The sequence below is a fragment of the Eublepharis macularius genome, chromosome 11 (assembly GCF_028583425.1).
Source record: "Eublepharis macularius isolate TG4126 chromosome 11, MPM_Emac_v1.0, whole genome shotgun sequence".
Classification (NCBI taxonomy): domain Eukaryota; kingdom Metazoa; phylum Chordata; class Lepidosauria; order Squamata; family Eublepharidae; genus Eublepharis; species Eublepharis macularius.
The window spans coordinates 12,270,239-12,341,510 of record NC_072800.1 but is presented as its reverse complement, the minus strand read 5'-3'; the positions used below and the strand labels follow the sequence as shown (position 1 = coordinate 12,341,510).

Sequence of the window (71,272 nt, the reverse complement as noted above, 5' to 3'; positions counted from 1 at the left end):
CGCTAGGGAACTTGAACACTTCTAATAAATGCTGGAAATGTAGGAAGCATGAGGGCTCCCTCTATCATATGTGGTGGTCGTGTGAGGTAGCTAGGCAGTTCTGGGGGGAAATAATAAGAGAAATGAGTGAAATTTTACAGTTTCAAATAAATAAGAACCCAGAACTCCTGCTGCTAAACTTGGGAATGGAGGGAATTCCAGCCCATCATAGGACGTTGATATTTTATATGACTGCAGCAGCTAGACTTTTGTATGCGCAGAAATGGAAAGTACAAGAAGTGCCAACTATTGAAGATTGGATCTACAAATTGCTGTATATGGCTGAAATGGATAAGATGACAAGAAAACTGAGAGATCTGGACTCAGGGCAGTTTAACACAGACTGGGAGAAGCTGAAACAATATCTGGAGAAGAAGTGGGAGGTGGGAGGAAAACTGTGGCAGTTTGAGAACTACTGAAGTACAATAAAAGTATAAAAGAGAGGGGTGACTTTACCGGGGGAGGAAGAGAAATGTGAATTTATAAGCAGTTAGCTTAATTAATTGATTGAGATATATATAGATATGTAAAGGTTAATTGATAGAATATTGATAGAGAATAATTAACGGTTTAAACATGAGGATTGAGTAATTAACAATATTTTTTTTTTACTTGATAAGACTTATATGCACCAAACTGAATGTATAGAAGAGTTAAAACGACTGACTATGTGATGAGTTATATAGAAATACTATAAAAAGAAGAAATGATTAATATATAGAGAACAAATCAAATTGTTTGATTTAAATGTGGGAAATTTTTATGGTTTATGATATATAGAAATATTCAAAACTGGAAAATGGGATAAATTGTTTATCTAAAGAAGTATAGTTTGGATGTATAATAAGTAAAAGAGTTAAAGATGTACTGCTTAATATAATGGAGAATATATATTTGTTTTAGACAGAGGAAGTTAATAGAAGTAAGGGAAAAGGGACAGAGGGTGGGAAAGCTGTTGGAAGTCAACAAAAGGGGGGGAAAGGGAGGGGGTTAGAAACGAAAAATTAGGGGAAAATTGAATGTAATGTAATGTAAAAATATTAATGTTCTAACCCAATAAAAATTTAAAAAAAAAAAAAAGATTAGGGCTCTCATCATTGCCTTGGCAAATGCTGGGGGATTTGGAACTGGAGAATAACCTCTCGGGGAAGACTGTGCTTCAGCATTCTGGGCAATCTCTATGTATCAGTGCACTTCTAGGGAGTTTTATCTGAATTAAGACCCTTTTTAACTCCTACCACTGTGTTGGATGAAGTGGAGAGTCAGAGAGAATTCCCTAGCCAGGCCTGACATAAGCTACAAGAGATGAATTACAGAAGGAGGAGCACATGAAGGGAGTCGCAATGTTAGCTGGGAAGCTGAGTTTTAAAAGAGATTGGAAGGCTTTGTCAATTTCCTCTCTCTGCAAAGCCAGCAAAGATCACTCCTCAGAGGGTTTGTTACTTTCCTCTTTGCCTCCCAATATCTCTGTCAATTTCACCTCCCCTTCTAAGAGGCAAAGAGGAAATAAACCTTCTGAGTCTCTGGGCTCTGTAGAGAGGGGAAATTGACAAAGCCTTCCGATCTCTTCAGCTTCCTGGCTAACATTGCAATTCCCTTCACCTGCTCCTCCTTCTGTAGTTTGTCTCTTGTAGCTTGGCTCTCAGCTACTCAGGCAGGAAATTGCAACTGGGGGCTGGTAATTCCCCATCTTTGGAGGGGGGAAGGAAGGCCTAGATAAGACAGCCATTACCAAGAAGAAGGATAAAATCTGTGAATGACGGAAATAGTCACGGAAATAGTCACTTGTTAGGCTAGGGCAAACAAGCCATTTCCACTAGGGGGTTGGGGGCAGGGACATGGTGGGTGGGTGTGACATCAGCTGCATTGATACAGCATTCTGGTGAAAGCCCAGAAGTGATGTAGGATAGCTCTAAGAATCACCAGAAACTCTATGGTAAAACCAACCAATTGTTATGGGAATGATATTATGTTGCACCAAACGGAGAGAAAGCTGTATAGATTAATAAAAGAAGAGGCCTACTTGATGGCCTTCAGTGGCTGGTAGTTACTAGCTATTTCACACACACACCTGCTTGTCGGGGACTGAAAGGCATGGGTGTTGTACAAACTGGTGTGCAAGACCTGAAAATCATCTGACATAACACCTGAACAAATCTGCCCAAAGCATCATTGAAGAAATCTTGCCCAAAGTATTTCACATTTGAAAGGATCATCTGCCCCTGGGGTTCATGAAAGTTTTTGTCAGTTCACAGGCAAGTGTAACCCAAATAAACGGTCCTGTAAAGACACCAGGACTTTTTTTCTGGGAAAAGAGGTGGTGGAACTCAGTGGGTTGCCCTTGGAGAAAATGGTCACATGGCCGGTGGCCCAGCCCCCTGATCTCCAGACAGAGGCAAGTTTAGATTGCCCTCTGTGCCTCTGTCTGGAGATCAGGGGGCGGGGCCACCAGCCATGTGACCATTTTCAAGAGGTTCTGGAACTCTGTTCCACCATGTTCCAGCTGAAAAAAAGCCCTGAAAGAAGCAATATGAAGTCAGAGGATGGCCCAGTTCCTGCTGACAGGGGTGGACTGGCCTTTTGATTTACCCCAAGAATTCCTGGTGGGCTGCCACAAGGCAAGCAGCGCTGAGGCCCAGCAATACATGCAAAGCTTCCGGGTCTGCCTTGATAGGATCTGAGGAGTGGTCCAGTTGCCTTTGCCAGCTGCATTGCCCCTCAGCGCCGTGAGGCAGCTCTGCTCCGTTTGCTCTCGGGCCATTCCAGTGTCCCCATCTGCCTTCTGGAACCTGCCGTGCTCCATACATGACAAACAGCCACAGTAAATTCCACTGAGCTCAAGAGCCTTGCTCAGGGAGAAGAGCACTCACAGCCTCCACGGGTCAAGTTCCAGCCTCTTTTGAGCAAGTTTAATAGCATCCGTCTGCTTGGAATGAGGCCGTCCCGCTCTTGTGAGCCATTGTGTGGAGGTAACGTTTACATGCCATGTTGCTACCAGCAAGGTTGAATGATACGCGAGTCCAACCGGGCAGCAGCTGGCATTTTGTTTAATGATCAGGCTTTGTTCTCTTATTCTTCCCTTTCTGAGGGCCTGACTACAGCCTCTGCTTATTTTATGAGCTTTTAAAGTCTGGGGTGGAAGCCAAAAATTCCGGAAGACGCTGGAGTTGTACGTATCACAAAGAGTGTGGTGGCCCCTCTCTTCTGCTTTAAGAGGCGCAGGTGTGGTGGGCAGGGAGAGAACGCACGGAGCCAAGAGGAAGTTGTAGCTGACTGAGGAGAAGCTGGAGGTCTCCAGGAAACAAACAGTCAGATCGGTCTGGTATTTGGAGTATTTAAGGGGCGGGGGGACATGGGCAAATGGTCTGGGACTGGATCCGATGCTCTCCTGAGATCAGATGCTCCGAGGATATTCTCAAATAAATCAAACTCGACCTTTCTTTAAGCCCTGCCATTCTTCACAAGGCAGCATTTGTGACATCACAGGCTGTTGCCATGGAAGTTGACACAATAGCACAAATTCAACACTCCCTTTGCTCCACAGCATCCAACAGAAATAAGGCCGCAAAGGCACCAATCCTGAGTTAAGCGCAAGTTATTAACTGAGAAAGCAAGCGGGATCAGCAATGAAGCCTTTTGAAAGGGGAATGAACGCATGTCAAAAGTGTGCAAAAGTTCACCGTGATGGTGCTTTCTGTACAACAGCATGTCTGGAAGAATGCAATAGCCGAGGCTGGACAGAAGTTCTGAGGTAAGTTCTGTCCAGCCAAGGATTTTTAAGCACAACCAGGGCTCATTTTGAGGGGGAACATGCAGGAACGCTGTTCCGGTAGTTCTCCCAAAAGGTCACATGACAAGTGGCCCCGCCCACCTGATTTTGGGCCATTTGGGGCCCATTTTGGCCTGAATTGGGGCCGAAACAGCCCAAAATGGCGAGGATCATACCCAACACAGCCAGGATTGGTCCCAAAACGGCCAGGATTGGGCCTCTGACAGGTGGTGGATCACTCTCCCGCTCAGCAGTGGCCCAATACTGATCATTTTGGGCCCCTTTTTGGCCATTTCCAGCCCCATTTTGCCATTTGGCAAATGGCCTGGATAGGAGATGTCAGGGGGTGGGGCATATGCAAACCAGTTATGCTAATGACACACTGCTGGTGATGTCAAGGGGTGTGGCATATGCAAATGAGTTATGCTAGTGAGTTCCTGCTGCTCTTTTTCTACGAAATGACCCCTGAGCACAACAAAAGGTGCCCTTTGTCAGCCATTTGTTTTGCACAGTCTGGACATGGCCTTTCCAGATGGTGCTTCTTCTGGGGTGATGACAGCACATTTTATCAGAACTGGGAAAATGTGATTCTGCTTTTTCTCCCAGATATGTTGCTGTTGTGCATGGTTGATTATAGGTCATCAATGGATCTGTCATTCCAGCTGGGTTGCCAAGTCCCCTTACCGTCCCAGCAGAAGGAGTGGGGGGGGGCTGGCACTCCCCCCCCTTTCCATTTCGGCCCCTGTGAAACTCTGGAGCATGCCTGCTGCCGGGCATGACGACATTGCTTGCAGAAGTTACATTATCGTGCCTGTGGGGAGCGCACCCTCTGTGCACCAGGAGGTCTTTTGCCTCCCGGGCCCATTCCCCAGGACTTTCCCTCCTGCCCGCCAGGTGAGTGGCGGTAGGGGGCAGAGGCTGGGAGCAGAGGATCCCCTGCTACAGAGCTGTGGTTTTTATTTATTTATTTTTATTTATGTCATTTATATCCGCCTTTCTCATTGAGACTCAAGGCGGATTACGCAGTGTGAAATCAGTACAGTCAGTTTCAAGGACGTTTCCATAAGCAATGCCATAGGGTAAATAAACACAATTTTACAAAGACATAGCATTAGTAAGAATCCAGTACAGAGTTGAATAAAATGCTGACACAGAACATAAGCAATTCTAGGTCTGACGTTTGACCATATGAAGCGCAAGTAACTTATAGGAGCACAGGTAGTATGTAAGGCAACATAGTGGTGAAGTCTATGGTCCTTAAATCATTAGTGAAGCATTTGAGAAGCTCCTCCCGAAAATACAAAAGCCTTTTTGAATAATTTGATTTTGCATTGTTTGCAGAAAGCTAGGAGAGCGGGGGCTCTCCTGACCTCAGGTAGGCCATTCCACAGGTTAGGGGCCACAACCACAGAGAAAGCCTATGTATGGGCTACTGTTCATTTCCCCAATGTGCAGCGTGGTACCTGCAGGAGACCTGTAAAGATGAGTGAAGCTGCCGTGGAGGAACATAGGGAGGGAGGCGATCCCGTAGGACATGCATTGCCCCCTTTACGATGACCTCAGACACTCATTTATCCAGCCTATCCTCCAAAAAAATTCCAGGAAGATTAGATGAATGGTACACCTCCTTTCTTCTAGCTGACCTTGAACCTGGAATTTCGGACACAGTCGCAAGATTCTATACAGATGCCAGAATCTACCAAAGTACAGTGCTGATTCAAAGGATTATATTTCCTATTTTTATATTTTATTGTTTGTTTTATTGTATATTTATTCCTTGAATTGCTCTGTTAATGTGTGTCGATTGATTGGTGACTAAGGGCATGCATAACAGAAAAACTGAGCTGAAATAACACACAAAACTCACTGGTTAAGCTCGTTAAAGCAGTTTCCGGAACTCTGAACCAAATCCGGGAAAGTAAATTGTAACAAGTCTCTCTTGCCAAAAAGTTTGTGTTTTTCATTTTGGTTCGTACCTTCCAGAAGCAGAGCGGAACTGGGCTTGCTTGTTTTCCTGAACAGATTCCAAGGGGAGAGATACATTATGTTATTAATTAACTCTGTTGGCAGGAAGGGGGAATGAGACCAATGTGCGCTGTGTGAGTGCATCTTCCCACCCCTCATCCCGTAGCTACCTGGGAAATGGGTCTCCTTCCCTGCCAATCCAGTCCATGCAAGTGGAGATACCCCTCCTCCCCTCCTTTCAGCTTTCGAACATTTGGAAGGGAGAGTTCAATCGTAAGCTGCAATTCAAAAGACACTTCCCTGGGAGTAAGCACTATTGAATAATATGAGACTTACTTCTGAGTAGATCTGTTTAGGATTGCTTCCATAGTCTTTCTTTTTCTTTCTTTTCTTTCTTTTTTAAAAATAATTTTATTAAAGCAAAGAAATTGAAGTAAAGTAAGTGCATAATATAAAAGTTATACAGATTCTAAATTAGACAATAAATTGAAAGTTATGCAATCTTATACAACCAATAAGCATACAAATAATATAAGTATAATAGCTTTGGGAGTAGAACAAGAAATACATTCAAGTTTCCTTAAACCTATGTAACATTTTTTCTTCTCCATCCCTCTAAAGTTCTGTGTCAATTAGTTTAGCCTAAGTATTCGAAGAAATCCTTCCATTCTTTCCAGCACTCGGTCTATTTTGTAAGTAGGTAGTCAGATTGGCCATTGAAGCATATTCATAAATCTTACCACTCCACTCTGAGAGACCAGGACAGGCATCATTTTTCCATCTACCTGCAAATAATACTCTCGCTGCCATATAACAGAAGAGGTCTCCTTGTTCTTTTCTCACATTAGTTGATAAGAGATTTAAAAGCATACTTTCCGGATTTAATTCAAATCTGAGTTTGAGGATCTTTTGCATCTCTTCATGTATTTTTATCCAGTATTTTCTTGCTTCCTTACAAGTGCACCACATACGGTAAAATGTTGCATCCATATTCTGACATTTCCAACAATGTCCACTGTAACCGTTACTAATCCTCGCAAGGTCTTTGGGAGTAATATACTATCTAAAGAACATTTTATATCAATTTTCTCTCAATAACTGGCAGCCTGTAAATTTTATGTCCTTAATCCATAAATTTTCCCATACGTCCAACGGAATAGTTTCCCCAAAATTTTGTATCCATTTTATCCTACAAGTTTTAACTTGCTCCATTTCTGTCTGGTATTGCAGTAAATTTTTGTAAATCTCCAAAATATGCGACAAGTCTCCAGATATTAATAGTTCATATTGTGTTTTTTCTCTTAGCCTGCTGCTTTCTTTGAGAATTTGATCCTTCAGTCTTGATACTATTTGGTGATAAGTCAACCAAGGAATGTTTTTGACATGGGCCTGGATTTCTTGCCAGGTTTTTATGTTTCCTTCTTTGTCTATCAATGATTCATAGCTAAATTGACCAATTCTGTACCTAACTGCTGTATCATAGTAGGTGTTAATTGGCGACATCAAAGGGGAAATTGGTGGGCTCAGTCTATTTCTGCATTGGAACCATATTTTAAGCAGGCCATCCCTTACAGTCCCATCTTGCTTATAAATAGATTTGCATGATTTCTTTATCCATAAGTAATTATGGATACCTTCTTTAGCATCTGCTGTTTCCAATTTAATGTATCTGTTGCTTGGATTCATAATCCAATCTGTTATCCAAACTAATACCGCTGCTTGATGATACAGTTTGATGTTTGGTACAGCCAGTCCTCCTCGATTTTTGTCGTCTAGCATTACTTTAAATCTTATCCTTGGTTTCTTTTCTTTCCATATAAAGTCATTTATTGTTTTCTGCCATCTATTGAGAATTGTTTGTTCAATGTAAATTGGAATCATTTGAAATAAAAAAATTAATTTAGGTAAAATATTCATTTTTATGGCTGCGATTCTTCCTAACCGTGAAATGTTTAAATTTTGCCATCTCTGCAAATCTTCAGTAATTCCTGTCCAAACTTTTTGATAATTATCTTTGTAAAGATTCTTATTTCATGATGATACATTTATCCCTAAGTATCTTATTGGCTTTGTAGTGATGCTACAGTCAGTTGTGTTGCCGATCTTTTCACATTCCTCTTTTGTTCTTGAGAGTAACAGTATCTTTCCCCCCTTCTTATTCAGTTTATATCCAGAATGCTGGCCAAATCTTGAAAGCCAGTTTGCTGTAGTGGTTAAGAGTGTGGGACTCTAATTTGGAGAGGCAGGTTTGATTCCCCACTCCTCCACTTGAAGCCAGCTGGGTGACCCTGGCCTAGTCACAGCTCTCTGGCTCTCAGCCCCACCTACCTCACAGGGTGTTTGGTGTGGGGATAATAATAACATGCTTTGTAAACCGCTCTGAGTGGGCATAAATCAAATGTTGTTATTGTTGTTATTATTTTTAATATTTGTTCCATTACATAAATCAAGGAGGTATGTGGCTTTGTCACTGATATAACCACATCATCTACATAGCTTTTCATCTTATACATCTCTTTCCCCTCCTTTATTCCAGCAATTCTGCTATCTTGTCTGATTCTCACTGCTAAAACTTCAAGTGCAATGATAAACAATAGTGGTGAAATGGGACATCCTTGACACGTTCTTGTTATTTCAATCTTCTTCGTAAGCAAACCGTTAACTAAGATTGCAGCTTGCTGTTTGGTATAAGTACTTTTAATCCAATTCAAAAACTCATTCTCACAATTCATTCTTTGCAGCGTTTTCATAAGAAACTTTCAAGAAACATTGTCAAATATTTTTTCAGCATCAACAAACATAAATGCATTTTTTCACCTTTTCTTCTTGAATATTCAATTGCACTAAGAAGGTATCTGATATTATCTTTCATATACCTCTTCGGGACAAAGCCTCTTTGGTCTTCATGTATTACCTCTGAGATGCATTGAGGGCTCTTTCTTTTTCTGAGTCAATTGGCAAACCTATGCCTACTCTTCCCTTTCAAAAACAATCCTGCTTGCCCTCACAGCAAACGGAAAATTTAGATCCGTTTGGGCATGGAGGGAGGGGGGAGGAATTCAGCCACTCATTCTGTTGGCTTACCTGTTCGTGCTTGGGCAATGGAGAATTGGCAGTAAGAACGTGTTTTGCAGTGCAATGCTGATCAATCAAAAGGAGGGAATTTGGATTTGCCCCATTGTGGGGACAAAGCAGAAGGAAACATGAAAACAACAGGCTATAGCAGAAAGCAAAGGTAATAAGTTATTGGCATTATAGAAAAAGAAAAAAAGCGAACATGAAGCAGGCTTGTTTTTAACGTTGCTGGACTGCACTGGGAGGAGCGCTCTCCTTCGGAACATCCTGTTACTCCACCCACTAACACTAACCTTCTATGGGGCTGTTGTTTTGTGTATGTGTTATTGTGCTTGAGGAAAAACACAATGTTTATACTAGGAGGGGGATGAATGGTTGATGCTGTTTTTGGTTAAGCACAAAAACAGCTGTACTAGAGCCTAGTTTCCCAACCCCCCTTGAAAAGAACAGTGTGCATTTGTGCACATGCAGCCAATGTGCATGCAACAGATGAAACAAAACGAAAAATCTCAAATGGATCAGTTTTGAGCTGCCACCTGCCCAGCCAGAACAAACTAGTAATGGAACAGAATTCTTCCTGAACCCCTGGAACTGAATCTTCCTTGGTGCATACTATTGGAAGAGGATGATCCAGCGCTGTTTCTCTCCTCAGGTTTCAGAGGGGGACAAACCAAAGAGTTAGAAAGATAGAGAGTTCAGGGCACTCTGTTTACTGTAGTTTACTGCTCTGACTGTCTTTTAATATGCAGATTGTTATTCTCAGGATTTCCTCCTCCTGACTTCCTCCCTCTGTTTCTCTTCCTGGCTTTGTTCCAGACAACACCTCTCTCCTTCTCGGCAGCATGGATGCAGGCCTTGCCTTGCCATCCATAGACAAAATAGGTAGTTAGGAACTATCTCTCCTCCTTTCCTATCAGAATATGGAGTTCCTGCAATAAAGAACTCTTATTTCTTTTCTAAATATAAACCAAGTGTATGATTTGTTATTTTCACTCCTGCACACACACCAGCCAGCAGAACGAGCTCAACACTGCCTATAATAATGCTTCCTAGGTGGGTGCCAAGGGGCTTAGTAAAGTACATCTCCCGCAGCAGTTTGAGGGCAGGGAGGCACTGCAAGGGGCTGGGCAAGAGGTTGGGATGCCAAAGGAGCAGCGCCAAGACAGAGCCTTTGTCCGCACATGCCTTTCTTTCCTCCTCCTATTTTCCATATGCTGCACAGCTCCCATCCACTTTCCAGTCTTCCCTCCCTTCTTCCACCTACTATCATACAGTTACAAGTGGCCAGGCAGCTTTCCCCCTTCATTATTGTTGCAAAGGGGGAAGGCAAGGTGAGAATGTGAAAAACTAGAAAGGAAGGAGAGGAGAGAAAGAGAAGAGTGCAAAGGGAAGAAGCTGCTATTAGGGATAGCTGAAACATGGAACCAAGGTGTATTTTAACTATGGCTGATTTGTGAAACCAGAATTCAACTTGCAGTTACTCCAGTCCTGATTTGCCTGGTTTCATTTCATTTCCTCTGTAGCCTAGAATGGCATCATCATCAGACAAGCCAGGATGAAACTTGGGATACACCTGTTGGTTCTGCTCACGTTGTGTTTACCAGTTGTGAGCAGGGAGCAATTTTCTCGTTAATCAGTTCAGCTGTTTGTGGGAGGTCAAGCCTGTTTGAGTACTTTTTGTGTTCAAACAGTAGAGTTTAATGCAACTGTGTAGTGGTTAGAGCATTGGACTAGCATCCAGGAGCCCTGGGTTCAAATCCCTACTCTGCCACGGAAGCCTGCGGGGTGACCTTGGGCCAGGCATGCACTCTCAGCCTAACCTACCTTACAGGGTTGCTGTGAGGATAAAATGGAGTGGAGGAGAATAATGTAAACTGCTTTGGCTCCCCAGTGGGGAGAAAAGTGGGGTAGAATTTTTTTTTAAAACCTGGCTGTGTTTCAAGTATGAACATTCTCAAACAGCTGGATGAGAGTTCTAATTTCTCCTCTCCCTTTACCATTTGGTGTTCATTATCGAGATTACTTTGCACAGGAACACTGTTACACAGCCTTATGGGAAGTGCCGTCCCCCCCCCCAACCATCCATGATCCTTTGAGAACTGGTTTTACTTTGCAGATGCGAAAAAGCCCATCAAAGCAAAGAAACTGCATCGCAAGGAAACAAGACACCCTTTACAGCTACTGCCTAGTTGCAAAGTTGTTGGGAAGCTGTTCAACTTTGCTGGTGATGCAGCTAACACAGCAGAGGCTTGGCTCAGACAGCATATAAAACCATAGTCAAGACTAGTTATGGTTAATGAACCACAGCCTGCTATTAGATTCTGGCAGAGCAGACCCTAACCATAGTGTGCAGAGAACCCTGCATTCGGACTCTCTAGCTGAAATGAGCCATGGCTTTCAGTGACGTTTGAACCCAGCTATTGTATATTTAGTTTGGAAAATTAGTGGTGACTACTAAGGGTGTGCATAACAGCATTTCTGAGCCTTGATTTTCTGGAACAGCGGCACAAATCCAAGATTCCTGGGCATAATGAAATCCCCTTCATGAAAAAAAAAATCGGGTTTTTTTTTCAAATTCCAATGCTTACGAGCGATGCAGCACGAGCACCCGTTTTTCTTTAATTGTACTGATTTCCTGGAAATTCCATGGCCATTTTCACACTACTAATCTGCTTCCGTAACGTTGCAAAACGTCGTGCAAAAAACGCGGAAGACAGCGACAAACAGAGTTTTCAGCAGAAAGGTCAGTTGCTAAAAGAGTAGAAAAATGAAATGAATGCTGATGAAGAAGCTAATTATGCCAATGCCCAGTCTGGAGCTCCCTTGTTAGGCTGCTCCATTTTAGAAGTCAGTAGAGTTAAGTGTGACTGCAGAGAGGGACTTACTTCGGGGGTAAAATTGACCCCCTTTGTTCAATCTGCTTGAAATTCATGTGTTTAGATCAGAGGGAAGACTATGTTCTGTGCAAATTTGGTGCCATTATCTTTATAAACAGCTGCCCCAGATCCTTGAATAGATTCCCCATTGAAAATGATGGTTCTCAAAGGAAAAAAATAAATAGATCGGACTCCTGAACTGGTAATATCCTACTCAGAAACAAGCAATCAAGGTAAAAATTTCCCCACGAAATCCAGGTCAGAAACTAAAATGAAAATGTTCTCAGTGCACATCCATAGTGACCGCTTTCAGGGGATACGAGGTATACGCAAGCAAGCACTGCAGTTATCTCTGACTTTATTTTTCAAGATACGCTGTCCAAATTCTTGCCATTAATTTTTAGTGTTCCTAAGCATACCCCTATTTTTAATACTGGAGCAGATATAATGTTAATGCTTTCCAAGAGATAAAAAGAATCACATCAGACGTTAACAGAATTAAGCTTACTTATTCAACACACATGGGGCCTCCGGGGAAAAAACGTTATTCAATTTAATCATTTTAATTTACATTGGATATGTACAAGAGCATTTCTTTCAACCCCACAGGTTAGCACACATTCACGCGTGCTCACGCACACACACAGATGCGCACATGAACGAAAGCACGGCTGTTAGAGGAGCAGAGAAACTTCTGAAGCCCTCTGTTGTCTGAAATAAAAACAAGGCACTCTCCTGTAACACCTGTAAGATTCCTGAACTGAGCCTACGAAACAAGGCATATATACACACACAGAGAGAGCTCAAAGTAAAGAAGTATAGTTATATGCTTTACATTTCTTTTTTTTGCTCTTGAGATTTGTCAGTGATCATAATGCATGAACATACATTATGAATTTAAATAAATAGGAAAAAAATTCCATAGGCCACACGCCCCAAAATCACATTAAGGAATATCTCTGGAAGACTGAAGAACAGTGATTACATGAAATTTACCATGAGTTTGGGATTCTTGCAAACACAAAGCCTATTCTTTCTATCGTTTTTGCTAAAGAAAAATTATTCCATGGGACCAACACTGATTTAAGCCCAAGGACCCAGTCCTGTGAAGAACATGAGAAGTTCATTCTCCCATGAAAAGAGTTTTTCCTCCCAGTTCCTCTAGGATTTGTCCCCAGTGGAAAAGGCATCTCAACAGAATGAGAGTATGCTGCTGTAGCATAGTGGTTAAGTGGTTGGACTCCAAATCAGCACTCTGCTGGTTCAAATCCCTCTCCTGCCATGAGCTCAGCAGGTGGCCTTGGGTCAGCCACTCCTCTCAGCCCCAGCTCCCCAGCTGTATTGTGGGGGTAATAACAACACTGACTTTGCTCACACTCTGAGTGAGGCGCTAATCTGTCAAGAAGAGTGGTATATAAGCAGAGTTATTATTATTAACCCCAAGTCAAAAGTTAATAATAACTAGGGCTTTTTTTCAGGGGGAACGCAGGGGAACGGAGTTCAGGCACCTCTTGAAACTGGTCACATGGCTGGTGGCCCTGCCCTGATCTCCAGACAGGGGAGTTTAGATTGACCTCTGCGCTCAGGGGGCAGGGCCACCAGCCATGTGACCATTTTCTCCAAGGGCAACCTACTGAGTTCCACCACTTTTTTCCCCAGAAAAAAAGCCCCGATAATAACATTCAATTTATATACCGTCCTTCCAAACACTTAAGGCCCACTCAGAGCAATTTACAAAGTATGTTATTATTATCCTCACAACAATCACCCTGTGAGGTGGGTGGGGCTGAGAAAGCTCCAAGAAGCTGTGACTGACCCAAGGACACCCAGCTGGCTTCAAGTGGAGGAGGGAGGAATCAAACCCGGTTCTCCAGATTACAGTCCTGCCACTCTTAACCACTACGCCAAACTGGCTCTCCCATTAAAGTTCCCATTAACCATGGGTTAAGGATAGTGGTTTTGCATAAATTATAAAATATTAGCATACCACTTTAAACCCTATTGTGTTTGTGTATTTACGTTCATAGTAAGTACAAAGATTCAAATTTTAAAAAATCAAAATATTTTTGCAGGTCAGGAACAATGAGATCAACTTGCAAGAAGAATCACATCCTTCAGATATTTAGTTATGCTATTATGTTTGCACATGAAGTCAATATCCCCTAAAAGAGCAATACTTTCTCCCAAATATTATCTGCAAGTAAACTGAAATTATTAACTACAATGTTAGAAGCCTGTTTTCTTACTGACACTATTAGCAATCTTGATAGATGACTTAAATTTAAAAGCGCACCCAAACATGATAAATGGTAAAATACCAAACAACTATTTAAGAACCAGATCATAGCTTGAGATCTGGCTTATTCTTTTGCAGCTATTAGGGAGTTCATTTGGCATCTGTTTGATTGTATAATTTAATTTCCATATAAACAGCAAAGATTTCCTTTTTAAAAAAAGGAAAGACAAAACTACTTTGATTGTTTAAAGCTAACAAAAGATGCAGGGACTTCAGGTTGACATTCAAAAAGTTATTTTTTTCTTAGCAAAATGACCAATGAAACCTTGACTTAATACAGTGCATATAAATTTTTTTTGTAAAGAACTAAAATATTTAAATATTATTTAAGTTAGCAAAACATGAGCAAGTTTTTTTCAATATCAAAGTGCTAGATTGTACTTGCTTAAAAGTCACTGCAAATAAACAGTAAAGATAAAAGTTTGCTTGTGAAAGGACAGTTTTTATATACAACTGGTTAATAAAAATACACACATACGTGTGCGTGCGAGAGATACTATCCACACCCACACCCACACATGCTCATTATATAACTGAGTCAGTGTGAACACACGAGTCACTTGGTGTAACACGGCTCCCGGGAGCTGGCAGTCGTTGCAATAAATACAGGCAAAGCTTTACAATATATCATGCATACAAATATTTATACAAATAAGGACACTATGCCACCAATTGCTTCATATTAATATGGCATCAACAGTATAAACATACAAAAAGGGGAGTAACGTACACGGAATGTTTAAAATGCAGCCCACAAAACCCATTTCCTAACATTTACATTCGGACTTTTTTTTTTTTTTACAAGACTACTCTTCCATGTGGTCTTGTACTGGTTTACTAACCGTTCTGCGAGATTTGCTTCTAAAACCTGACGTTTACCCTGTCCACTCCAGTTACTATGCAGGTGTTCTTAATCGGCCTTAGAGGAGCAGTGGGTGACCCCCCCATCCTAAGTGGCCCCAGCCCCTCCCTTTCCATAGATGCTTGTCTGTAAGTCATGCTACATTGATTCAAAGTTTGAGAAAACTTTGTCCTGGAAGTTAGTGCATGTAAAAACTTATTTTTTTTCCTCCTCACTTTTCTTTTTGTTTTAATTTTCATATTAAAATAAATTATAGTTAATAAACAAGACTTAGTAAGACAGCACTTTAAAAAAATTGCACTTGATCACGGGGGGGTGGGGGAAGGGGGGCTAACAGCCGTTGTCGTTTTGCTATAATTCTGATTTTGTATGAAACAGTGAACGAACATTGTTAGAATAAAAAAAGTTGAAGAGAGCAAGAGGACATTTTAATTTGTGCCAGCATAATGTGCCCTTCGTATTGGGAAGTATGCTAAAAGGTATAAACTGTAAAACACAGACTACCCTGATGAACAATTTGTCATTGTTCCGGTTGCAAACACACAGCATCTACAATTCTCTATTCACCGCGAAGGATGCAATAGATTTTAAACAGTCCTATTAACATCTATTTTTTTCCCTGCTGGGGTAGCATCATTCAAAAGTGCCATATTAGTCATAAAAAAAAACCCAGAACCAAAACAGCACTCAGCTCCCTCCTTCCCCAGTCCCCTATCTCCAGAAACTGCAAGTCAGTTTGCAAGGAAATGCATTAGAAAAAGTCCACTGTTTAGGGCAGGGACAGCTTGGGTTTTCCCCCTGTTAAATGGGAGCAGCGTTGTTAGCCATCAGTCCCGATTCCTTTGCCTGTTTAGGGAGACAGTCGCCTTCTGCGAATGCTGCTGAAAAACCTCAGAACGGCAAGGTGTCCAGAAACAGCTTGTCGATGATGGATGGGGGTGGCACCAAATCCTCCAACTTCAGGTAAAAGATCCGCTGTAGTCCTAATGTGCAGAGCGAACGCAAGTCAGCGAGTACCCCCAGGACCTTTGACTCGTCAGCGGACTCAAAAGGTGGCCCTTTGCTCTGGCAGCTGAAGGCTAAGTGATCTTTCAAACCACCCATGATCTTGTTGCATAGCTCATGCACTTTCTTTGGTTCTTTTAATCCATGTCGTTCTACAAGGCAAGGCAAAGGGGAAACTAAGCGAACCACCATATATTGTATGCACACATTTGCAAGCAATTACAGGATAACTTCCTTGTGAATAGGGAGAATGCTAAGGTACGGTGCAGGGCTTTTTTTAAGCGGGAATGCAGCGGAACGGAGTTCCGGCACCTCTTGAAACTGGTCACATGGCTGGTGGCCCCGCCCCGATCTCCAGACAGAGGGAAGTTGAGATTGCCCTCCACGCCACTTCAGCGGCGCAGAGGGCAATCTCAACTCCCCTCTGTCTGGAGATCAGGGGGCGGGGCCACCAGCCATGTGACCATTTTCTCCGAGGGCAACCTACTGAGTTCCACCACCTCTTTTCCCAGAAAAAAAACCCTTCTTGTGTCTGTGAGAGCTACACACGTGCGCAAGAGACATTCAAGGCCAGCTGACCTTGGTTCTTACAGAGCCACTGATGTTCAAAAAATTGCTTTTTCCAGATGGGAAACAAGACGATTATGTAACTCCAGGTGAACAGTAAGGAACACAAACTATGCATATGGCATTTATGCAGTATTTTTGTGTCATTCTTCCATGGGATGATTTGATGACAGAACGGTCACAGAAGGTGTTTTGGAGATTTCCCAGCTTCCCTACCAGTTGTGAATGCTCAATAACTATGGCAACCATTATTTATTCAGTGAATTCAAGTGGAGATCAATATCCACTGCTAGCTCCATCAACGTTAGGCAGGGAATTCCACAAGGGATTCATAGACACTCGTCTAAGAAACCAAAAGCACCTCAACCGACCTTTGCTATTTTCATTATCTTCTACTTTTTGCAGCTTATTTACCTCTAAGGGGTTGTAGATAAAAGTAATCTCAAAGACAGGCTATTTTGGGCCTGGAACAACTGATGTTTTATACAAAGTACCGAAAAAAGATACGATGCTGCTCAGATTCTTTTTCTTTAAAAAGCCCCCAAACTTTAAATCCTTAAAATAAAGCCTTTATTACATTCCACTGTTACCAACATTGCATTCAAAGGAGGCAACTCTGGGTCCAAGGTATCTTACAAACCCCTTCAGGGATAGTTGGCTGCAAAAACTCAATTAATTCCACCCCCATATACAGGGATTTTTTTGCAGCTGGAACGCAGTGGAACGGAGTTCTGGCACCTCTTGAAAATGGTCACATGGCCAGTGGCCCCGCCCCCTGATCTCCAGACAGAGGGGAGTTTAGATTGTGTAATTACAAGATGGGTAGCTGTGTTAGCCTGTCTGTAGCAGTGGAAAAGAGCAAGAGTCCAGTACCATCTAAAAGACTAACAACGTTTGGGGTAGGGTATGAGCTTTCATGAGTCACAGCCAGGGCTTTTTTTCAGCTGGAATGCAGTAGAACAGAGTTCCAGCACCTCTTGAAAATGGTCACATGGCCGGTGGCCCCGCCCCCTGATCTCCAGACAGAGGGGAGCTTAGATTGCCCTCTGCACCGCTGGGCAGTGCCGAGGGCAATCTAAACTCCCCTCTGTCTGGAGATCAGGGGGCAGGGCCACCGGCCATGTGACCATTTTCGCCGAGGGTGATTTAAACTTTAAAAAACTCCCCCCTTGTTCCAGCTGACCCAAAGTGATGTCATTGTGCGGTCCTGAGTTCCACCACCTCTTTTCCCAGAAAAAAGCCCTGCCCATATATATTCCACGTGTGGCAAGGGCTGTGCTTTGCTGAAACACACAGGAATACAGATTTGAGCAAAAATAACTTTTGTGATAATGAGTCATATGATACTAGGGGTATATTAACATTTCAGAATTAAACTTGTCCTTACTGCTCCCCAGGCAACCTTGTGAATTATAGTTCCATGAGAAGAACGAAGCATTAACTGAGAAGCTTCAGCACTATAACCAAACTACAACCCCCAATGTTCTTTTGGGAAACCCACAGACTGTTAGACTGGTATAAAATCAATATAATGGAAGCATAGCCCTACGAGGCCAAACAGGGTCAGTTCCTATTCAAGGATAGGCATCTAGAAACATTCTCATCCTTTGAGTGGGTGAGTGGGTGGGGGTCAGTGAGGATGGATGTTACGAATTGCATCAACATTTACTGCCTGATCACTACTACTAGCCTATGACAATCACTCTGTTTTAGGAAGATGTTTCTGTTAGATCAATGGGATGCTATAAGGTTACATGTCTCGGGGGTTGGATGCATTCTCTGGTAGCCTTTCAAGGATCCTGACAGGCTTGTTATCATACCAGGCAATAATAACAACAACAACATTCGACTTATATACCGCCCTTCAGGACAACCTAACATCCACTCGTTTTACAAAGCGCGTTATTATTATCCTCTCAACAATCACCCTGTGAGGGGGGTGGGGCTGAGAGAGCTCCAAGAGAGCTGTGACTGACCCATGGTCACCCAGCTGGTTTCAAGTGGAGGAGTGGGGAATCAAACCCTGTTCTCCAGATTACAGTCCTGCCGCAAACACATCACTAATTGTTCTTTCTTTTGCTAGCTTTGGTACGTGTTCAGCCCAACAAATGGTAAGCCCTAGAAGAATGGATGTGCAAAGGTAAATGTGAATGAGACACCCTGAGCGTTTCTCATAATGTGTCTTCTCTTCTGTTGGTCTTAATACTTTATTCCTTGCGGGGCTGCCACAGGATTGGTACCTGCGTGGGGCTCAATGCCAAAAGCGCATGACAGAAGCCTTGGGGAGATGAGATAACAAAGAAAACTTAAGTTGGCATGAGGGTGCCAACCTGGTTTCCCTGTCTCTTGCCAGGCACTGGGCTTGCCACCCCATCTGCACCCAGCAGTCAAGATCCAGCACTGCTGAGACAGAAGCAAGTTTCTGCAGCTGGAAAAAAAAGGCTCTCCCCCAAATCAGGCTAGCCTGGAAAATAGCCCCATATCGTCACATGGTCAATCTGGCCCCCTGGGCTGTTTTCACGCTGCTTACCAGCCACGGAACATCGCGCCAAGCTCCCGGAATGACAGCGTCGAGTCGTGCGAAATCGTGCCAGGGAGATGCTGTCGTTCCGGGAGCTCGGCGCGATGTTCCGTGGCCGGTAAGCAGCGTGAAAACGGCCATGAATTCCTGCCATGGTAACACCCAGACTAGACTACTGTGACAAACTCTACATCCGTCTCCCTTCACGGTCAATTCAGAGACTCCAGTTGGTGCCAAATGCTGCAGCTTGATCATCGTCAGGAGCCATGCGGAGGATGTCTGTGACTATTATGCTGCAGTCACTCCACTGGCTACCCATCAGTTACCAAGCCCAGTTCGATCACTTGAGGCCCTTCATGGCCTGTGCCCTTCGTATCTGTGGGGCCCGCCTCTCTCCCTATGCTCGCCTCAGCAGTTCCACTCAACGGATCGGGGCCTTCTGCCAGTTCCACCCTGCAAATGGGCAAGATGAACAGCGGCCGGTACACAGGCTTTCTTTGTGGTGGCCCCCACCTTGGGGAACGGCCTACCTGGAGAGGTCAGAAAAGTTTCCACTCTCCTGGCTTTCTGAAAATGACACAAACCCGAATTATTCAGGAGAGCTTTTTCACACAGGGTGAAAATTGGGGTGTGCTGTGAAGAAATGGCTCAGAGAGATGCTTGTGGTAAAAGGACTGTAAACAACACTGCATAACAACTGCGCTTATAGACTGCTCTTCTAGACAGATTAGTGCCCCTCTCAGAGTGGTGAACAAAGTCAGTGTTATTATTATCCCCACAATAGAGCTGGGGAGCTGAGGCTGAGAGGAGGGGCTTACCCGAGGCCACCTGCAGAGCTCTTGGCAGTCGTGGGATTCGAACCAGCAGAGCGCTGATTCGCAGCCCAACCTCTTAACTGCTATGCTACAGCTGATGTATGTATGCCCCTTCTGATTAGTTTCTGTGTCATTTAATATGTCGTGTTAAATGGCTTATGTTTCATTTCAGTGCTGTTTCAGCTCTGTGTTTGGATCTATGCTTGTATTTGAGTTAATGTTATTCATACTTTATTGCACTGTTCACTGAGTGTCCCGCCACTGATTGCATTAATCCTACCCTTTGTAATCCACTTTGAGTTCCAGTGAGAAAGGCGGACTATAAATAACATAAATAAGAGGCATCAGCCACATTCCATTCTCAGGCTTGTCGGGTTGTGTTTTGGTGGCAATTAATATCCTCTTCTCCTGTCTGCCTTCTCTGGCTAGCAACTTGCAATCCTGTACAATGAGCGAGGCCAGCAAGATGGTCTGCTTACCTCCTTCTGCTTCCAAGTCAGTTTGCTAATTCCCAATCCCAGCTGCTTCGAGTTCTTTCAATCTAACGGGGCTGCTGCCATTTCTTATCCTGCCTAGTGGGAAGACATCTGAGGAGCGGCTCATGGGAAACTGGGGGGCAGGGACTTGGGGAAACTGCCATGCCGACTGCATGATGTCATTTCCAGGTTGAACCTGAAGTGACATCATGCTGCTCTAGGATTCGGTGGAATCTCTATTGTTTTACCATAGGTTTTCCACTGAATCCTAAAGCGGCATGATGTCACTTCTGAGCTGCCTCCAGAAATGGCATCACGATGTCATTTCCCTTCTACTGGTGGTGGCAGGGGTCGGGGGCTGTCAGCGACAGATTTCCCACTAACCCTGGTAACCTTTTGCCTGAGTATAGCACCTGTCTCCAAAGCCAGTGCCCTTTGTTATGCAGGTGCCCTTGGCTCGGCTCAGCTAGACCATCATCCTACCCTCTGGTACCACTCTGTGGTATGTCGAGTGATAGCCCCATCTAGCATTGGTTACAATATCTAATCCTGATCCTCTTCATCTGGTAGATTCGTTTTCCAAAGGAAGCTGAATAGGTTTAGGGGACCAATGGCCATGGAAAGGGCAAGGGCAACTATCCCACTGATTTTATGGGCATAAAAGTAAAGAGTCCACTAGCACCTTTAAGACTAACCAACGTTATTGTAGCGTAAGCTTTCGAGAACCACAACTCTCTTCATCAGATGCATCTGACGAAGAAATCTGTGGTTGTCGAAGCTTATGATACAATAAAGTTGGTTAGTCTTAAAGGCGCTACTGGACTCTTTACTATTTTGCAACTGCAGACGAACACAGCTAACTCCTCTGGATCTATGGGCATAAATGCACCAAATGGTTGAATTGGATCACGCACAAATGAGGTCTGTTGTTTACTGCAAATTGCTAGCAAAAGTGGCAAGATTCAGCCCAAGATAAACAGCAGGAGTTCAAGACTATTTAAATCCAATGGAATTAGATAAATATCAGTGGGCCCTGGCAGTAATAAGTCGAAGCTTGTTGGGCAGAAATTTTGAATGATGGAATTTTTTTAAGCAATTGCAACATCAGATTATAGTGGGTCAAATGGAAAACACAGTAGCAAGAACCCAGCATCACCTTCTCTGAACTGGATGCGTGCAATACAGAAGCTCGTTTTCAATCTGGCCATCGCAAGTGTTTAAAAATGGCACACATTGTATCTGGAATTCTGCAACTGCGTCTGGACAGTTTTACTCAAACATATTATTTCTTGTAAAATCACTTGCAGGGATATTTTTCAACCAGAGAGTGCTTACCTGTGATCATACTTAGAGCTGATAAGCATGCTAAGGCTGGGATATCAAGGTTGAGGCTCTGTAAATTTAAGGAAAAGTCTTTAATGGAGTCGAGCCACTCCCCAAATCCACGAAGGCACTGAAGTCTATGAAGCACGAGTCCATTGCAGAAAACAAACTTATCTTCAGCGGTGTCAGATCTTGAATGGATTAAAGAAAAGATGCACATATGAATATGTATCTGACCTGCATGTGCATTGCCCACTGTTCAATGTACACCATCTAACTTCCAGCACCCCTTAGTGTGCATATGCGTTCATCTAAGCCCTTTCTTGGGTTAAAATCAAGCAAGTGAGCATCTTATGACTATGGCGTGTGTACAGTTCAGTGCCAGCTAAGACCGGTAACTTTAATGGAGAAGTGTGTAAATTCACTTAGCATTGCAGTGGCAAAGTGGGACATTTGGTTTTAAACACAACAAAAATATAGAATGGGAACTTCTATAGGGGATGATACCGGGGACTCAGGACATATTTAAAGGTACCCAAAGTTAATAACAACAACAACATTTGATTTATATACCACCCTTCAGGGCAACTTAACACCCACTCAGAACGGTTTACAAAGTATGTTATTATTATCCCCACAACAATCACCCTGTCAGGTGAAGGGGCTGAGAGAGCTCTGAAAGAGCTGTGACTGACCCAAGGTCACCCAGCTGGCTTCAAGCGGAGGAGTGGGGAATCAAACCCGGTTCTCTAGATTAGAGTCCTGCTGCCCTTAACCACCACACCAGGGTCTGCTGTTTCAGGGTTTGTTGACTGAGGGCTTTGATACCCAATGAATAAACATTCTGAGAAATTTTGGATATATTTACATGAACCAGGAATTCCAGGGGCGTCTGGCAGCTTGGTTCTACACATGTTTATTTGGAAATAAATTCCACCGACATCAGTGGGTTTTTGACCCTGATAAGCATGTGGGGAATTGCAACTTGTAGGCTGGTTTATACACATTACAGATCGCGTGGCAGAACTGCTTGTAGACTGCTGTGCTTCAGACACACGAGAGGGTCACAAATGTCAGTGTTCATCCATGGAAGCAGATCCACGTCCTCAGAAAGCTTAGCACACTGGGGAGATGGATAACACAGACCCCCTTCTCCTGCCATCTGATTTTCAATGTGTTGAGAGTAGGGTTTTTTTCTAAATTGTGGAGAAAAGCACTCAGTCCTGCGGGTAGAAGTGAAACAGACCGGGACCATTTTATGCGTCAGTCCCAGGTCACTATTGGTTTGCTTCATGTACCTCTGCACATGCAAGTTAATGCTGATTTGGATATTTTAAAAAAAGGAATTCCCAAGAAACGGAGGAGAATCAAAACTTCTAATTATTGAAGGGGAATTTCCCCCCTGACTCTTACTTTAGTTTAGACTCGAATCAAGCCCTTGATGGTGAAGTCACGTAAGGTTGCCTGTTGCCGGGTCAGGCTTCCTGCCAGTTCCCACAGTAAGAAACCAAATTAAATTGGATCTCTGTAACTCCTTGTTGACTACTGTTTTAGAGACGCGCACAGCCTCACTGTTTTATTTCTGAATACTGAAGAAGTCAGGTTCTTTTGCACAAATTGAATCGTTTCTGAGACTTACCTGATGGACAGTCTCAGTACAAAAAGCTCCAAAAAAGATGATTCGACGAGTAACGTTTGATCTTCCTTTGGGAGGTCCATAAATCCTGGGATTTTTTCTGCCCAGCTCCTGGATATGTCGAGGGAGGCCGTGAGAAGGTTGTAGAACTGCTGGACATGTTCAGCATCTGTACCTGCAGAGGCCTGCTCAGTAGAACAGTACTGGAAGAAAAAACAGTCCAAAAAGAGAGAGAAATTATGTCCGTCCATCTGTCTGTCTGGGATGCTTCAACAGTTTTTTTACATTTGTCCTTGAATTGAGGTGGACATTTCAGATAAGAAAATAATTGTGAATTGTTTGCTCTGTGTATTTTATGTATCTTTTAAAATACTTTTGAACATGTTATGATTATTTTAGATTGTTGCACCATGTCTCCAATATCAGGATCTAGAAAAGTATTTTATAAATAGAATTTACTCCTAGCATCAGTGACCCTCCAGGGTTGCAACCTGTTGGAAATTATTCAGTAAGTTGAAGGGCCAACCTACTCTGTTATCTCCGTTATTATTTTAGATTTTAGATTATTTTAGATTGTTGCACCATGTCTCCAATATCAGGATCTAGAAAAGTATTTTATAAATAGAATTTACTCCTAGCATCAGTGACCCTCCAGGGTTGCAACCTGTTGGAAATTATTCAGTAAGTTGAAGGGCCAACCTACTCTGTTATCTCCGTTATTCTCTCTTGGATTTACATGGGCCGAATCCACACTTCCCTACCTTCCGCTTTTCATACGCAATAGTTGCGCTGGATTCTATCCCGCAATGTCCCAGTCTGTGTTCACATCCCCTCTTTTACTGCGCCAGCGTCGCGCTATACTCCATTCACATCCCTGGGAGAATCGTGCGATACGGGGCGGGTTTAGATCCGTCACTGCTGATGACGACATCACATAGCTTTTAAAAAAAATTTAATGCTAGATTTTTGCTATATCGATTTTCTGCTCAATTGCAATGGCGGGGCCACACCCCCATTGATGCCTGCGATTGGTTAATGTTACCGCTCAACTATAATTATAGGATAGCAATTTTTCGCTATACCAATAATTTTAATATATTTTTTTAAAAAACAAACCCAGAAAGAGTCAACCTTTGCAGGCACAGTCCACTTATCAGAAATTACCTAGGCTCTCCTTCGGCAGTGAAACATTATTTACTGTAAAAAAAAAATGGCACCCCGCCCCCCCGATGCCTCCACGGACTTTTTACAATGCCACTTCTCAAACTGCTTGTGGGTGATCTTCATGAATGGGACTGCGCAATAGCGCCAGTAATGCCCCCTTTAAAAAATAAATAAATAAACAGGACGGGGGTGCAGGCATGCCTCGGACAGAGTTGGGACCATAAGAATTGCTTGGCAAAGAGGGATGGTATACCAGAAAGGCAAGAAACAAGGAAGTGGGGGTGGTTAAGAGGGGGCGGTCTCTTTGGGAACCCCTTCTATTTGTTCGCATCCATGGTGAGAACTGCGCAAGAGAAGTGTTTGAAAGTGTGACAACCTCGTCTGAGGCGCAGCGCAACAGATACGATAGAATGGCGGGATTGAGGTAAGATTATATGAACAGCCCTCTGAGGAGTGCATAAATAGCGGGAAAATAGCGGCAAACTTGAGCCGTGTGGATTTGGCCATGGCTAGAAGACACAGTGTGCCATAGCAGAAAGAGTGTTGAATTTGGACTGGGGACTGGGGTTCGAATCTCTGGTCAGCTGCAGTGCATAACTGCATGACTGTCTTTCAGCTTAATCTACCTCACAGGATAGTGGTACACTGCTTGATGCACATGGCTTTGAACTCCTTGGATGGAAGGCAGGATCGAAATGCAGTAATTTTTTCAAAAGAAAACATTTCCCTTATTTTAAAAAATAAATTCAGCATTTGCAAAACTGAAATCTGCATTTTAGGTCAAAGGTTATACAAATTTGCTGCTCATAGCAATGCAAAAGTGATGTTCAGGTAAACATGCTGGTACATATGTCAAAGGTCAGGGTGGAACTATGCATGTGCAATATGGGGCTCTTGCTTAAAACAGTATTCCCTAGGTCAAGTTTTCATCTCTCCCCAGGAATACCCAGACCTGATTCAGACAAGGCTTGTTTGAACTACAGGTTAGTGTGTGAAACCGGGATTCAAATCTCAGACAATTGTTCAAACCCTGACTTGCTTCTAAAAATGCTGGTTTCATTTCCTTCTCTCTGTAGCCTGGGAAATCACCAAAGAGCAAGTCAGAATTAAACCAGGATCTCTGCATTCAAACACCATGCAAAACTGTGACATGAGCTAGCTTAAACCAACATAATACTATAAATTTTAAATTAACTTCAATCCATAGCACCAAACCCTGGTTTGACAGACCCTAACGAACTGTAGTTAGTGGGGTGGCCTGCATTCTGATAATTGCACTGACCACAGTTGATTTCATAAAGCCATGGTCTGAGTGACGGCTGATCCAAGCTACCGGTTCCCTGACCCTGTGTTGTGTCATCATCCTGTAATGTATTTTCCCACCTGACCCAGCAGCAGTGCATGATGTGGAGTGGGAAGGAGGACATGCACAGAATGTGATGCTGTAACAGCAAGAAGTCAGCGATCCTCCATGTTTATTTTATGTATTTATTTTATTTACAGTCCACCTTTCTCACTGAGACTCAAGGCGGATTACATAATGTAAGATCAAGATGGGTAGCCACGTTTGTCTGTAGCAGGAGAAAAGAGCAAGGGTCCAATACCTATAAGACTAACAACATTTGTGGTAGGGTAGGAGCTTTCCCTCATGCTGTGACTCAGGTGCTACTGGACTCTTGCTCTTCTTTACATCATGTAAGTCAGTGCAATCAAATAAACAATGTAGTAGGACTAAGAGTGATTCCGCACACGTTGGATAATGCACTTCCTTTTTTTTAAATCCAAATTTAATACAAGAAATGATAAAACCGTACTGTACAAACAAGAAAGGGATTAAAACTAAGCCATAAAAGACATTATCAAAACCACTCTTGGCAAATTGTTAAGAGTGATTCCGCACATGTTGGATAATGCACTTCCAATTCTCTTTATAGATCACTTGGAATGGATTTTTTTGTGTGCAGAACAAAAAATCCACCTCAAACAATTGATAAAGTGCATTTAAAGTGCATTATCCAATGTGTGCGGAATCAGCCTTCCGCACACATTGGATAATGCACTTTAAATGCACTTTATCAATCATCTGAGGTGGATTTTTTGCAGAAATCTCAAACTAATACTAATACCTTAACGACATGTTAAACAATGCCAAGAAATGGTATAACATAAATAGAATGTAGTGAGAGCCGGATAAAAACATACAGCAACAGATAACGTTCATTGATAGTATAGTCTACAAGTCCCATTCTCTCTATTGCAATGTATTCCTGAATCATTTGGTTATAATACCGTCTTATTCCTCTACAAAAATGCCTTCCCGAACAGTTCTGTTTTACACAGTTTGCGGAAAGCCAAATGTGTGGGAGCCTCAGGCAGGAGAGCGAGAGCGAGAGCGCACAATAGCCAGTTTCAAGAGCAGCTCCATTTGTGCAAAATTTTATCTCAGAGTCCTACAGTACAGTCCTAAGCATTTACTCTTTTCTATACCCACTGACTTCACTTGGCTTAGAAGGATATAACTTTGCACAGGAACACATGGTGAGCATCCGAATTGCCATGTTTTTCCAGTGTGTCTCCAACACTTTTGATCAGATAGCGTTAAAAGGACACAGGATAAATTCTAACGTTTAATTAAGTGCATTGTTAAAAAAAATTAAGAAACTTCAGTGTAAAACAATTCTTCCCAGGGGTCCTTCTTCCTTCAAACAGAATGATTTTGAGCTTCAAATAAAGGACCACATCACTTATGGCTGAGGGGAATGCTCAACCATCCCTCAATCCTCTTCCCGCCATTTCTTTGCTTTCTTACGACCTACTTACAATCACTTCCCGCTATCTCCTAATTAATCGCCAGCAATTCCTTCCTTTTAATAACAGGTCCTATTTCTGCCCTTTGTATGACTAAAGCATAAAATCACATCTGGCCAAGCAAGACTGTATTTACTGCTAAAATTGCCCCATTTAAAGTGAAATTCAGTATGCATTTGGAAGATCGGCTTAGATGAAACTTTTGTAGAAATTTCAAGGGAAATTAATGTAATTTATCTTCGAATATTTGCAAAGTTTCTGGGATGGAATGTATCCCTCTAATTATTGGCATGGTGCGGGAAACAAAAATCAAACTTCAAAATTCCTCCAGTTCAGTACAGACGCATCCCCTGATTTTTCATCAGGAATTATATGCCTTGATAACTGTTTCCATATACATTTTCTAGCGCAACTCTCAGAGATTAGAGTTGAGTCCACACTTGCTGTGTAATTACAAGATGGGCAGCTGTGTTAGTCTGTCTGTAGCAGTGGAAAAGAGCAAGAGTCCAGTAGCACCTAAAAGACTAACAACATTTGGGGTAGGGTACGAGCTTTCATGAGTCACAGCTAGGGCTTTTTTTTCAGCTGGAATGTGGTGGAACGGAGTTCTGGCACCTCTTGAAAATGGTCACATGACTGGTGGCCCCGCCCCCTGATCTCCAGACAGAGGGGAGCTTGGATTGCCCTCCGCACTGTACTGTGGCATGGAGGACAATCTAAACTCCCCTCTGTCTGGAGATCAGGGGGGGGGCCACTGGCCATGTGACCATTTTCACCGAGGGTGATTTAAACTTTAAAAAACTCCCCCCTTGTTCCAGCTGGCCCAAAGTGACATCATTGTGCAGTCCTGAGTTCCGCCACTGAGTTCCACCACCTCTTCCCAGAAAAAAAGCCCTGGTCACAGCTCACTTCTTCAGTAATTACAGTGAGTTTTCGTCACATGCTTCACCACCTGCCCCGTGGGTTTTGGGGAGGGAGTGCCACTGGATCTTATAAACTGAATCTGGTTTTATTATGCTGCCTGTTTTATATTGTGATGTAATCCACTTTGAGCCTGCTCTGCAGGGAGAGCAGAATATAACAGCAGCAGCAATAACAACAGCAATAATAATGCAGTTCACAGATCATTCAACTCAGCCAGTTGCTTTCCAGAATCTTCTGTGTGGACTTTTCCATCTCCTTCAAGGCCTATTTTTCTACTTTAAAAAGGCCAGTGCCACACCAGTTTGTCCAGAGCTCCGTCCCGGCGCTACCAACCCTTCCCAGGGTTCTGTGGCCTTTTAGAAAAGTTGCCCTTTCCTGCCTTCCGTGAGGATTATTTCTTGGGTTTTTTTAGTGCTTGCCTGGAGATGCTTAATGATCAGTTCTTGTTGGGGAGTGAGTTTATGAACCTTATTTCAAACTTTGCAACAAGCCAAGTTGCAAACCACCACCCTCCACTAGGGTTGCCAACTCTGGTTTGGGAAATTCCTGGAGATTTGGGGTGGAACCTGGGGGGGGGGGACCAAGTCTGAGGATGGGAGGGATTTCAGCAGGTTATAAAGCCACAGAGCCCACCCTCCCAATCAGCCATTTTCTCCAGGGCAATTGATCTCTGCAGTCTAGCTTGATTGGGGTCATCAGAAGCTGTTCTCCAGAGTCTTCTCTGAGGGGTGGCGAAGGGGACACACACTCAGAGGGGTTTCCTACTGGGTGTTCTCCTGTCCATGGAGTACGTACAGTGTGGCAGCCACCTAACTAGCACTGAGGCTCCCTCACTTTTTCATTTTCACTCAGCCTCAGCACAAGACACTGGACAACCTGAAATGCCTCACCCCAGTTTGTCCCTTATCCTCTCTGGGTGATTCATATGGATTTTGTAGTGCTTGAAAAATCTATTTTACCAGGATGGGTAGCCGTGTTTGTCTGTAGCAGTAGAAAAGAGCTAGAGTCCAGTAGCACCTGTGAGTAGGGTTGCCAGCTCCAAGTTGGGAAATTCCTGGAGATCTGGGGGGTGAAACCTGGAGAAAGTGGGGTTTGGGGAGGGAAAGGACCTTGGCATGGCATAATTCCATAGAGTCCCCCCCCCCCAAGTAGCCATTTTCTCCAGGTGAACTGATCTCTGTGGCCTGGAGACCAGTTGTAATTCTGGGAGATCTCCAGCCACTACCTGGAGGCTGGCAACCCTACCTATGAGACTAAATTTGTGGTAGGGTATCTAGGGAGCTGTGACTCACGAAAACTCACACACTACCACAAATTTTGTTAGTCTTATAGGTGCTACTGGACTGTTGCTCTTTTCTACTATTTTACCAGGTAAGATATAAATGGACGAGGGTGTGGGAGAGGTGCGCCCTGAGGGACAGGCCCGCAGGGTTTCAGCCCAGAGGCAATTGTTCCACAGAAGCAGCTGCTTTTTAATTAACGGCCCGGGTGGCATGCCAGGGGCCCCTTTCCCTGGCAGTGATGCTTTCCTCTGAGGCCTCTCGTGCTGGCCAAGGCTCCTGGTCGCTGCTGGCAGAATGAATCTGCTGGATCCAACCGTCCGGCTCCAGCTTTCAAAATGTGATGACGTGTCATCCTCTGCAGGGTCTGCATGTGATCCTGTTTGGATTCTGTGTGTGTCACAAAAGTGACTTCTCCTCTCAGGCATCCATTAGCATCCTCTGTGAGAAAGGTCCATGCGAGTTTCTCCAGGGAAGCCATTTTTACTCCAGAAATGCCCCATGTAGAGAATGGAGATTCCTGAACCCAGGTTTATGCCTAACAGTGGCAAGGCAGATGAGGCACAAGCTACTTTGGGGGATAAGTGGGTGGTGATCCTTTCCCCCTTTCCCACAATTAACCATCTTTCAGCGGGCAGAACTGAACATGAAACCTTGCTCTGTGATTTGCCCCAAAGACATTTTGCTGTTTGCAACTAGCAGCTGTAGGGACGGATTTTCCCTCATACATTTTTTACCCCCAAATTCCCACTGCCCTCCCAGAGAGGGGCGACGTGTCCACGGAGGTGGTGCCGGCAGCCGCCTCGAACACTGACCGGGGGTGGGGGCGTGCTGCGGAGCTGGCAGCGGCAGCGCTGGTGGCTAAGCGGGCAGGCTGGGAAGCTGCCCGCATGCCACCTCAGCCGCCTGTCGCACCTGGCCTACAGCTGAGCTGCTGCAGCCTCCCAGCCCTCCCGCTCAGCTCCCCTGTGCTGCCACTGCTGCCAGCACGCGCTCCTGGCCAGGCGCAGTAGCTGCGGGCCAGGCGGCTGGGGTGGCGCATGGAGCAACTGAGTGGGAGGGCTGGGAGGGCACACGTGCACCGCCCCAGCCGCCTGCCGCGCCTGGCCCACAGCTGCTGTGCCTGGCCAGGAGTGTAGGCTGGCAGTGGCAGTGTGGACCAACTGAGCGGGCAGCCTCCCAGCCCTCCCGCTCTGTTGCCCCATGCTGCCGCCAGCACACAGCTGTGGGCTAGCCAGGCACAGCAGGCGATTGGGGTGGTGCGGGGCAACTGAGCGGGAGGGCTGGGAGGCCACCCACATGTTGTCCCAGCTGCCTGCCTTGCCAGTGGGGCAGCCGGCTCGCAGCAGTACGCCCTGCATGATGACATCATGCGCAGTGATGTCATCACGCAGTCTAGGTGTGTGCACATGCGGGGACATGCATCTGGCCTCAGGCGCCAGAAATGCTGGCACCAGCCCTGCTCCCAGATGCTTTTACCCACACTGGGGAAAAATTATTGCTAAGTCTTCCATGGCAGGGGGAAAAGAGCAGGGAAGGAGAATTTTTTGCAAGGAAAAGGGTACTTGCCAACTTTAATCACATTACTTAAGGCAGGAACTTTTGACTAAGGCATACTCACTCCCAACCATGCAAACTTCCCTGAACATAACTGAAAAGAGAGGCAATTCTACGAGTAGCATTCATGTTCACCTCTAGATTTAATTAGGCATGTCACTGGGAAGGGGAGGGAAATAGCTTTGAACTATCACACCTGGAACCCAAGCAAGTGAATAACAGTAAAATGTCGTTGCAATGACTTCCAACACCATTGGTTCAAACAGGGAAAATCTTAGCCAGTGGGCAGCTGGGGCAGCTGCCCCGGCCCCATGATAGCGCCCCCCCGCCCCGCCCCGAACTGTCCACAGGCCCCTGCTCCCCTCTTGCCGCCGCCGCCGCCGCCACTCTTGCTTGCCCAGTTTGGGGCCTGCAGCAGAGGCCAGGGCAACCAGCTTCCGGCTGCAGCAGAGGCTCCCGCCAACCCTGCGCAGACTAAGAGCTGTGTCTTGCTTGACCCCAGTGGTGGGGTGGGGGGCAGTGATTCGAGACCCCATCCCAGAAACACTGAGAGAGCTCCTCTGCCCATGAGTGATTCATGAAACGACAGCCCTTTTGAAAGCTCCAAGTCTGTCTCCTGCTCCACTTCTTCGCGGATCTTTCTGCACATCTTCTCCCACCCAACCTCTGCCTAGCCAGTTTGGTGCAGTGGTTAAGAGTGGCGGGAGCCTAATCTGGAGAGCTGGGTTTGATTTCCCCCTCCTCCGCTTGGAGCCAGCTGGGCGACCTTGGGTCAGTCACAGCTCTCTCAGAGCTCTCTCGGCCCCACCCCCCTCACAGGGTGACTGTTGTTGTGGGGATAATAATAAACTTGGTAAACCGCTCTGAGTGGGCATTAAGTTGTCCGGAAGGGCGGTATATAAATCAAATGTTTTTATTGTTGTTGTTATTATTGTGAGGCCAAACTAGAACCATGCAAGTTGCAGCAGAGGCAGCTATAGAGGAGGTGAGGCGGCTGCATCGTCTCACGTTGCCTTGAAGCATTTTCAGGTATAAAACCAAAAGGGGGAAATAGTTTTAACCCAGCAAAAACCAGGTAACCAAGAAGGTTGAAAAAAGAAGAAACCTTGTGTGTGATAATATCAAGGTCTGTACGCCAAAAGGCTAAAAAATTATTCAATCACCAAATCTTTAATTGAATATAAATATTAAAAACCACGTAATAAAATCCATCAATTTGGGATACATATCAAAGTACCTTCCCCTAGTATAATTTTTTAAAAATAATTACACTTATATACATGGGGATGTCACGCTTTCGCAGGAATCTTTCCTAGGACCAGGCACAATCATTTATGGCATAAAATACATGTATACCAAAACTAAATGTGTTTCAGCCAAGAGGCCTTCCTTGGAGGTTAAAATTTGTACACTACACACCGTACAATGTATCTGTTGAAATTACAACATGCCTAACCAAAACACTGAACAACACTAAAAAGGAACAAGAAAATATTAACTGAATGGGTAAATCCTACTTCATTGGTTTAATTCACTGGGACCACCAAAAATCTATTTTTAGATTATAATTGTTAGTGGCCCACATTTCTTTATAAGTCAGGTAAGGGTAAATGTTTGCCAAATGGTCTATAAGAGCTACTTTTAGGAATCCAAAGGCATCCAAGTATATTTTCAAGTACATGCAGAGTCTCTGGGTAGTGTACACCTGGTCGGTGGGACTGCCACCCAGTCAATGTTAGTTGATCAGACCCATGAGTTTGAAGACATTAATCATTCAATGAAAACTGCATCCAGTCGCATATGAATTTAAGGGACTGTTTGGAAGGAGGGAAAAAAAGAACATACTTTGCTTTGCTGATTGTGGTCTCCACAATTTCACATGGGATCTTATTCACTGATCAAAGTATTTTCACCCATTAATCTGACCAATTAATTAAACACTGCTGCCATGCTGATATACCAAACTCTGCTTACTTCCCTCTTTGAGAATTTTGGACAAAGTCCTTTCTTATCACCCACTCTCCCAGTTTCACTAGAATTCAAGGAGAGGGTTTTTTTCCTGGCTCCTGTTCGTTTGGCAGGCCTATCTCTTCCTGCTGATGCAGAAGATGGGAGAGAAGCAAACAGTGCCATGGAAATAGGATGTGCGGACACACTTCCTCATAAGCAAAGCTTCTGTGTGATCCCAGCCAACTTCCCAACACTCGCCTCTCTGGCGATAAATCTTAAGCAAGTAATGTATAATGAATGATCCATGTATCGGTCTGCGTGCCAGGGTACCAGCTGAATATGGAAACGGGCGGGAGCAAAGGCAGGGGAATGTTATTAAAAGAAATGTTTTAATTGAGCAACCTGCAATAATTCCCCAAACCAGAGTTGCCAACATGCCAAGAGAAAAATGTCCAGTCCCTTTAATAAAGGCTTCATGTGTGGAAATGGGCAGGTGAAGCTTTTAAGGGCCTGGAGGTAAATAACATTACCTAGTAAATAACACCCCGTTAAGCCTCGATTAAAGGGGCAGGACATTTTTTTCCTCCAGGCAATTGGCAATCCTACTCAAAAAACCAGTAGCATTACATTATTGCCCTAGGATAAAACACAGAAAGCAAGCAAAGTGGTATTATACCATGAAAACCAGGGCTTTTTTTCAGCAGGAACGCGGTGGAAAGGAGTTCCGGAACCTCTTGAAAATGGTCACATGGCCGGTGGCCCCCGCCCCCTGATCTCCAGACAGAGGGGAGTTGAGATTGCCCTGTCTGGAGATCAGGGGGCGGGGCCACCGGCCATGTGACCATTTTCTCCGAGGGCAACCAACTGAGTTCCACCACCTCTTTTCAGAAAAAAAGCCCTGATGAAAACACAGAAGCTTCCAAGAGGAAATCTGGAAATCTAAGCTTTCTGTTAATGGCAGGATTTGATTGTCACTGCCGGAAGAGGCGAGTGCCTTCCCTTCCAGACCTTCCCAGGTCCTACTGCTGTCCCTTCTCCTCCAACTGCGAAGCAAGGAGAACTTCAGTTTTGCCACATGGTAGGCAGAGGAGGAGACCGAACAATGAGAGTCAGGGAGGAATGGAGAGTTGGCACCCACTGCTGCCAGCAGCAGCGTCTCTTGCTCCACGGGCACTTTTAGCAAAGAGAATTCTGGGCGGCAACCTGCCAACGTTACTTAGGTTAGGTCCACTCACAAGATAAGGAAAAAAACCTGCTCAAAATCCTCCGGCATTGCATACTATAATTTATCGTCCTCGTTGTCTATGAAGGTTAAAAAAAAAGAAAAGAAGGGAAATTGTAAAATTTGGTTCCTACCACACAAACGGGACCAAACACCATAAAAAGTGGCTGAAACTCCAACAGGGCACGCCGACTCCTCAGGGACTCGTTTTGATGGGCTTTGACTGGAGTGACTCCCTAGAGGAGCGCTCTGCTCACGTGCCATTTAGCCCCGGTAAAAAGCTAGGGGGAGGCCTGACCTGAATCAGCGTGATGGCGTGGGAAAAGGGGAGGGTTAACTCTCCCTCCTGGCAATCCTCTAATAAAAAATAGCCTCTGTGAGCTGTTTTAAGCCCAAGCAGGGAAAAAGATCCAAGGATGCCACCTTCTTTTCCTGTCAGGGACTTACAGCGCTATCCTAAGAAGACTTACACCAGTCTAAGCCAGTTGAAATCAACAGGCTTAGACTGGAGTGACTCTGCTTAGGATCAGGTCAGAGGTGCCATTTTCAACCAGGGAAATAGCCGAGTTAACCCCTCAAGGGGCCATCAAGAACTCTGGCATATATGACCCCACCCCTGTACCTGTTTGATCTCTCTCATCTCAAGCCCTCCACGAGTTCCTTTTGTAATTTTAAAAAATACGAATTGTTTCGAAATGAAACTAGAGGCCAGCTTAGTTCCCAAATCACTGTGTTAGCCATGTTTGATAGTCCCTAATCAGTCCCAGGGATATTTTCTACTGGGCTAAAGAAATGAAGAGTATTTGACTTGACTGTTGTGTAAAAGAGTTAGTAGACATTATCTCCGTAAGTGTGTCATATCATCCCAGCAGGAAATATAGGCATAAAACAGCAAGATTTGAGTCCAGTAGCCCCTTAAAGACCAACAAAATTCCCAGCGTGTAAGTGTTAGACAGTCAAAGGTCCCCTCATCAGGCACAGAACGGTGTTTCAGAGAAGAAAATGTGCTCAACCTCTGCCTCCTGCCAACTCTTCCCTGAACATGCCACCCCCTGGATTTTGGAGCCCAGCTGGGGGAGCAGGCATTGATAAGAGACAAACAGCCAGCAAAGAGAGGGTTAAACACCCCTCCCCTTCTGATTCTGCCTTGCAAATGCCCCTCCAGCTCCTCTTGGGAGGCACTGACAGAGTTGGAAATCTATGTTTCCTACATAACGTCTCATTTGGTTCTAAAGATAGTAAAGAGGCCTGCAGCACCTTTAAGACTCACCAACTTTATTGTAGCATAAGCTTTCGAGAACCACAGCTCTCTTCGTCAGATGCATCGATGCATCTCACAAAGAGAGCTGTGGTTCTCGAAAGCTTATGCTACAATAAGGTTGGTTAGTCTTAAAGGTGCTCCTGGACTCTTTACTATTTTGCAACTACAGACCAACACGGCTAACTCTTGTGGATCTATAACCTTGGTTCTAAAGAGAGCTCTGCTATTTGCTTTATTTTTTATTCCCTCAACCCCAAATCACCGAACGAGCAGAATTTCCCCTGAAATCAGACTGGGGTTTGCTTGAACAGAGAATTTTAACATCTGAGGATTGGCTCACATGTCCCTTGCACAGCTCGTGTCTGAAGAGGAATTGCACCAGCGCAAAAAACAGGTGGGAGACCCGAATTAGGCTGATGCCCTTTAAAGAGTCTCCTCCTAGCGACTGCTTTTTGAAATCAGGTTTCTAAATATACAGTTACTATGGGCTGGTAAATTAATACCCGCTCTAAAACACAGAGTATCAACAAGTCAAAATAATCCAAATTAGGAAGCCTAATGTTTAGTTTATGTATACTGTGCTTTTCTGCACAGGGGTGACCCAGTTATTATGAACTGGCAAAGCTGCCTGTAAAACACATTGAAAGACTTGGGTATGACTTTGCATACCTATGTTTATCTAGCACATCTTTAGAACTAGGCAAAGTAGAGCATGTCACCTAAATAAAATTATTATATTTCTCCCTCAATTATTTACAATAAATAGACCAGTTTGCAAAGTGGGTTTCCAACACTACTAAAGCAGTGTTTCTTACTAAAGTTTATAAACTAAGGTAAACCTCGAGTATTAGTCCTCAATTGACTCTCCGTGCCCTTATACTATAGCTGATATCTCATATTACAGCATGGGAGAGGCAAATGCCCACTTTCCATAATTCAGTAGACTGAGGACCTTACAACTTTACCAATATTTGAACGTAGGGCATATAGACAACAATTGTGCACGAACTTTTAGATATTTGGAAACTTTTAATAGGCGCTTATGTGTAGAGCTGTCACTACTATAGTCATATTTTGCATGAAGCTTGATTAAATTTAATTTTTTTAAAAAGTTCTAATCTTCAGCAACCAGAAAGAAGACTTGGAACCGTGAACTACAGCTTAAAATTTCACTTTTTCATAGTCTCTCTCTATTTCTTTACCGTTAAGGTTCATCATTTTGGTATAACAAATGATAATCAAGCAGAATTTGAATTTATTCTGCCTAGTTGTTCTATAGATTTTCTTGGCAATTTCAGAACCCGTAACAAGACTTTTTTTCAAGAACACTTTGCATAAAATCTATAGACTTCCATGTTACTATTTAAAACCTAAGCACATATGGTATCCTTACTCATTTCCCTAGATTCACTGTGCATATGGGTTAATTTCCCTGGCAACACAGGCATGCAAAATTAGGCTGAAATCAACAAAAGCCACTTAGACTGGGACAACAGAACTCCGGATGTCCCAGTGAAATCTAAAATGCTAAATTCTGAATTACTCTGGAATAAGAACAGTATTCACCAAGAACTTTTGCATGTGTTTCGCTGAAATGAATAGAAGCTGGACTAAAACAGGTTAAATGAGTCATGGTGAACGAATAAATATATAAATACAAATATATCTAGTGCATTGCCTGCCATAAGCTTACTTAGAAATAGATCCTATAGAATTTTCTTGAACTTAGGAAATATTAGAATAGGGGGACTCCCTTTTCTTTTATCTCTAATGCTCTTTTAATAAATATTATATTAAAAGGTCAAGTGAAAATATTTATACTTCAGTGCTCCAAATTACCAAACACTGCATCCACATTTTAAATAAAATCAACAGACAAAAAACAAGAGTTCCAATAAAAATGCAAAGCGAGAGATTTGCTAAATCAGGAAATATCTTTGCATTCAGAGGGAAAGAACTTTCCTATTTCAGAACAATGTTACATTTTCCAGCCTTTATGGTCTCAGTACTGACTTCGGTGAAAGCTCAAGCAACATCTCAACTTTTGTTGACGAGACTGGGGTCCCCGAGTGCTTACTGGTTTTGTGGAAGACCTGAAGTCAAACTCCATACACTTCATTCTGAACAATATAAACTAACCGGCTTTCATGGGATTTATTTCTGCTTTACAAGGCAGGGGATTGCAGCTTGAGCCACTGCACGTTTACTCAGAAGAAATTTCCAGTAAAAAAGGATCATAGCCTTATACTGAACCCGAAGGCAAAATAATTGTATAAAAGATCACCAAGACTCTGAAGTGGCTGCATTCTTGTTTCCATACTGTATATTACGGAGCCATGCATGAAACACCTTCCTCTTTGCTTTGGCCAACCCCTGGGGGAAAAATGGAATTGCCGTGCTTCAAAACCACGGCAGAACTCCCGACAACATCTGGCGCGGTCCCCACAATCTGAGCACGAGGCTGAGACAACGTCACAAGAGAGAAAAATGGATCATTTTCTCTACCTGCAGCACCCACAGACGAATCAAATAGACGCCACTCACGTGCAGAAAAGCACAAAACCTACCCTGGAGTAGTCAAGCTCTCGGGGTGCAGAATCGGACAAAGCTCGCATGAGGGCACTGAGCATGCTGGCGGGAGGAGACGGTGGGGAGGGCTGGGGTGGATCCTGCTGTAACGGGCTCTTTGGTTTGGAGGGCAGCCGGCCTCGTCGTCCTTTTAAACTGTCAGTGCGGACAACTGATGGGGGAGGGCAAAAGAAAGACAAGCAATCAGTCTTCAAAGGCTCCCAGGGCAAATTGCGACAGGGCACCAAGGAGCACTGGAGGGTCAGGGTTTCAGTGCGGACAACACAAGGAAAATAAAAACAGACACAGCAGTCTTTTTAAACAGGCACATCAATGCCAGAGTCATTCATTTCAAGGACACGCGAACATTAGGAGCCCATTTATTTCAAGCTCCTCTACAGCATTTGCTAAGGACCTAAGTTGCATATAATGATGTTCCACTTTTTGATTAAACACATTTCTTAGATTTCTCATGCGAGTTTTGCTCCATTTAAGCTCGGGTATATTCAAGTTTTATACATGCACACTGTATCTGCTAAAATGAAACCCACTTGGATTTGTACATAAATATAACAGACATGTGTGCATGAAAATGAAATGAAATACTAATGAAGGCACCCTGGAAAAGTCTAAAGTGTGCCACAGTTTATCACAATTTTGGGGGGGGGGGGAAATATGGGCAGGGTTGCGATTCATTTCCTTTATAATCAAGAGAAATACTCAGAGTTAATATTACCATTTTAAAATATGTAATTAATAAAATTAATCACATCTAGTTAATCATTTGTTTTTTAACTGTTTATGTAATAATGTACATTTAAATAAATGTGTATATTGCCTAACCTTCGGTTTAGTTTCTGAGATATTGAAGGAAATGTGCATTAAGTTGCAATGAAGAAAAGGTAACAACTATTGCTTATGGATAGATGGAGCTATCTTTCATATTTTCTTTGTTATTTTCCATTACAGTAAAACAGAAGGACCAAAATATTCTTAAAACATAACAGGGTTTCTAAAAAAACAGGCACCATTGATTAATCATCTAAAGCTTTAGTTGATTGATCTGTGTATTACAAGTATTAAAGCTGACAGCCCTAACTAATCATAATCATGACTATTTATTTGTACAGTGCCTACATGTTTACTTATTGCTTTTGAGGAGAAAATAAGTAGCAGTATATACATTCAGTTTGTAGAAACAGAATAGGATCAGGACAGACAAGATGGCTTGCAATGCAACCCACCCACCCACCCCCCGCAAGAAAGAAGACAGAAAGCCTTGCTTTAAAAAGTTTTGCTTCTCAGCATGATGCTTTAGCTTTACAGAACCACATTGTCACCTGGAATAAAGAGATCCTACATACATAAATAAAGAGACTACCACACTGCAAAACAAGTAAGAACAAGGGCATTCATTGTTATTTCTAAAATTTAGGAGTAAAATGAAGGAGTCATTCTTTTCAAATGCAAGCCATTTTAGTAAGTCTGAGGTGTGGGCTAATAATAGCGAACTCTTTACCTTCTTTTACCATGCCGACGCTGAGACACTTCTGAAATCGGCAGTATTGACATCTGTTCCGACGGCGCTTATCCACTGGGCAGTTTTTATTAGCCAGGCAAACATATTTTGCATTTTTCTGAACTGTCCTCTAGAGAAACACAATGCAGAAAAGAGTCAACGTGAGGAGCTGGGTCCTGACAAGTTGCATTTTAATTACCACGTGAGAAGCGACAGTGCAATTCGTATAATTAGATAAAATTAATTTCCTAACACAGTAGCCTCCAGGAAAAAACAATTTTATTAGTGTTAGCTACTGACAATGAAAATCATCCAGGATGGTTCCAAAGCCAGGCTCAGAAGACAGCCAGTTCCTAACTGATAAAATCATATCTGAAATTACCAGGTCGTTGTATCATACCTTTGGGGATTAGATTAGCTTGGCTTTTAATGTTCCTTTGGGAACAATTTTCTACTTGGTTCATTCCCCTGATTAGTACTGACCTTATTAAAATAAAATCAAAATTCTGAAGAGTGATTGTTTTGCTATCCTTATTGCTAGATATCAAAATAAATTGATTTCATTCATAGTTAGAATCAGCAAAAAGAAAATTAAAAAATTTAGAAAAGCAAATCACTAAGATAGATAAAAACATCTTTAAAAGATGGACATGGAAATAAGTGTATATATATATATAGTGTGTGTACATACACATACACATATATACACACAAAATATAAATATACCAGGCAATTTTTTTAAGAGCCAGAGGGTGCAATCTAAGCAGGTCTACTCAGAACAAAGACCCATGTAATTCATTTGGGGTTTACTCCCAGGAAAGCATCCCTAGGACTGGAGCCAGAATTCAGAACAATACAGAAATGAAAGTAACACGATCAACCAAAAGTTAAACTCTTTTCAAGTCAGTTTTTTCAATTAAGCAAACTGTTCAGATGCCACTGAAATCAATCAGATTTAAAACTGCCCCAAAGTTGCCAAATCATGTTCAGGTTTTGTTCCTTCAAAGGTTTATGGAATATTTTGCAAGCAGTTTTTTTTAAAAATTTAGCTCACAAGACTGATTTTGTAAAGATTACCAAAACAGATACTGTAGTATTTTGAAACATCAAAAAATAGAAAGATTTTTTGCACAAAAGGGATGTTTGTATAAATAAAAAATTTAAATGCTATTGCGCATTTTTATATATGTAAAATAACATTATATCATATCCTGAAAACTGCAGATAAGATTTGGGAATTTTTTTTTATAATACAGGACCAAATCCTTGTCATAGAAAACTATAATGGAGGAGGAACAATATAGGCATGGAATTTGGCCACTGACACTGTAGAAATTGTACTGCAATTGTATTATTGCATAACATACAGATTAAACTAGTACTAAAAACAATAGGCAATATTACTAAATGCTACTATAGGCCATAGGAAGGCACCCATTCCTTTCAGCAGAAGCAAGATCATCATCTAGCAGAAGCCATCCACAAGTTCCCCCGTGCAAGTCCTACAGCAACGAATGGCTGCATGCGTGGCTCTTATTCATTGCAATAGCGCATGCACAGGAGAAGTCCTGGTGAACTGTGCTCTTTCGTCATTGACGTTTCAATATTGAGAACAGTCTACCGCAAAAAATTGTGTGCCTCCCCATCTTAAACTCTGACAGCGCAATCCGATGCTGAGTGAATCCAGCCTAAGCACATCGAGTTCAAAGAGTTTAGACTGGAGTAACTCAGCACAGGTTGCGGTGTAGGCATACACTGTGCAAAATAAATTAACCAACCAACTTCGGAACCTATGGCGTATTAATAATAATAAGGAGGGCGAGGATTGACCTACCACTTACTCATCCTTCCCTTTCTCCAGGGAGCTCAGGGCACAGTATGTGATTCTCTTTTCTTCATTTTATCTCCACAACAACCCTGCATGGTAGGCTAAGTTAGAGAGAGTGACTGGCCCAAGCTCACGTGTAAGATGGGCCTTCCTGATCACAGTCCTACACTTGGAATCGAACACCTCACTGGCTCTGCTTGTGAGACAGCCAGTTCGGTGTAGTGGTTAAGAGCGGCAGGATTCTAATCTGGAGAGCCGGGTTTGATTCCCCACTCCTCCGCTTGAAGCCAGCTGGGTGACCTTGGGTCAGTCACAGCTCTTTCAGAGCTCTCTCAGCCCTACCCACCTCACAGGGTGATTCTCGTTAAGATAATAATAACGCACTTTGTAAACCGCTCTGAGTGGCCATTAAGTTGTCCTGAAGGGCGGTATATAAATCTAGTATTATTACAGTTGTTGTTTTCTCCATTAAGGAATATCGTTACTTTCCAGTGCTCAAATTGTTTCAGATAAATTATCTCAGCAGCCCTTACAACAACCCTGCAAAAGCAGCTCAGTGTAGTTTCCCACATATTGCAGATGATCGTAGGAGGAAGCCAAGACTAACAGTGCAATCCTATGGAGAGTTACTCCAGTCTAAGCCCATTGAAGTCAATGGCCTTAGACTGGAGTAACTCTCCATAGGATTGCACTGTAAGGGACAAGCTACACGTGACGAATGACACTTGAACGGCAAGTGAACAGACTCATGTGTATTCCTCCCTGTTCACTTGCCCTCCACAAGGAGGAACAGGGAGGAATATCACTTGCCGTTCAAGTGTCATTCGTCACGTGTAGCTTGGCTCAAAGTTTGCTTAGGTATTACTTAAAACACGGCGAGACCTGCTTTCAAATCCCCACTCCACCACAGAAGGTGGTTTAGAGACGCTGAGCAAATCACACTCTAACCTACCCACAAAGATCAAATGGGGGAAGGGAGAACCACGTACACTGCCCCGAAGCACCTTGGAGAAACCACAGAATAAACTTGTACTTGATAGGTCATTGAAGGCTGCAGTGGGATCTGAACTGGGAACGCCTTGCTATTCTGCTGCTCTACCTGACACAGATGTTAAAAGCATCATAACAACAACAACATTTGTACAGTGCTAAAGGGTGTAGGGGTATAAAAGGCAAAAGTTCAGCATGGTAACCTGTCCAGAGAATCCAAGCACTCAATTACTCAATTCAAGAAGAGCAGCTCCGTTAACCTGCTGCCACCAGCCAGCAAAGGCTGCCACGTACCTTAGAAGAGAGTGCAATCCTAAGAACACTTTTGTGAGAGTAAGCCACACTGAATAGATCTGAGTAAGACTGTAAGAAGTCCTGCTTAGGATTGCTCTTCTAGAGTGGCAGGAGCTCTTCTGGACCGGAGCTTACTCCACCAGATGTAAAGTTACCTAGGCAGTGAAGAACGCCGACTGACTTGAGGCTTCCTGTAAGCCAGGCGAATTTACATGGTTCTAAACATCTTTCCTGCAGGAGTTTTTCACACCTGCTTCAATTGGCACCAAACCCCTGTCTCAAACTTGTCCCGAATGTCCTACCAATCTCCATCTACAGCCAATCTCTGCTTATCCACTGAAATCACAAAGTGGCTGCCAGGGGGGTTGTGAATCTCATGCTTTCTTTTACAAGGGGCGAAAAATGACTGACAATCCTATTTACAGAAAGGAAATGAAACATGTGCTGATTTATTCCTCTAGAAGCGATCAGGCCATAACTGGTCTCTCTCATCCTCAGAATAACTACCTCTACTAGGAAGACCCAGAATCCCTGTTCAGCCACGACACAAACAGATCCCGGCATATGCTGCCCCGAGCACCTTGGACAATGTGATAGTAAAGAAATGAGAGTGGACGAATACTATGGCAGCATCTACATTACAGAAGAAAGGGAGGAATAATCCAAATTCTAGAATTTCCTTCTCCCTTTCCCAACCTTTCTTCCTTCCCATCTACCCTTTTTTCAACATTTAGATTTTAGACTTAGAACATTTCTGTTTGCACAAAGAAAGAATCTTGAGCATTGTTGGTATTGAAGAAAGACAGAACATGAATGGAATGGAGGTGGTCTGTAAAGCGATGAAGGTGATACAGGGCCTACTGCTTATCATATTAGGAAAGAACTCTGTAGAAACTGTAGGCCAGCTACCCCAGGTCTTCGCAGTGAAATAACACTGATCAGTGGCAAAGCCATAAAACTCCAGTGGCATGTACCACCTGATGACGGGAAACTTAGGAGGGGTGTGCAAGACAATACAGCACTGAACTCTGACGGCAAGGGGACTTAAATTGGGATGCATGTGCAGGACTGGTTCCGAGTTTTAGGGGGGGTCCCAGACACAGCAAAATCTAGGGCCCCCCTCTCCTTCTCCTCCCGTTGCCAAGCTCCTCCCTTGTGCTCCCCTCTCCGATCCACCTGCTCGCATGTCCCCCTTGCTTATGAATCCTTCCCCCACCTGCTCGCAAGCTGTCCCACTACCTGCACGCCCTTTCTCCAACTGCACTGGACACCACAGCTGCAGCCTTAAGCGCTACTGCCTCGCATCGCCTGCACACCCTTCTCCTGGTTGCACGTGCAGCCAGGAGTGCTGATGGCAGAGCACTTATTCGTGAGCAGGCTGGGGGAATCAGTGGCAGCAGGGCCCCATCTGAAGCTCCAGGACCTGGCCGCTGCCTCACCTCAAGGAATGCTGACGCCGGCCCTGCATGTGTTCCCCTAGGATTCAGTCTCAACTAATTGGACTGGGTTGAAAAATCCTGGGACAGATAGCAGAAGAGGAGGAGTGGCAGGTGAGCCCCAGAGAGAGCCTGCGGTTCCTACCTTGAAGAATCCTTTGCAGCCTTCGCAGGTGCGTACCCCGTAGTGCTGGCAGGCCGCGTTGTCCCCACACACGGCGCAGGTGCCCTCCCCTGAGGAGGAGCTTCTGCTGGGGGGGGAAGGGAGGCCGCCACTGCTGCTGCCGCTGCTCTCGCCCAGAAGACTGGAGGGGGGTGAGCTGAGGCCCAGCGGCGAGAAGGCCAAAGCGGCTGCCCTCTTGGCCAAGGGCAACCCGTAGGGATGGCTCTCCATCACAGCCTGGCTAGCGGCGGGCCTTTCGGGACCAAGGGGTAGGCTCAAGGCAGTGGTATCGTAGCACATGTGGGCACCGGCGGTGGGAGCGTGGGGTGGCGAGTGCTTGAAATGGAAGAGAGGGAAGCGGCCAGGCGTGGTTTTCATCGGGGCGGTGTCCATCAGGTGGCTGGGGGCCATACAGGTCTGTGTGGGGGGAAGTGGCGGCGGAGGGGGCTCATCCCACGGAGTCTGGTGGGGGGGGAACCCCGGGGTGGTGGGCGTGGAAGGAGGAGACTGCTTGAAGTACATGGAAGGGTTGGCCAGGCCCTCGTCTGCAGGGGGAGGCAGAGACGGGTGGTAGCCATGCATCCGGCTGTCTTCCATCTTGATGAGGGGCCTCTGGCTTGCCGAGGAGGAAGGCGAGGAAGAGGAGGCAGATGGCATTTGGTATAGGCAAGAGGGCTTGAGCTCGTAGCTCCCAGAGTAGCCCTCCATGAAAGTGCTGAAGCTGGGCAGAGAGGTGGTGGCCGTAGCACTGATCTCCCCGCTGCTCAGCTCCATGCTCAGCTTGGCGTAGTCGGGGTTCATGATCTCAGGGCTGTACTCAGAGCCATAGGCAAAGGTCTGTGCCGCATAACTGGAGCCGGGGGGCGAAGGACTGTACTGGGCTTGCACGCAGGGCATATCTGGAAGGGCAAAAAGATCCATTAGCAAGGGTGGCACACCAAGGTCTGCTCAGGCAATCAATCAATATCCCAAGTTCTTCCATTCCAAAGAAGCCATTGAGATAGTCTCTCTTTCTCTGCTTCCAAACAGGAGAGATTCTCTACAGATGAAAGTATTTCTAGACTGGACAAAGTGTGTGACTCGTGCACACGATTTTCACACATGGTCCCCCACACGCTCCCATATGTTCATTTCCCAGTTTGTGCAAAACCACATGCATGTGCAGTGGAAGAGAGACATGTGCACATTCTGATACATGATGTTCTCAATGGGATTGGCACGCTCTTTAGAACACTGGAGGGCTTTCTCTGTCGGGTGCTGCTCACATTGGAGGCAGCTTTTTCAAAGAATTCGGGGAATTACTGCCTGCCTGCCCATGTGGAACAGCGAGCGGCTGCTTCTTGGGAGACTGAATGAAGCTAACTGAGTTTCTCGGATTTTCATGCTGACAAAGCCGGCTTCCCTGGCCCCCGGCTATGTCGCCTGGATATGCTGCTTAGGCTATAGAAAAGTAATCGAAACTCAAAGGAGAAGTAAAAGAAGAGTTTATCTCCCCTGAATGTCTACAGTTATGGAACAGATGCTTGTCTTGATGGGCAGGGGAGACTCAAGCTCTGGCAGATGTTACACACACACAAAGAATCGAAACAGTTGGTTTTCTACAGTATCCCTCAAAGGAGGAACAGAAATAAAGGGACCTTCTGAGGCAAACGTTTCCTACTGTTGGATCCACATGCTGGGCTTCTGCTCAGGTTACATTTCAGGACCTGTTTTTATTAGAGAAAATCAAGCGAGCTCCCACCCCAAGAGTTAATCTAATTAACTGCAGCAGCAGCGATGTACTAGCCCTGCAAATATCAGTTCAAGAAACTAATTGCCAAAAATAAAATAAAATTAAAAAATGCCCATTTTATTTTCTCTTCTTTTCCTTGATTACTAGCATGGGGCTGGCTGGTCTTTTAAAAGGATTAGACCCTTGCACTAAAAATCTAAAGGCAATCACTGAGTTTCATTTTCAGGTTGTGCACAATAAATTGATCTTTTAACAAGGATGGGAGTACGCTATCACAGAGGCTGTTATTGCTATTCAGACCTTTATTTGGAAAAGCCAAATTTCTATAAATGCTCTCTGTCCCCTTAAACAGCAATGCTGTTCCTTGAATAAAACAAAGGTTTGCTTCCATTTCTATTATTTAAATTTTAAAAAATGCAAAATTGAATCTATAAAACTGGGTTTCACACAAACAATACTTTAATTTTATTTCACATATATGGAAATATATGTTTGATATTGTTGCAAAAACAGCAAGGTTCATGCAATATCAACAGATGTTTAACTAGGATATTTCAAAGAAAGAGCTTTCAGTTCTTTTCTAGACAGAGAAAACTAGCTTTTTGAGCTGTGATCTTTTTTTTAAAAAAATGATTTAACAAAAATAGGTTCATATCACCCTTTTCCTTGGAAAAAGTTCCCAGTTTAATCTCTAGATTAAAGATGGAGGGAAACCTAGGAAGCAAACTTCTGAAGAAGAGTTTCTTTCTGACCCCGATAACTCCCGGAGGAGCATTACGGCGAGGCACGCGGGCCTGCAGCTCGTTTGCAAAAGGGCCCTCCGCCACCCACCCGGAGCAATTCCGGGAGCGCTGCGGTTTCCCCAGGAATTTTCAAATGTCACCGTTTGACATTTGGACACAGAAACCGATCCAGGAGTAGGATTTTCTCGTTAGCCTTGAAAGGGGAACCCGAATCCTTGGGAGTCCCCCACCCTCTTTTCTCCCGAAGCCCGGTCCCTTCTGAACGGCAAAGCGGTTCCCAGAAAGGCGTCCGCTTGGGGCGGGCGCGCCGAACGCGCAGTCGCTTCCCTTTGGCGCCGGAGCGCAGGCGGGCGCGTGCAGCAGGCAAGCAGGCCGGCCGGCCGCGCTCGTTACCTGGAGGGTGGCTTGCTCGCTGAATGGTGGGGGCGGCGGGCCGGACGGCGGCGTCTGGGGCGAGCGGCGGTGAGCGGTCCTCGGCGGGCTCGGGCGTGGAGCCGGGGCTCACCAGCGAGGGCTCTTCCGACCTGGGGTCTAACAGAGAGAGGGGAGTCGGGCGGGGAAGGCTCCGGGACCGGCGTTCGCTTTACTTCCGCCCGCCCCTTCGAGCCGCCTGCATTTGCGCAGCTTTTATGGAGGGCGGCATGTAAACATTACTGGGGAGAGCCGAGGAAGCGGCGCTCGGACTGGCGCCGGGCCCGCGATTGACTAGGGCGGCCGCCGCTTAGAGCCCAGCCGGCGGCCGCCTCGACGGGGTCCAGCTGTTCCCCAGAGGCCCCCTCCTCCCCCGTTTTCCGGGCCGGGGCCTGCAGGTCAGGCCGTCTCTTCGAAAGCGAAGCGGCGCCTCCAGTGCCGGCCCCTCCAGCCCGAGGGAAACCCGAATTTCGGGGAAAGCCTTCGACGGGCAGCGGCGAGAACCCCGGCGACTTTCCCCCCGTGCCAAGGCCTCCTTCGACCCCCGCGCCTCCTCGGCGGGGACTCTTCTGGGGTGGGGCGCCAAGAAAGCCCGGCCTGGCCCCCTGCGGGAGGACCAGGAAGGCCGTCCCGAGCCGGCTCCCCGCAGCCCCTCCGGCTCAGCCGCGTCTCCGGGCAGGGCGGCCGCCAGCTCAGCAGCGCCCCGACTCAACCCTCTCAGCCGCCGCTCCGGCCCCCCACGGAGCTCGAGCTGCTCCCGGCGCTCCTTCGGGAGCCCCGTCTGAGCGTCGCGGCGCGCTTCGCGAGGGCTGCCCCGTCCTCCTCCGGCCAGCCCCCGGCGAGGCACCCTCGGGGGAGAGGGCCGGCGGAGCCCCGAGAGAGCGAGCGGCTGCAAAGCCCCAGAAGGCAGCCCCGGAGAGAGGCGCGGCCCCGCCGCGGAGGGCTGCCCAAAGCCCGTGCCCCTTTCTTCCCGGAGGTCAGACCGGCCCGGATGCTGCCCAGCGATGCTCGGGGAAGGGGGCCGGGCTCTGGGAAGGCACCTGTCTGCGGATCGCGCCCCTCGGCCCCCCTTCTGGCTTAGCCAGCGCCTGCAAAGGCTCCGCGGCCCCTCCCGCCCCGGCTCGCAGGGTCCGCTTGTCGGGAGGCCTTCTCTCTCCGGACCGCATCCCGAGGAGGCGGGCCCCCTCCGCCCGGGGAGCGCAGGCTCGCGTCAGAGGCTGCGAGGCGTCCTTCGCACCTGCTCCGGGAAAGCACAAGTTGGGCTCCGCCTGGTACGGGGCAGCCGGCGCCCGGCCCCTGCACGGTGCTCTGCCTAAGCTCAGGGGCCCGCTCCCTTCTTGCTTCCTCCGCGCCTCAAGAGGTGGCGGGACTGAATGCGAGGAGGGGCTCGAAATCCGGCTGGAGCGCGATGCCGAGCCTCGCCTCCCGCCTCCTCCCCTCCGCCGGGATCGCCCAGCCTCCTTCCGAGAGCCAGGCAGTGCTGCGCAGCGGTTAGAGTCAGCCTAGCCTGGGGGAAATCCCTCCTCCCTAAGGAGCTGGCGGCGGGAGCCTCCGGCGAGTCGCTCTCGCAGCCCCGCCTACCTCGCGGGGTTGTCCGGAGGCTCCCACGGAGAAGGGAGAACGAGACACACCACAGCCCCGCCCGCTGGCGAAAGCCCCCCGTTCTCTCTCCACCCCGACCCGACCCAAGAAGTTCGCCCAGCCTCGGACTTTTGCTGCGCGCCGAAGCCGCCGGGCGCGCAAACGCTTCCCCTTGACCCGCGTCTTCGCGCGCCCTTCACACGTGCGCGCCCTCCCCGCCAAGCCTTTGTTCTCCCCCTCCGGCCTTTGGCCCCAGCTGCCCACCGCCCCGCGGCAGCCCGAGAGCGCACCCAGCGCCGCCGCGCCGCCCGCCCGCCCTCAGCATCCCTATGACAACTGCAAGCGGCCAGCCGGAGCGGGCGAGCGAGCGCGGCGCCCCGAAGCCCTCCCGCCGGCCGGCCGGCGACGGGCTGTGACAGCCGCGCTGCCCTCCCCGCCCCCCGCGCCCCCCGCCCGGCCCGCCCGACGCGCCCCCAAACTTTGTTCAAGTCTCCGCGGCCCGCGCCTGGCTACCTACTCGGCGGCGGCGGCGGTTCCGTCTTTACGCGCAGCGGGAGCCAGGCTTCATCCCCCGCCCAAGGGCAGGCGGCGGCGGGCGCTGTCCCGAGGCGCAGCCCAGAAGAAAGCAGCTCGCGGGCGGGAAGACGCGCCGTCCCGAGGCATGGGCAGCGGCCGGCGGCGGCGGCGGGCTGGCGGGCGAAGGGCGCAGCGGAGGCAGCGGCAGCCTGCCTCTCCGCCCCTTCCCCTGCGCGCTGGCGCCGAGCGAGGCGCAATGTGCCTTTGTTGATGTCCGCCGGCCGGCCGGCGAGCCCGCGCCCGAGCCGCTGCCGGAGCCGGAGCCGGTCTGTGCCTGCCCGCCTGTTGTCCCCGAGGGCGGCAGGAGGCGGCTGTGGAGTGCGCGGCGCTGCTGCTGCTGCTGCTGCCTCTCCTCCCTCTCGCGGCTCGCCGCACGTCATTTATGCGAGAGGAGCCCTAGCGGCCTCTTCATACAGCGGCTGGAATGCGAGACGTCAATCGTGACGCCATGGGAGCCTGACGCCGCTGACCCCCGCCCCCTGCCCGCCCCGCCGGGCGTCTGGGCCGCCGGGGGTGACTCGCGCTCGCTCGCGCGCACACATGGGCGCCCCGCCGCCCCAGCCCCACGCGCAGGGGAAGGGGTCACCCGCTGGAAGCCCGCGCGCGGGACCCCCCGCAGAGGAGGCGGCGGCGGCGCTCGAGCCCCGGAGAGCCGTCGAGGGGCAAAGGAGCCGGCTGCAGCCCCTGCAGAGTGGCCTGGGACTGGCACCATAACCGCCCTGCTTCGTGGTATGCTGCTGGCCTGGGCAGGGATGCTGGACGTGGAAGGAGTGCAGAAGCGCTGCCCCCCTCCCGGTTATCGGGGCGGGGTGTCGTTTTTGTCCTGCCTGATAATTTGGCTCCCGAGCGCTAGAAACGCCCCAAGGCTGTGGCGAGCCGGCGGAACTCCCGGGGACTTGTTCGATTCGCTCGGGTCCGTGCAAAGACAGGGCGAGGCGGGGACCGCCCAAGGCGAGCGCTGCTCGGGAGGAGAGGTGCCTTTTGCGACTGGACTGCAGCCTGCAGCAGCAAAGCTCAGGGCGCAGAGCGAGCGAGGAGAGTGGCTGCGCCCCACGCAGGAATGGCGCGGGGAGAGTGGCGAGAAGAGGGGCTGGGGCTGGATTCGAGGCCCTGCACGAACTGCGGGGGGCTCCTTCCCCAGGCTTTGCTAAGCAAGTGTTCTTGCATGTTGTGGCAGAGAGTTCCTCTGACCCGCCGAGTGGGTAAGGCGCTAAAAAATTAAAACTCGCGCTGCGCGGGAGCCTCCGGCTGCAGGTCTCGGGAACTTTGGCCCAGGGCAAGCACCCCTGGGTTTGGCCCGTGGGGCTTCTTTCCCGCTTTGCCTGGGCTCGCTTGTCTACACGTGTGCGTTGATCTGCTTGCAAGCAACTAGATTTTCACGCGGGAAGCAAGCAGGCCCGCCGCCTGCGCGTTGCACGTCGGAACGGCCGAATCGAGCGCGGAACCCCCGTCCCCTTCTATCGCCCCCCCCCCCGCTCGGACTCTTCGCCGCCGAGGGAGCCCCGGTCGGGCCGCCAATCGGAGCGGGACGTCCGCCCCCAACGCCGACCCTCGTGGCGCCGCGGCCAATCCGCGCGCCTCGACGCGGTGGGCCGCGCGCCAAGCGGGCGGGGAGAAGGGAGGGCGTGACGCAAGGCGGGCGCGTGATTGACGCAAGCGGGCCGGCTAAATTTAGCCCCCCGCCGACCCTTCCCGCCTTCCTGCGGGTGACGGAGGCGCGCCAGGCGGGCGGGGCCGGCAGCCCATTGAGGAACTGGGGGGGGGGGAGTGCGCGCGCGTGCTCGCGCAGCCGCGCTATTTCGGGAGCGCCGCGCGTCCGGACGAGCCAAATATAGCGCCAGCGGAAGCTATTAATAGCGCGCAGGGCCGCGCGGCTGGCGAGGGGCGCGGGCTGTGGCCGTGGGGAGGGGGGGGCCTGGGCGGGGATTCCCGGGCAGGGCAGGGCGGAGACGGTCGGGGCTGCCCCGGGCCGGGCTGACGCAATGGAGAGAGGTCGGGGGCGGGCGGACGGGGATGCCCTGGCGGGGCGGGACTTGCGCTGGAGCAGCAGCAGGGCTCGCCCGGTGGGGGCCGCTGCCCTCTCGCGCAGGGCCGCGCCTGGGGCGCCCGAAGGGGCCGGCTGGGCCCGGGCTCGAGCAGCACCCGGGGCGGGGGCGGGGGCTGCGCCTCGCTTGCAATGCCGCCGCGGGCTGGGTTCGCTCGGGGCGGCAGCCGGGCCTCGCTCGGAGAGCTTTGCGATCCTAAGAGGGCCTACGTGGGAGTAAGCCCCGCTGCAGGAAACGGGACTTACTTCCAAGTAGACCTGCTTAGGATTGCACTGTAAGCCGCCGTGATGGGATCGGTTCGAGCGGTGCGCGGCCTGCCCGGGCTGCAGCTTGCAGGCGGGCTCTGGATTCTGCGGGCCGGACCTTTAGGATGGCGCAATCCTGCCACGCTGGAGTTCGTCTGCGCCGGAACCTCGCTGGTTGCAGTAGGATTTACTCCCGGGTAGCCTTTTCCTTGTTTTTTCTGCCTTTGAAAACAAATCAGAGGACTTTCCCAGTATATTTTACTCTGTGTTGGACAATCTCTTTCTCACCTCCCAAGTGAAAATCCCAAGGCCGGATTTCAGTGGGAAACTGCTTGAGGTCACAGGCTGAAGGTCCCAGCAGGACAGCCTGCATAGGCCAGCCTCGCACGTTTGAAAGCTCCCGTGGTTGATATTCTTGGAAACGCTTTCCCCCAGCCTTTCCAGCTCCTACCCCTGCGTTCCGGTAGTATATAGGGTGTGTGCTTGCCCAGGACTGGTCAGGTGGAATGGTGCTGGCATTGTTCCTCCAGCAGGATTCGAATCCAGTAGCACCTTGGAGACCAAGTAGATTTCCAGGGTGTGAGCTTTCGAGAGTCACAGGTCCCTTCTTTAGACACAGGGACTGGAAAAGGGTAGGAGTCTTTAAAGTCCTGGCAAAACTACCCTTTCCCACCTCATGTGTCTGTTGTAAGGAGCTGTGACTCTCGAAAGCTCACGTCCTGGAAATCTAGTTGGTCTCCAAGGTGCTACTGGACCCGCATCTTGCTCTGTAGATGCATTGTATTTCACCTTGTATCTGAGTCTGACGAAGGGGGCCTTGACTCTCAAAAGCTGAAAAATCTTGTTGGTCTCTAAAGTAACACCGGACTCAAGTCTTGCTGTTCTTCTGCAGACCAATGAAGCTTCCTACCTAAAACTCTCTTCCTCCAGGCGCCATGAAATACTTTTCTTTTCTGGAATGAATGTCTTCTAACTGGTGCCTGTGATCCCCCCCCCCCCAGCTTGATTTAAGTGCCATAATATGAATTTCACAGAATGATAGTTTTATGTTTGGATCTGTGGTGAGCATCCTCCAAGACCTTTAGGTGGAAAGGCCACTGAGAAATATTCTAAATAAACCAGGCTTCGGGAGGGGAGGTTGCCTGCAAGGACAGAGTGATGTCTGTCTTGTTATTTTGAATGTAAAAATTCAGCTACAAAAATAACATCGCTGAATCGTTCAGGTTGGGTAAACAGGTCCCATGTGCTGAAGTCATTCCTTATAATTTAACCAGTGTCTCTGCAGTGCCTGTTTGCTGTCATGTAATCTAGAGAGTTGTGACCATTTTACAGATGGACAGGCTTCTGTTCATACTTGTTTTCCTTGGTCTGTCCTCAGTTGGTGTCAGCATGTTGCCCACCGGAAGACAGCCCTTCCTTGTGCCCTTCCCTACATCCCCATAGTTAGGCAGTATTTGGGGATGGGGCAGTTTTCCTCCTTCACTATTTTTTTGCAAGCTCAAAAAAGATGTTTCCTACCCTGGCAGACATTCCCAGTTCTCATCCTTTGTTCCCCCAGGCTCAGCGTGGTCATGGCTCTCTCTGTGTGTAAGTTTAATTTTCTTTTTATCTGACGAAGGGAGCCTTGATTCTTGAACGCTCATACCCTGGAGATCTAGTTGGTCTTTAAAGGTGCTATGAGATGCAAGTCTTCCTTTATCCCTCTCCAGGTAATCTTGGAGAAGGAAGTGGTGGGGCAGGCCATAGGAAAAGGCCCTCTCCACCTAAGCTGGGGTTTAAACTCTTCTCCATCCAACTCGAGAAAAGTTGGTTCTTACCTTTAAAGCCCTGAGCGGGTTGGGACCAGCGTATCTTCGGGACTGCCTCTCCCTGTATGTTCCCCGGAGACTGCTTCGATCAGTGGATAAATGTTTCCTGGTGGTCCCCGGCCCTAAGGAATCCCACCTCGCTTCAACCAGGGCCAGGGCCTTTTCAGTCCTGGCCCCAGCCTGGTAGAATGCTCTGTCAATGGAGACCCGGGCCCAGTGGGACATACTATTGTTCCGCCGGGCCTGTAAGACAGCTGTTCCGCCCGGCGTTCGGTGGTTGAAGGGGGCAGTGCCATGTCGGCCTCCTACCTTTGGGGTGGGGTGGGGGTTCTCCCCACCATTGCACTTTAATGTACTTGGTTAATTTATTTTATTATTGCTTATTGTATGTTGATTTTAGAATTCTTGTTTTCTTGTTTTTATTGTTTTTAACTGTTGTTCACCACCCAGAGCCCCTGAGGATGGGTGGTTTATAAATTGAAATTATATATATATATATATATATATATATATATATATATATATATATATATATATATATATATATATATATATATATATATATATATATATATATATATAAACATTCAGTGAAACACTAAGCATCATATAAATATTATATAAAAATATGTTAAGCCAGCACACAATGCATCCCACAGATGGCTAAGAGCTAATTATTACAGGGTCAGGGTACATACCTCTCCCACGGCACTGGCAGGAGACTGGTTGGGTGATCCTCCAGCCTCAACCACCATAAGCCTGGTGGACCATCTCCATCTTACAGGCCTGGCAAAACTATAACAAATCCTGCTGAGACCGGGCCTCCATGAAAGAGAGTTCCACCAGGTAGGTGCCAGAGCCGAAAAAGTCCTCGCACTGGTTGAGGCAAGGTGGACCTCCTTGGGGCCAGAGATCACCAGTAGCTGTTTAATTGCCGACCAGAGCAACCTCCAGGGTATATAGGGTGAGAGGCGATCCTACAGGTATGTCTGTCCCGGTCCACTAAGGGTTTTAAAAGTTAAGGCTTGAACCTGATCCGGAACACCACTGGAAGCCAGTGCAGCCGGCGTAAGACAGGTGTAATATGTGACCGGAATGGAGTAGCAGGGGCAATTGGGGCTCTGTGTGTATCAAGTCTGACTGGTACAATTCGGGGAAAGGACCCGATTCTACTCATGTTGTGTTGGAGAGTTTGGGCTGGATGCAGAGTGGACTGTGCTAGAAAACATAGGAGGCCTGGGGGCTAGCTGTGCGCTTCCCAGATGAGCAGTATGGTGCGGTTAAGAAGGAGGAGTTACTTCCTCCCTCTCCATTGCTGAAGGAGAAAGAATGCTTCCCCAAGATAATCCCCCCCCTCCACCCCACGCCCTTTGTGTTTGCTGAGCTTGGACAGGAGAATTGGGCCATTCCTCCCCTGTCTATCATCAGGACTTCTAACTCTAATATTCCATTCTTGTGGAAGGACTTCACAAAATAACATCTTTCCGGCATTACCTGGGGAGGCTCTCGAGTATACAGAACCAGCTCCCTTGTCTCTGGATGGCCTCATTTTGCTGCCCCAAAGGTGGCTACCAGGTATCAAGAGAACCGTGGCAAAAATGTATAGTGAAAGGAAGTAAATGGACTTTGAACACCAGAGTTTGCAATGTGTAGTACTTTCTTTAAAAAATAAGCCAACAGTAAGCTGCTGCAGGCTCTGATGGGACATGGCAAGATGGGCGTTCAGTTGATGGAGAGGGCGGATATCTGGCACCTGCTGGCCTTCAGAAAGTCCCAGTCTCAACAGCCCTTCCATGTATTGCCAAGTACAAATTTTAGCAACACCAGCCTATCATTTTAGAACAACCTGCATCTACGTTAAAGGACAAATTTATATTCCAAATTATATATTTTGGTAGAGCAACTTTTAAAAAAGAAATCAATCATTAATGAAGCACAATCCTCTCTTTGTAAAGGTGGCCAGTTTAAATATTTCCCTTTTAAAGCTAGATCTTTTATTATATACCCATTTCATTTCTGCTTCACTTTTCAGCCAGACTGACTCCCAAAGCTACTTATACTTCAAATCAATATACATGGTTGCTGTTGACTGGTTTTTCCCACTTGGGTAGCTTTCCTTTCTGATAGCAAGGAGGTATGTGTGATGATTAGGCCCCATTATTATTATTATTATTATTATTATTATTATTATTATTATTATTATTATTATTATTATTTGTTTTATAGCCCACCCTCCCCGCAAGTGGGCTCAAGGCAGGTTACAACAATAGGTAAAAATACAAAGACTAAAACAGTAAAATAACAAATCTCAAAAGCATACATTTCAGTAAATCAAAATCTCGACAGATATAAATTCCAGTATCTTAAGATGGGGCCCCCCTTCACACTTCCATGCGCATCATACATAAAAAAAGGTGGAGGTGTGAGTTGGTATTCTGTAACTCCATATGTGTGGGGGGCAGCTGGCTATGTGCCCCCCTGCTAGTATGAGACCAGTAGGGAGGCTTATTTGATGGCTCTAGCGCTGGCCTCAGCCAAATGCCTGGCGGAACATCTCTGTCTTACAGGCCGGCCGAGAGGATACAAGATCTTGACGGGCCCCAGTATCCAACAACAGAAAGTTCCACCAGGTCGGGGGCAGGACTGAAAATGCCCTGGCCCTGGTCGAGGCCAGTTGAGCCTCCCTGGGCCTGGGGCCACCAGTAGGAGTTTACCTGCTGATCTAAGCGCTCTCCGTGGTACGTACGGGGAGATTTTATTATTTTTTTTACTTCGTTTATACTCCGTCTGTCTCCTTTATGGTGACTGCAAGCAGCTTACACTATTTTCCTTGCCTCTATGAGGTTAAGCCGAGAGTGTGGGACTGGCCCAAAGTGACCCAACAAGCTTCCATGGTAGAATGGAATTCAAACCTGGGTCTCCCAGGTGCCAGCGCAACACTTTATAACCATGACACGGGACTTGGCTGTATTTGTGTTCAAATGTTTTAACATTTTTACGCTTGCCATCTTGGGGACCCTATTTGGGTGGAAAGGCAGCATTACAATATTTTAAATAAATTTGAGTAAAGTAGTAAAGAGTCCAGTAGCACCTTTAAGACTAACCAACTTTACTGTAGCATAAGCTTTCGAGAACCACAGCTCTCTTCGTCAGATGCATCAGATAACGAAGAGAACCGTGGTTCTCGAAAGCTTATGCTACAGTAAAGTTGGTTAGTCTTAAAGGTGCTACTGGACTCTTTACTACTTTGCTACTACAGACTAACATGTCTAACTCCTTTAAATCTGAGAAGGAGGTAAATGTGGCCATCAACGTAGCCCTCCCCTTCGTAACCCTCAGGTTGGTTTCCTGCCTTGCAGTGCTGTGCCAGGCTGCCTTGGAAGGACCCCTGGAATGTTGATCCAGAATAGAACAGAGGCCAAGGAAGGACGCTGCTCACGTAGCTCTTCTGAGAGAATTGTGTAGGTACCATGACCACGGGCTTTCTTCCCTGTTTTGATTCTCCAGAGTAGCTGGTTGGCCACTGTGTGATCAATCATAAATATACAAAATATTATTCCAATTACATATATCACAGTCAGTCCTTTCTAGAGTTAACACACAGTTATTGTTACTAGTATCAATTGCTCTCGTGGCTACCAGATGGAAATTGAATGCTTTGTGAAACTTTGAAGTGGTTCAAGATTGCAGAGTCGCCCCCGAGGAAGCAGCTACTGCAAAACCTTTGAAGCTAGCCTTTGGTTGGGCGGATTTACTACCTCCAAGCAGATATATTACTACTCCGTTTCTAGTTAGTGATAAGAATAAGCTCCTTTTCTGAACTGCTGTAGAAACATATTGGCACTTTGGTAATGACTATACTGTCGTATAGACTGGTGTACTGGGACATTTGGTTTTGTATTCATTTCCAGATTTACTGGTTATGTAACTGTTTATTTAAGAATTTGGATTCTGGTTGCCTTGTTTTTTGAAAAATTGGTACTAGTAACTATCTGTGTGTTAACTCTAGGAAGGACTGACTGATATATGTAATTGGAATAATATTTTGTATATTTATGATTGATTGCACTTTTGCACATTTAAATCTTAGTATAAAATTGTTGTTATATGTTTGAAATTTAAGAGGAGAGTCTTTTTGTTTTGGACCTTATGTTTTCTCTTTTGAGTGCCTCCTATTGCTTACCTGGCCACTGTGTGAGATAGGGCTGGCCTAGATGGACCACTGGTTGGTTCCAGCAGGGCTCTTCTTACCAGATTCTAGACCCAATTTAAAGTGCTGGTTTTAACTGTTACAGAACTGAATGGATATCGGAAGGAACACCTACATCTTGTACTTTCCATGGTCAAAGATCCAGAGGAGTTAACGGTGTTGTAGTTGCAAAATAGTAAAAAGTCCAGTTGCACCTTTAAGACTAACCAAGCTTTCAAGAAGCACAGCTCTCTTCATCATCTGGACTTTTTACTATCTTGTACTTTAACTTCTTTGGGAGAAATTCAGCTTCCTCTACCCTTGCTTTGAGATTGTGAGGATAATAACAATAATAACATTCAATTTATATCCTGCCCTTCAGGACAACTTAATGCCCATTCAGAGCGTTTACAAAGTGTGTTGTTATTATCCTCACAATAATCGCCCTGTGAAGTTAAGTGCTGGTCATTGACTGTGAATAATTTTTTTTCATTCATTCACCCTGTGAGGTGGGTAGGGCTGAGAGGGCTCTGAGAGAGCTGTGACTGACCCAAGGTCATCCCAGTTGGCTTCAAGCAGAGGAGTGGGGAATCAAACCAGACTCTCCAGATTAGAGTCCTGCCGCTCTTAACCACTACACCAAACTGGCTACTAGATTCATGAACCTAGGATTCTTCTCCATAGAATTCTTCCCAATGGGAAACCTTGCCTGCTGAGGATTCCCTAGCCAGCCATTTAGCATTTAAGAAGATGATCTTTGCTATGGAAGGCATCTACTGTAATAACAGGAGTTTGAGCACTGGGTATTGCTGATTTACAACTGATGGTCTGTTATCCTTCATCGGTGTGCCTTTTTTTTTTTAAATGTATTTATTGTAATTATAAGGAGATACAAGAACAATCAACGTCATGTATAAGGAAACAGAGAAACTAATTAACATTTGTTTAGGCAATCTAAATGGATGCAAATACAAAATTATGACTCCGTCGTCATAAAGATTTATACAGTTTGAATAAAGACGCTCTTACAAACTAAGTAGAACATTAAAACAATCTTTAGGTTTAACAATTTGTTTAGTATAGTTATCTGTTGACAGAAATTCCAGAACTGGAAACCAAAATTCAATAAAATGTGATTCGTAATCTGGGTTTTCACGTTGTTTGGTGTAGTCAGTCAACTTGGCTAAAATAAAGAGATCCCAGACTTTCAGCAACCAGTTGGAAATGGTTGGGCGGTTTTCACTCTTCCAGACTGCTGCCAGAACGGATTTACCCGCTGCCAACAATTGAGCTATTAAAGCTTTCCTTTCTTTTGGGATGGGGACATCATGCCAATCATTTAGTAGTATCACCTCTGGCTGGAGAGGTAACTGATACGTTGTCATTTTCTCTATATATTTAAGTACATCACTCCAAAACTGCTTGATATAGACACAATCCCATTGGTGTGCCTTTTAACTACTAACATTTCCCCATGATTGCATGTGGTATGTTTTATTATTATAAGCCTTACTGAACAGAGGTTGGGCTGGTTCAAGAGATTGTGTTGTTCCAAGCAAGGCTTGGCATAGATCCAACAGGTGGCGGCACGGGCCCAGGAGGTGATAGCAGTCCCTTCTCCTGCTGCTGAGAGGTGATCTTCACCTGAGCCCTTGTGGAGTGTCCAGTCCTTTCTTGTGGCGCTGTTCCAAGGAGCCATTTCAATGGCTTGGGTGGAGAATTGGCCCTGGCTAGAGGGTGTTTGGGTGTGTGCAAGATATATTTGAAAAATAAACAAATAAACATAACCAAATCAAGATTTTATCCAGTTATAAATTTGGGACAAAGAGTAACATTTTAACAATGCTGTATATGGATGTTTAAGGCCTATGCTGTGAATTGCCACGTTAAGCTGATGGTTAGAAGTGAAGAGGGAGAGGCCTGGCTTCACATGCTCACTTGTTCAAGGTCACCCAGTAAGTTTTGTGGCACAATCAGTCTCTTTCACCCTAACCTATCAGATAGGTTTGTGAGGATAAAATGGAGAGGAGATAACCAGGGCTTTTTTTCAGCAGGAACGCGGTGGAACGGAGTTCCGTAACCTCTTGAAAATGGTCACATGGCTGGTGGCCCCGCCCCCTGATCTCCAGACAGCGGGGCATTGAGATTGCCCTCTGCACTGCTCCAGCAGCACAGGGCAATCTAAACTCCCCTCTGTCTGGAGATCAGGAGGCGGGGCCACCAACCATGTGATCATTTTTGCCAAGAGCAACCCACTGAGTTCCACCACCTCTTTTCCCAGAAAAAAAGCCCTAGAGATAACTACGGATACTGCCCTGAGTTCCTTGGAGGAAACATGCAATAAAAATGGGATAGATAGAAGGGTATTTGTGTTTCAGTCAGTTATCAAAAATGTGCTAGTGCCAGGCTAGTAACATTCCTATAACATTCTCCAGATTAGAGTCCTGCCGCTCTTGAGAACTAATTTGGTGTAGTGGTTAAGAGTGGCAGGACTCTAATCTGGAGAACCGGGTTTGATTCCTCACTCCTCCATTTGAAGCCAGCTGGGTGACCTTGGGTCAGTCACATCTCTTCCAGAGCTCTCTCAGCCCCACCCACCTCACAGGGTGATTGTTGTGAGGAGGATAATAACACACTTTGTAAACCGCTCTGAGTGGGCGTTAAGTTGTCCTGAAAGGTGGTATGTAAATCAAATGTTATTGCGTTATTATTATTATCTTAATCGCTACAGAAAACTGGCTCTCAGAAATGACTCTGTGTGTATGTGTTGATACATAATTGCTTTGAATTCTGAGCTGAACTTGGGATACACAAGGTAAAATATTGCCAAATCTTCAGTGAAGAATTAAATATGCCTGCACTTCTGGGGAGTCAAATATGTTAGCAAAAAAAAGCCATTTCCTAATCCCAAATGTGGGGTCAAAGTACATGTTTGCTAACATGCATATATTCAGGGCTTTTTTTTCTGGGAAAAGAGATGGTGGAACTCAGTGGGTTGCCAGCACAGGACCACACAATGACGTCACTTTGGGTCATCTGGAACAAGGGGGGAGTTTTTTACAGCTTAAATCGCCCTAGGTGAAAATGGTCACATGGCTTTTTTCGAGAGGTGCCGGAACTCCGTTCCACCATGTTGCAGCTGAAAAAAAGCCCTGCAGATATTTAAACGGATAGTGGCTCTTTATAATGAAAAGCAGCTTTTGACAGCAGAAGGGTTCACATCAGGACAGCATGATGCAGGCCTTTTTGCATTCATCCCTTTTCTGATATAATTCTGCCTAGCTTTGTTATGGGGAGGGGAATTTCTTTTTCCAAAATTCGGTTTTAAATACAGCCGTTGTTTCCTTTGATTCCCCAGCCCCCCGCTTTTTAAAAGAGGGATTTCTCTGTCATTACGCTTTGTACGGAAACCAGAGTTTTCTTCTACAACTTTAGCCCTTGCAGTTGTTTTATGTTACGCATAGCAAAAGGATGGGGTGGGTGGGGTGGGAAGACAGTGGCTGCCTCCGAGCATCTTTAGAGTGAAATTCTGCAGAACCTCCCTGTCTGCCCCTCCTCTCTTCGAAATTATTCTTGATCAGAATGGGATGGATTAAAAGCTGACTCCAGATTCCTCAAAAGAGGGAAAGAAACAGACTGTTGGATTTCAAGATGAATTTTTCTTAATAATGTTAATTTTGCCTCTCTGCCATAATATCCTGCGCAGGTAGTGCTGCCAGTCCCCCGGTTTGTACGCGGGATCCCCTGCTCCCAGCCTCCCCCCTCCCGGTTGCTACTCATCTGGCCAGTGGAGGGGAACAGCCTGGGGAATGGGCCCAGGAGGCAACGCCCCTGGGCTGGTGCGCTCCGGGAAGGGGCCCGATAATGTCACTTCTGGAATTCATGTCACCACAGCCCTAGGAGCACATGCAAGCTATGCATGCACATGAGAAAACCTCCACAATGAGTGCCAGGGGGCCCCTCCCACTGGGAGGGTAAGGGGAACTGACCCCCCTACCCACAGGGTTCCAGGCGCATGTCCAACCTCACAAAACATGCGTCAGGAGCCACAAGGGAAGGCAGAGCAGCTGTAAGGTATAGCGGAAGAACTCCACTGAAAACAGCGTTTTTTGCTACAGAAACCACTGTTTGGTTTGAATGCGCGTGTTTGCATGTAACGTGCAGCTTAGCCCTTCGTTATTTTTAAATGGAATGAGGGTCCTCTGATACATTTCGAAACAAAATGAAAACAAAAGGAGTAAAGGGGTTTGCTTAGCTTTGAGGCGTGCCCACTAACAGTACTGTATCAGGTAATTCCTACCACTCGTTTGAATTTGCATTGATGCTTATAGAGTTTCTTATCTTTACCACATTATATAGTTGGATACATGAAAAGTTGAGTGTGTAAATGTCCGGGCTTTCCTCCACCCTCAGCGTCCTAGGAAATGTAGTTTTATGACGGCTAGGACTACGTCTCAGCACATCAAAGTGTTTAATCATTTTAAAGCTGTAATTATTGTGACACTCAGAATCCCTTGAAATCAGTTGCTGTTTTCTATTGATATCAAAACTGTGGCTATTTAGCCACAACATTAAAAATCTTAACTGCTCAGTACGTTTTGGAAGTCTTTCATTCATAGGGTCGCCATAGGTCGGAGGCAACTTGACAGCACAACACCCACACCTAGTATGTAAAAATGTGTGTGAGGAAGTCATATAACAACTTAAGAAAAGTAGCTTGGAGAAATCATGTGCAGGGAAGTGGGGTGTGTGCATGTGAGGTATTCTTGACATTTTCCCAGCCTGCAATATCTTCAGGTGTCCCCCCACCCCTCCCAGGACCTCCCCCATGAGATTCAAAACATAGTAAAACAAGTCTAGAATGAGGTGGTTTGTGCGCGTGCAGTGTACCAACCCTTGCCCTACAATTAGTTCTGTTGCAACACTTCAGCCTTATATTTATACTACGCAAAATCTGGTATTGTTCAATTTGTTGCAATCAGTTCCTGAAGGCTCACTGATCGATCACAGAAAGGGCTTGATTAACTGATGGCCAGCCACTGTGCAAGGTGAGCTGCCTCTCCTTCCTCATTTCTGTGCTGGCCCGAAACTGAGACAACGGCAGAGCAGCCAGACACACATCATGGTGGTGAATATGAACCCAATGTTGGCAACATGACCGCATCCAAGGCTCTGTGGGCAGTGGCATTAGCTCTATACTCTGGCAAGGACAGGCACATAAAACGTGGGCTCACAAGTGCTGCCTGGCCATCCTTTCTTAAGTGAGTAGCCCTAGGTGATTGGCTAAAAGTTGAAGACCAGCAGAGGACCTGCGTGATTCATGGGGAAAAGAAATCTCCCTACCAAACCACTTCCTATTTTCTTGCTCCTGTTGGTTGACATTTGCTCTTGCCCTCTTCTGCATGATTTCCACTTGCCCCCTTACCCATCATTGCTGCTTTCCCCCCTTCCTCCCCCCCCAGACCTCTCCCCCCATTGCTACTTTCTTTCTCCCCTCCTCCAAAAGAGGAGGAGAAAAAAATTGTGATGGGGGAGATCGAGAAGTTTCTTTCCCCTCCTTTTATCAGTGGAAGGGGGGGGAATGGCAGCGGGGGCAGGGGAGAACTTTTATCATCCAATTGCCTCTTTCATATTCCCCACGCCCACCCATCCCCACTTTCTTTTTCTCCCTGTACCACAATTTTCCCTCTTAATGTCATACTGGGGTTGCCTATGTCACACTTCCTGCCATGCGTCAGTGGGTAAGCAACCTCACAGTGCTGTCCATATGCTCTCAGCACTTTGTGAGGCCTTGGGTATCATTACCTGGGGGCAGGTTAAGCCTCCCCAAAAAAAAGTTTTGTGAAATTTTGACCCCACCCCACCGCCAGCTATATAGGGCTTCAACGTGTAGATGATAAAACCTGCACGCTGGGGCTATGTTCAAAATTGGATGTAAAGACTTTATCTCGATACCTGGAATACCAGATATCTTTATCTCTTGATACCTGGAATACCAGATCTCTCTCTGGCTTTTGGAATATGATACATGCCAGAAGTTGGAAAAATGCTCTCTCCCCACAGCTGGCAGAAAATGAACAGCTAGGGCCAGATTGGAAACTGGAGTGATGAGAGTGGTGGAAGTTTCTAGCTGGGAGTTCAAACGGGCTTGTAGCCTTGAAAGTGGTCCTAATCAGGGCTTTTTTTCAGCTGGAACATGGTGGAACGGATTTCCAGTACCTCTTGAAAATGGTCACATGGCTGGTGACCCCCCCCCCTGATCTCCAGACAGAGGGGACTTTAGATTTAGAGGGCAATCTCAACTCCCCTCTGTCTGGAGATCAGGGGGCAGGGCCACCAGCCATGTGACCATTTTCTCCGAGAGCAACCCACTGAGTTCCACCACCTCTTTTCCCAGAAAAAAGCCCTGGTCCTAATAGTGGCTTTTGTTTAAAAATCCTCTAGTATTGCCCCTGGAAGAGTGTATAATAGTATGCTATCTTTTTTAGAGTTTTATTTAATAAAAAGTAAGAAACAAAGATACAAATCAGCTAACAGACAAACAAAAATAAAACACAGAGCAAACAAACAAAAAACAGAAGAGAAAAATTAACCTACAAGGAGGCTTCTGATTTTCTCTGCAACAAATATAAGTATTTTGGAAAGAATCTTTGGAACTTGCTTTTATATGTGATTATGGCAGCAAGACTATTATATGTGCAAAATGGGAGGAGTCCAACACTGCCTGCAATGGAGGAAAGGTTGATAAAAGTGCTGGAATTTGCAATTATGAGAAACCATACTTCACTGATCAGAGAGAAGACAATAACTTTGTTGTAAATTGGAGACCCCTTATAGACTTTTTCCATAAAAGAGACAATAATAATTTGTGGATTTATGGACTAAGAAACTCAGACTTTAGGGAAAAAGCTTTTATCTATAACAGTAAGAGAAAATTTGATAATTTGTTGTGGATAAAATCAATGTTATCAATGGAAGGCGATGGTAGGGGAGAAAGAACTTTGATAAATCATGGTAATGCTTTCAGAGAGGCTGTAACACAATCTTTAAACAAAATCCAGCTGCACAACTGGGGAGAAATGAATAACATGATGAGTAACAAGATTTTTAGCAGGGAAAACGCTTCAAATTTAGGAAAGAACAGTGCCATCCTAATCAGAATCATATCCTATACAGAAATATACATCTCTTGGATGTATTCAGTGAAATATTTCTAGCAATCAATAAACTGTAAAGGGTGCCGATGGGGCAGTGTCAAGTGTCTGCTTCTTTTCATCCATCTTAAAGATGAACAGAAATTGGGCAAAGGACAAGAGAAAGAACCAATCTGCTCATCAATCTGACGAGCAGACACTACAGTAGCTTGGCATACTTTGCTTTAAGCTGAGAAAAGGCTATTATTGAATGTGATCAATGTATCTGAAGAGACTGGACAATGGCGAGAGAGCTTTCAGGCAGGAATAGAGAAGAAAATACTGTAGGAAAAGACTAATGGTTAGAAATTGGACAGTATCGCTATTTTTAAAAAAAGTTTGCTTGCCCTGGGAGCCATCATAAGCACATCTACTAAGAAGTACCATTTTATTCAATGGAGCTTGGTCATGGGAAAGTGTTCTTAGGATTGCAGCCAGTGCCATTGTAAGCAGAGTTGCACCCTTTTAAGACAACTAATTAAAAGTTTTTGAAGGCTGTACCTGTGCTTAGGATCACAGTTAGAGAGATGTAATTGGGGAAGAGGGGATTGTTATCAATTCAAACCCCAATGGTTAGAAAGAATACCTTATTATTAGGGGAAATACAGTGTTTAGTCCATCAGATTGATTAAATTCCTTGATTACAACTTTTGTGCAATTAATCAGCCAACACATTTTTTAAAAGGTATTATTTTTATTATAAAAATTGCAGACAGCAGGCACCATTTCAGAAGACAAATTCCACCTTCTCTCTCATGCACATTGGGATGTCTCTTTTAAGATGAAAAAGAGTCCAGTAACACCTTTAAGACTAACTAAAGGTGCTACTGGACTCTTTTTGATTTTGCTACTACAGACTAACACGGCTAACTCCTCTGCATCTTTTAAGATGAATTACATGCACGTGTCATTTATTATTGTCCTTATGTTCAAATATATGCAGATTAAGTCAGTAGATCATTTACACTCATCAGATTAATATATTAAGATTTTTTAAAAAACAAGGTGAAGCCTCTAATTATTTCAATCGTAGTGTCTCAGTTGTGGTTTACTGTCCCCCTCTTCCAAAATGATTCTGGGCTGGAGACTGTACTTCGGATCATCAAGATACAAGACACCAGCTCTAGTATCTTGTATCTGAAGAAGTGAGCTGCAACTCTCCAAAGCTCATACCCTACCACAAATTTTGTTATGTAGTACAAGTGCTACTGGACTCTTGCTCTTTTCGACTCTATGACAGTACTAACACTCGATTTATATATACCACCCTTCAAGACAACTTAACGCCACACTCGGAGCAGTTGACAAAGTGTTTTATTATTAGCCCCACAACAATCACCCTGTGAAGTGGGTGAGGCTGAGTGAGTTCTGGGGGGGCTGTGACCGCCACAAGATCACCCAGCTGGCTTCAAGTGGAGAATAAGAAGGAGCCATGTACTAATAAAAGGATGCTGGGAAAGCGAGTCTCCGCTTGCGCCCAGGTAACGGGAGGCCTTAAAGGCTTCACAACCACCTTCGCGACCTCGTAACCATGACAACCCCTCCCCGCCGTCCTGGAGAAATCCCACTTGATGGTACGCAGACAGTGAGGGGGAGGCCCGGCTCCGCTTCCGCTTCCGCCACGCGCCACTCTCTCCAGCCGCAGCCGCCCTTCCTCCGCGAGGGCAGAAGGCAACGCTGGAAACCTCCGGCGAAGCTCCGCCCCCTTCCCTCCCTTGCCCGGTTAAAAATAGCGCGCCGCCGTGCGTGTGTCACGTTCCCATTACGCACGCGTACGTTGACGCCATGCGGCGGCGCGCTCCGTGACGCGAGCGCGTATCCGGCCAGCTATAAATAGGCTTCCGCCGGCGGCGGTTCGACTGTTTGAGGGGGCCGGAGCGGCTGAGGCGGAGGCGGCGGTTGGGCGGAGGCGGCCTTCCAGAGGCCTGCTGGCGGGGCCGCTCTCGGCCGTGTCGCGGGAGGGACGGCGGCGGGCCTCCGTGCTGGGGTCTGGCAGGTCGCGTCGTGGTCGTCATGGCGACCGAGTCAGGGGCCTGGAGGCGAAGATGTCACGGCGGCCCTCAGGAAGCCCCCTCCTGCCTCTCCAGCCAGGCCTCGCCCCCTCGCGTATCGGCTCTTTTCTCCCTCCTTCTGGTCCCACGGCTGCTTCGTTTAAATGCATGTCTCTTAACTTGGTGTTAGGAAAAGAGAACTGCCCTGGCAGGCACCTGCATTCAGCTGTCTTTGAAAGAACAAGAGTTCAAAAAGCCACAACCACAATCCGGGAAATGCCATTTATTAGGACCTGAAACAGTGTGCCAGCTTTGGAGTCCCTTAGAACTCTTCCTCAGGCTAGAAGTTGCAAAATAAAAAGGAAGTGCGTTTATCTCCATCTAAAGATGCTCTCGTCATGCAAAGGTCTGGAGGAAATCAGGTTATGGGATGCTAATGGCCAACGCTGTAAACGCCAGAGGCGATAAACTAGCAACAATTCTCCTCAAAGTCTTTAGGCTCCCCTCATCCAGCGAGGCCTCAGTTCCTTTTAAGAAGAGAAAATGGTGAAAATCATTTGAAAATCACTGAATTCTGGATATGAATTTAGAATTTTACAAGATGTTGAAGCGGAAATATGGAATCATTACCTGCTGTTGCGTTTTCATGTTAATGTTATGCTACAGCATGAGCTTTTGTGAATCCGACCTCACTTCTTCAGATGGATTGTGTGGAATGTAATTTTTACACAATTATAACCGCAATCATTGGGTGATTTTTACACAAACAATTATAATGACAATCATAGAGAGGAAAAGTTTTGGCAGAGAAAGGCTTGCAATAAATCATTTCAAATGAGTCCGCATGTAAGGAACTGGAGCTGCTGAGAAGAAATAATCCAGTATGTAAGTGCTGAATTAAAACTCATCAAAAGATTAGATGCCACATTCCTGTTAAAAAGGAGACTTGGGGTTTCTAAGTGCAAGATTCGGGTCCAGTAGCACCTTAAAAGACCAACTAGTATTCAGAGTATGAGCTTTTGAGAGTTGGAGCTCATACCTTGGAAATCAAGTTGGTCTTTAAGGTGCTACTGGACCCGAATACTGCTCTTTTAATACAGATCAACATGGCTACCCACTTGAAACTACCCATTAGAGATACTAACAGAGTCTTCTTATGTTGTATCAGAGAGTATTCCCTGCCTTATCGTTCACATTGATACCTACTGGAAAGGACTTGTTTGTAGACTTTATTTCTGTGAAGCTGAACCCCATGTAAGGCTGGAACTTGTGACCTCCGTCTGCTTATGTTCATATGTTTCCTCTCTGCTGAACTGCTTTAGGTAAGATTACTTCATTAAAATTAACCCCACCATCCCAAACAGCAGTTAACAGCTAATAAAACTACTGAGCAGAAAATGGAGCTGGTGCCAGTCGTGAAAAAAACATGAAATACAGCACAAGATCACAAAAATCCTTGTGACAAGCTCAGGAAAGCTCAAGGAATAATAAAAAATAATTATGCTCCCAAGTGCTATTCTCAGTCATACTTACATAGCAACACTATGAAGTAGGCCTGTGTTATCAACCCCGTACCGAAGGGGTACATCATCATCATCCTAAAAACAACAACAATAATATTCAGTTTATATACTGCCCTTCAGGACAACTTAACACTTAGAGCGGTTTACAAAGTATGTCATCATTATCCCCACAACAATGAACACCCTGTGAGGTGGGTGGGGCTGAGAGAGCTCCTAGACTCCTCTTGAAGCCAGCTGGGTGACCTTGGGCTAGTCACAGTTCTCTGGAGCTCTCTCAGCCCCACCCACCTCACAGGGTGTTTTGTTGTGGGGATAATAACATACTTTGTAAACAGCTCTGAGTGGGCATTATATTGTTCTGAAGGGCGGTATATAAATCGAATATTAATATTATTGAAGCTGTGACTAACCCAAGGTCACCCAGCTGGCTTCAAGTGGAGGAGTGGGGAATCAAACCTGGTTTTTCAGATGAGAGTCCTGTGTTCTTAACCACTGCAACAAACTGGCTCTCATGTAAGTCTCTCATGTATTGAGTTCATGGAAGCGGAGAAATTTGCACATGAGATTTCCTCTTTCTCAATTCAGTCGTGTAGCCTGCATGCGACCTTAGTTGCTAGGAAGTCACTCTTTTGTCTTGAAAGATTAGCATGTTGAGAATAGCAGGATTTGAATCCAGCGGCACCTTAGAAACAACTGAGATTTTCAGGATGTAAGCTTTTGAGAGCCGGAGCTTCCCTCTTCAGACATAAGGGAAGGGACCTTTGACTCTCAAAAGCTTAGATCCTGAAGATCTTGTTGGTCTCTAAGATGCCACTGGACTGAAATCCTGCTGTTCTACTGCAGACCAACACAGCTACCCACCTGAAACTATCCACTTGTTGAGAATGAATTTGTGAAAGTAGGTTTGAAGAAGAAATTGGCAATGTGCAACTCCAGGAGCTTTTTGTCAGCGCTCTGACAAGGTAATACAACTCTGGAGGGAGGCACATTTCTGTGTCGGATCACAACATGGGAAGTGGCATCTGGTCTGCCATTTTATGTGCCAAAACATCGACTTTGCAACTTCTAGCACCCATGTGGAGCAGGTGATAATGTATCATTTTTCATATGGGCTCACACCTTGGATTTGTTTGGTAATTTCCTTTGGTCACTGCAGTCACACTGAGCACATGAGCAGAAGCAATGCCTTAGTTTAACTTGTAGTCTTATAGACGACCTATGATGGTTGAGTAAAATGTTTTCTCTGATGAGGAGTTTTGAAATCACCTTGCCAACCCAATCTGTTAGTTTTCATCAGCATTTGAGTGGTTGGTTGATATAACAGAACCTGACACCTGATTTGAGCTCTGACATGTACACTTCAGCACTTCGCTTCTTAACTGTGTTTAGTCTCTGCCTGACAATATTTCTGTACTTGAAGCATGTTTGTATGCCGTAATGCAGTAAGACCTTTTAGATACAGAGAATGGGTTGCCTGCTAACGTTCACTGGGGGCTTTATCTTCCTCCCTGTTTCCAACATCAGCTTCCCTGTTGCTTTTGAAACTCTCCTGAGCAGAAAAAGTAGATTTTGATACACTGCATTAGGGCAGTGGCTGGGGGAACACTCTGCTGGGAACACGGTTCTCTGGTCTCGGACTGTTTGACAAAACCTCTCTTGGCTTAAGTTGATGTTCTGTGGCCTGTTGCTTTTACTGTGGTGGGTCTCTCCTTAATAGATGACAAGCACAGTTTCTCTGAGGGTTCTTCTGAGTTGGTGACGGAGCGCGATGCCCTGGAGAGATTTTTAATCTTCCCTTGCAACTGCCTTTCCTCTGAGAAAGGACCGTTCCACTTCCTCAGTTGCTTTATCTTTAAAGTATGTTTGGCTCTGCCTCAAGTGATTTGCTAGAGTGCATGCATGGCTGCTCAATTCATTCACAGAAGCACTAAAGAAAGAGTGAAATGAACTGCTGCAGGATTTGTCTGTAGTGAATGTTTTTGGCAAATCTTCCTCAATGTGCTACTACTGAAATGGCTCCTCTGATGAAAACCATAGTTTAGATGTCATACCTTTGTTCCATCTATTTAATTCAGCCTTGCTCCAGTACCAACTTTTCTACCCTTCTGTGGAAATATACTGTGAAAATTGTAGATAAGAAATGGAAGTCCCCCGTTATCAAAATGTCTTTTGTACATAAGAGTTCTGTTTTCTATCTGGTCGGCAGATTCCAGGCTTATTTCACAACAGTGGTGAGAGCTGAGGTTATGTGGCTCAGCCCAAGGCGTTTTGATGCTCCCCATGGCTTTAATGCACCATCTGAGAAGTTAGTTCCAGTCTTACACTGTTGTGGAATGTGCTGGGCACATCTTTTGAATCTTGAGCAACCTGTATGCGATCCAAAAGTGGCATCCCAGTGTCCAGTGTGACTGCAGAGAATTCAAGGGTGCAGCTTTGGGCATATACCATATTCCAGGGATCCGCATCCTGTGGGCACTTAAGGAATGTTGAGAAAGGGTAATGGATGGAATAAAAAAATGGTTGTCATCGGGACTGAGGCCAGGTGTTTCCAAGCCGTGCATCCTACAATGGAGGTGGCTGTTTCCAAATGGCTGCTCTTTACAGTTACAAAGATGATGCCTCTGAGGTCTTCTGTTCCAGTGAGATGGAGCAGAGCCAGAAATGATTCTTTGGTGTGGGGGAAAAGCCAATGGGCACCACACTGGGAGCCAGAGCCTTGTTCCATTGTTGCATCTCATAGAATCATAGAATCATAGAGTTGGAAGGGGCCAAACAGACCATCCAGTCCAACCCCCTGCCTAGTGCAGGATCAGCCTAAAGCATCTCTGACAAGTATTCATCCAGCCTCTTCTTGAAAACTGCCAGTGAGGGGGAGCTCACCACCTCCCTAGGCAGCTGATTCCACTTTTGAACTACTCTGACCGTGAAAAAGTTTTTCCTAATATCCAGCCGGTACCTTTCTGCAAGTAATTTAAGCCCATTGCTTCGGGTCCTACCCTCTGCTGCCAACTGGAACAGCTCCTTGCCCTCCTCCAAATGACAGCCT

The 71,272-nt window shown here is 46.0% G+C and overlaps 2 protein-coding genes across 3 annotated transcripts; one reads left to right on the top strand and one right to left on the bottom strand.

Moving 5' to 3' along the window:
• Positions 1-14,237: 14,237 nt before the first annotated feature.
• Positions 14,238-49,290, bottom strand: NR4A3 (nuclear receptor subfamily 4 group A member 3). Of its 2 annotated transcripts, XM_054991998.1 has the most exons (8): positions 49,174-49,290; positions 47,058-47,195; positions 44,172-45,088; positions 39,479-39,608; positions 37,959-38,131; positions 23,229-23,428; positions 21,602-21,780; positions 14,238-16,039 (listed from the first exon to the last, which is right to left on the bottom strand). In XM_054991998.1, exons 3-8 carry the CDS (start codon positions 45,084-45,086, stop codon positions 15,774-15,776), a joined length of 1,863 nt encoding a protein of 620 aa, XP_054847973.1. In that variant the 5' UTR covers positions 45,087-45,088; positions 47,058-47,195; positions 49,174-49,290; the 3' UTR covers positions 14,238-15,773. The 2 variants fall into 2 exon arrangements, with proteins under 2 accessions (XP_054847973.1, XP_054847972.1); XM_054991997.1 differs by lacking the exon at positions 47,058-47,195 and having other exon boundaries at positions 49,174-49,211.
• LOC129337774 (basic salivary proline-rich protein 2-like) lies at positions 47,081-49,443 on the top strand. Its single transcript, XM_054991724.1, has 3 exons — positions 47,081-47,307; positions 47,474-48,552; positions 48,608-49,443. Exons 1-3 carry the CDS (start codon positions 47,081-47,083, stop codon positions 49,441-49,443), a joined length of 2,142 nt encoding a protein of 713 aa, XP_054847699.1.
• Positions 49,444-71,272: the final 21,829 nt, after the last annotated feature.

Excerpts from the sequence above, each read along its gene's own strand:
- NR4A3 (XM_054991998.1), bottom strand. The coding sequence starts at position 45,086 with ATGCCCTGCGTGCAAGCCCAGTACAGTCCTTCGCCCCCCGGCTCCAGT. Across the intron at positions 39,609-44,171 it reads GCTGCAAAGGATTCTTCAAG|AGGACAGTTCAGAAAAATGC; the intron begins GTAGGAACCGCA and ends GTGTTTCTCTAG. Across the intron at positions 21,781-23,228 it reads GTACTGAGACTGTCCATCAG|ATCTGACACCGCTGAAGATA; the intron begins GTAAGTCTCAGA and ends AATCCATTCAAG.
- LOC129337774 (XM_054991724.1), top strand. The coding sequence starts at position 47,081 with ATGGTGGGGGCGGCGGGCCGGACGGCGGCGTCTGGGGCGAGCGGCGGT. Across the intron at positions 47,308-47,473 it reads GCTTTTATGGAGGGCGGCAT|GTCAGGCCGTCTCTTCGAAA; the intron begins GTAAACATTACT and ends CGGGGCCTGCAG. Across the intron at positions 48,553-48,607 it reads CTCCTTCCGAGAGCCAGGCA|GAGCTGGCGGCGGGAGCCTC; the intron begins GTGCTGCGCAGC and ends CTCCTCCCTAAG.